This window comes from Macrobrachium nipponense, chromosome 28 (assembly GCF_015104395.2).
Source record: "Macrobrachium nipponense isolate FS-2020 chromosome 28, ASM1510439v2, whole genome shotgun sequence".
NCBI classification, from domain to species: Eukaryota; Metazoa; Arthropoda; class Malacostraca; order Decapoda; family Palaemonidae; genus Macrobrachium; species Macrobrachium nipponense.
The window spans coordinates 40,137,278-40,209,366 of NC_087217.1; the positions used below are offsets into that span (position 1 = coordinate 40,137,278).

The 72,089-nt window shown below is 38.3% G+C and overlaps 2 protein-coding genes across 4 annotated transcripts; one reads left to right on the plus strand and one right to left on the minus strand.

Annotated features, from left to right (window-relative positions):
* Positions 1-11,622: 11,622 nt before the first annotated feature.
* On the minus strand, positions 11,623-13,514 carry LOC135201165 (uncharacterized). The gene is made up of 2 exons (XM_064230041.1): positions 13,298-13,514; positions 11,623-13,189 (listed from the first exon to the last, which is right to left on the minus strand). The coding sequence occupies exons 1-2, from the start codon at positions 13,512-13,514 to the stop codon at positions 11,694-11,696; spliced, it is 1,713 nt and encodes a 570-aa protein (XP_064086111.1). The 3' UTR covers positions 11,623-11,693.
* A 3,731-nt stretch (positions 13,515-17,245) lies between these two features.
* On the plus strand, positions 17,246-46,961 carry LOC135201683 (THO complex subunit 4-like). 3 transcript variants are annotated; one of them, XR_010311586.1, is made up of 5 exons: positions 17,249-17,541; positions 27,969-28,046; positions 43,941-44,187; positions 45,035-46,268; positions 46,664-46,961. XR_010311586.1 is itself a non-coding variant. In XM_064230816.1 (5 exons), exons 1-4 carry the CDS (start codon positions 17,335-17,337, stop codon positions 45,196-45,198), a joined length of 696 nt encoding a protein of 231 aa, XP_064086886.1. In that variant the 5' UTR covers positions 17,249-17,334; the 3' UTR covers position 45,199; positions 46,664-46,961. The 3 variants fall into 3 exon arrangements, 2 of the variants coding, with proteins under 2 accessions (XP_064086887.1, XP_064086886.1); XM_064230816.1 differs by having other exon boundaries at positions 45,035-45,199; XM_064230817.1 differs by lacking the exon at positions 27,969-28,046 and having other exon boundaries at positions 17,246-17,541; positions 45,035-45,199.
* Positions 46,962-72,089: the final 25,128 nt, after the last annotated feature.

The following is a 72,089-nucleotide window of genomic DNA, read 5'->3' on the forward strand; positions in this document are numbered from 1 at the left end:
TTATCTGTTCAGTAACAATATCGAGTTAATTATTCCATATCTGTAATGCATACTTATATTAGCAGTTATTTCAACACCTCTCATATGTGTACTTTCAGACTGCATTTATTGTTGTTCTCAATAAAGAGTCAAGCAAATAGACCGAGTTCTCATATGGTCTAAATGCTTTCCCTGAGTATGAGTTCATTACTGTATTTAAAGTAAATACTTCAAAAGGACCACAGATACATAAACAGACCCTCCAACTTGACATGGTCCCTAACGTGCAGATGAACAGGCAATCAGTTGCTGAAGTGTCACCTATTCAGTTGGTTGTGTCTGACGGTAGTGGCTACATAAGAATCAATTAACTGGGGAGGTGTTTCGGTGGAGAGCTTTGTGGGATCCCCGTGATACACTCAATAAAATTTCATTTTTTTTTTTAAAGAAATGGAAGAAGTAGAATAGAACGAATGGCCCCTAGATATGCCCATCGGTGTCAAGCATCCAACTCCACTCTCTACGTCAACTTAATGGTGCCTACTATTATGCACTCAGCCACTCACAAATAAGCCTTGTACAGCTGCATAGACTTGATAACTATACGAGTTCTCAGTGCAGCAGCATCACCGATTTATGAAATATTCTTGGTACTTTGTACTTTCTTCATTAATGTATACAATGAATGTACAAGCAAAACGGATTTTTCATTGTGTTACTTTCTTTGATGTAAAGTTTATCATTGAACTTTATTTTATATATTGGTAAATCGTTAATTTCAACATTGCAGCCAAATATCAATTTAGTTTTATATAATTTGCAATTAATTCTGGTTCCAATGTTTTTCTAAGTATCTTTAAAGAAGTAACCCAACATGTTATATATAATAAGGCGTTAAAATCCATATTTTCTTTTCACTTCCCTTACAGTTATAATTTTAAGGGATTTTAACCTTTCATTGTCCCAAAATTTACTGCCAATAAGGCTACTATTTCCTGAATGATAGTTCAGGAAAGATGGGTTGTCTATGGTGCGTCGTTTGTTTTATTTGTTTTGGGTCATACGTAGTCTATCGTCAAGTTTAACACAGGTTTTCTATTAAAGGCAATTTCCCATCCAACCGTAACAATGACTTATTTGCACAGAAGTATATCTTTGACCGCTGAGCGTGACACGTGGGAGGGTGGCGTTTCTGGTGTGGCCATGAGTTGTTTTAACGCTGCTCTCCCGCTTGAGTCTTGCCTGCACCTCGACGCTTCCTGCATCCGGTGTGGCCCTACCCTTAGAGATCAGAGTTTTGTGTTTTTAGTTAGTTTTCAGTCAGTCTTTGTCAGAAGCTGTGAGAGACAGTAGTGTGGGCAGCAGTCTGGTGAAGGCATTGAGATTTGTTTGAGTTGTGTTTTGTTGATTTGTTTCTAGTTATTGTTAAGGTTTGTGTTGTTAGTGGGTGTGTGTGTTGCCTTTTTTTTTTTTTTTTTTTTGTGTTAGTAATTGTTTGTGCAGTGGTCTTGAGGTTGTTGGGTTGCAGTCCTTGGGTGTTGTGTTGTTGGGTTGTGGTTCTTGGTTTTGGGTTTGTTGTTGTTAATGTCTCAGCGACCTCGACCAGCAGACAGCACAGCATAGCCCTGGAGTATCTGGAGTTGGTAAGTACATGTGTTTAGTGTTTGTTTGTTTGTTTTTTTCTGTGTTGGTATACGTAAATTGTCCTGCGTGAATTCGGTAGTGTAAAGAGGAAAGTGTGACAGATTGTGAGTTTGGCAGCTGGATTGATTAGGTTAATGTCGGGGGAACGGTTTTTGCCACTTGTTATTTTAGCTTGTGATCCCGCCACAAAGGGATGAAGGAAATGGCGCCTTTTACGTTACTTTTCAAGAGAGTTTCTGCAAGTCTAGGCTAGAATTAGTTCTCCTGGCCGATCTGACATGCCTGCTCGCTACGGATTAGTCTCATTAGAGGGTTAAGGAATATGCCTCTCATGTGGGCGTGCGTCAAAGTGGACTTTGTCTGGCATGCGGCCTGCTCTGTAACTGACCGGGTTCATAGGGATATAACGTACTCTGTAGCGCTTACACCTAGCACAGTACCTTCTTGTTTGACCGTTGAACACTTTTACTCTCGCATTATACTCGGTAGTGGCAATACTAAAATGGTTCTTTTTGCGACATTCCCTCTCTTCAGCGTTACAAATGGCTAGGGTGTTAGCAAGCCCTCTTACTCTCTCTACAAAGGTCTTCAGCCTGTTCCAAACTTCAGTGGCGGTTTCTTGTGCTAGGTTGTTACCCCCTAGATATACAATGGCGAGATGGTATTGTCTGTTCCAGAAGGGAAAAGCTTCAGAGGCTAGAGTCTATTTCAACCCGCCTGGCCTATGATAAATCTCGACCTCCACCCCTTCATTCTGAGGGAGGCATGAGGGCAGCTGTGAGTGGCCTAACAGTAACACTCTAAAGACCATCATTTGACAGTTGTTGTTCTAAGACTCATCGCTTAGGTCTATCTGGTTTGATGGACAGAAATTAATGTCGCAATTGACCAATAACACTGGATGTGTTATTTAGTTTTATTATAAAAATAAAGACATATCTTATGGCTATGTACTAGTCAACATTAATTAACCCACGTGGGCTTCCTGCCTCAATACACATTCGACACGGACAATAATTACGTCTCTGAGAGTCACGGAGAATGTACATATTTAAATCCTAGCTGAAAACATGAACATTAACATTTAACAACCAACTCACAATTCCCTCATGGTGGAGGCAGTATTCTTGGCACAGAAATACAGGAGCGATTGCACAGACGTCCATCCAGTCTCATATCTAAAGCAGGAAGGATGTGGCGCACTGTTCTTGAAGCTAGCTGGCTGGTCAGTTAGCCATTAAACTACAATTTATGATTTTCATTGGCAACTTATTTTCATCTTGCAATAGCAATTTCAATCTCATCAAAATGAACATAACTACTCTTAATGACTCGATGGTGTTGACTTAATTAATACAATACATAGCAGTTCACATAATTATTGAGAGAACCATGGAATTTTTTGCCACCAACTGACTGAGGTGGAACTATGAATTGGTGCAAAAGGCAGACTCAGGTAAAAAAAAAAAAATTGTGCACGTTTTTTCACGATAGATGTGTTGCTTATTACGTGACTTTGAGTATTGTGCATTGATTTATGATATAATGCTGTTACATGACTTTCAACATTGCCTAACTCAATTGCTGATGTGTTATCCTATTGCAAGATTTTTTAATATTGCAGTTTTTGCTTGCTAATGTTACCTCATTGCACATCTTTGAACATTACCCATTCAAATTGATACGCTGTCTTATTATTGGATTTTGATTATTGCATTTTTGATAGAATATTGCCTTAATTCACAAATTTGAACATTGCATTCTTTTTGGAAGTAGTATCTTATTTCTTGTTTTGTGCATTTTGCGTGTCTTGTATTCTGTGAGCAAATTGAGTGATCACTGCTACGATATGTGTTGTTGTGAGCTAGACTCAGGTCGTAGTGCTGCAAACAAGCCTAGGTCGCGACCAGGAAGATCCACTCATCCTGCCTCACCTGTCTAGACTTTCTCCTCTGCTTCGGGTCCCTCCCATCCTTTAGGAGGTAGAGAAGGTCATGAAAAGATGTGTCCACCATTTTCTCTCGACTTGAATCTGCCGCGATCCTGAACCTGAAATCATGAAGAAGTAGGCGACCGGTAAAATGCAAAAATGGTTCTTTCTCATATGTATTGCCTTTATTTGTGTTTTTCAAGTCTGCCTTTGACAGAGTCATAGGAACCTCTTGCATATTTTATTTTGTGCCAGAACTATTACATTAACAAACAATTGTGCCGCGAAAAATTAGTGCACAAATTTTCCAAGATGTATTTCCCCCCGATCCATCCTTTTCCTGCTTTCAATGTAAGGCGAATTGCTGCAAAGTATCAGGCAGTGTGGTGGCTAAAGCGAAATGGTTCCTTTTAGTATATTCACATTTATCAGTCATCGCCTCTCCTCCCTCATAGAATAATGACAAAATTCTTGTTGCCTTGTAAATTGCATGAAAAACGAAAGACTGCTTCCTTTTTTAAAAGAACAAATTCTTGATGAAATTGACTAACCCGATCCACTCGGGTATAAAACCGCCCTGCACCCCGATTTTGCCTTTACGGGCCGAACAAGGGAAAGGCCCGTGCCAACAAGAAGTGTTGGCTTAATACAACAACAACGATTTCGCCCTCTTCCTTCTAATTAACGTAGTTGGGATAGCAACTCTTGGTGTGAGCTTGGGCATGGAGGGAGGAGCGATTGACCTGAATCATACATAGTAAGTGATCGTTCATTTGTGTAGCCATCGTTAGGCTAATTGAAGTTAATCATTGCTCACTTTGTTCTGTCACCCATCGGAAATGTGTTACCATTTGTTTCAGTGAAAGTGAAATTTGATTTAACGAATTTTTCAGGGTTTTAGAGTGGTCGCGTGGCCACGTAGATTTTGTCAAAATTTAGGGTGCTGAGCCACCTAAGTTCACGCTTTATTACCTTGTTTTGCTGTTATTACTGAAGTGTTTAGTTTTGTAATAAAACTTGAAATCATACGTGTTTACCTTTTGAGATGTCCTTGTGTACCCATTAAGGTAGGGCTATCAGCCTCATAACATGTGGTACGAACCTTAATAAAAGTCGCCATAACATTCGCGGCATATTGTCTAATGTATGAGTTGCAAAGATACGTAACTGATCATTGCATATAGCATCAGGCTCAAAGAAGTTCCGCCCCTCCCTTCCAGACCATATGAGAGATAGGATGCCTTTTTTTATAGTTCCCATGCTCCCGGCTAAATCATAGCTACCATGTGCTGTAACTAATTTGGTTGGGGATTAACATTTACTATGTCAAGCTTACCAAAAGTGCATGATCAGAGTTCATATGAGTATTGTTCCCCGACTCGTGTCGTCGTCTTTTTGTGTGTGTTGTAGTTCATTAAGATTTAACCGGACCGTGGATCCCCTAAGGACCACGTGGCCATTGTGTAAGTGATAATTTCCTAATGAAGGCCTGATGTGTTATATTTTCATTTAATTATTGAAAGGGTAGAATCATGAGACAGATATTTATTTTTGTAATGAAACTTTTTTTTTTTTTTTAAATAATGGTGATCATGTTCACTTGTCCTTCGGGAAGGACTAACTACTGAGCCCTAGGCTAGACCAACTTGCCGATCACATCTGGCACACCGGTAAATAACCCATTACGAGGTTTATTTCGCTACAATAATAAACTCGATGAGAAAAGATTAACAAGAGACAGTGGATGATTAACTAAGAGCCCCTATGGACAGTGGTGGATAAAAAGCATAGTTACTGTAAATAATGAATACAACAGAAAATGACAAAAAGAACATTGAAAAATTAAATAAAGGTGAATATTAATGAAGAGATTTAAATGGCTTTGGAAGAAGAATACAGGAAAGAGATGATGAAGCTGAAGTTCATAGCAAGTTGCAACAATATCAATATAGAAGAGTTTTTGATGCAAAAATCTTTTTTATGTTAAAAAATATCCACAATTATATATTAAAAATATATTTCTATGTTAAAATATATAACAAAGACTTTCGAACACCTGAACGGTGTTCCTCGTCAGTGTAACGTTAAAATGTAAGGAAGAGGATAGTTTCCTCCCGAAGAGCTTCTTCCTCTTCCCCTCTCTCTCCAGATAGCCGACGCCCCTGTGGATGTTTCAAACTATGGCACCTATGCAGTGCAAGCAGGAGCAACTTCGCAGGTTCGGAGATCGAGAAGGTTGGCGCAACTGCCTGCTGAGTTCGGGATTACCCAACACACGACACTTCGATGATGGGCTGTTATTTTCTCGCCACGCCCACCTTTTTAGATGCTCTTCGGGAGGAAACTATCCTCTTCATTACATTTAACGTTACACTGAGGAGGAACACCGTTCAGGTGTTCGAAAGTCTTTGTTATATATTTTTGACATAGAAATATATTTTTGATATATAATTGTGTATATTTCTTAACAATTTGTTTTCACGAAACTGAATTTCTTAACAATCTTTTCTACATTGAATAGGGTGGGTTTGAAGGCGGCTACGTTCACAGAGGGCATTTTTAACCGTGCGGTGAAATACGCATGGTGGAATGTTCTATGTTAGCTTATGGAATCGTTCACACATAACCGCGGCGTTTTCGAGATACATACAAGTGAATGGCATTCTTCATACAGCGGTGAACCGCCCGTTTTGAGGACAGCAGGCGCCATCATTGGCTGTGAGTCAGCCAACGAGAAAAGAGATTGTGCGTTACCATAGCAACCATGGGTAAATGACCTGGTCCCCGTAACTCAGTCAAACACTATTGCATCGCTGTCAATGTCAAGAGTTAACTATGGAGAGGGATCATTTTGATACTGATTTATTCATAAGTGAAATTGAAAAGCGCCCAGCAATATACGTTATGTAACTGGGAAAGAAAATTATTAAGTGCATGGCATTTTTTCCCAGAGAAATGGTTGTTTAATTTATATGTAGAACTAATTATAATAAAGGACTCAACTTGATGTTATGACGAGTTTTTGTTCTAGGCAGATGGAATCCCTCATTGAGGTGTTGATCTTCGATATGTCTACTTTAATTAGGTATAACAGATCATCAAAAGATTTCTTAGGCATTCTAAAATAATTCAAAAAAATTTCTTCGTGCTCTCTTGAAGATGGGCACAATGTTACAAATAAACCAAAGGTATGCCTATTATGTAAGACAAAGTGTACTCAGTGCCGTCTTGGCGATGTTTGCGCCGATTCAGTCTGCGATTCAACAGCCAAAAGCAAGATATTTCTTCCACGTCCATTCTGACACTGGATTTCATAAATAAAGAAAATAAAATATATATATATATATATGTATACGTATATACACATATAATATTACACACACACACATTTTATATATATATATGTGTGTGTGTGACTTTTAAAAATGTTCTGTTACAACAGAATTCCATCTAATAAAATGAGCCCATAAAAACGCCAAAATATAGAGAGAAAAATACTTTATTTCAGAGACAACATAAAACTTTTAAGCCTTGACGTAGATTCCCTGTTCACAAAAGTACCAGTACAGGAAGTTCTTCAGTTTTTGAGGGAAAAATTATCCCCCCTATTCGTATCATTTCCCATTGGCGCTTGACAAAATAATAGTTAGTTGAATTATGTGTATCTAATAACGCATTTTCATTCTGGGAATCATTCTCTAAGCAAAATTCGGGTGTAGTATGGGTAGTCCTTTAATTCCTGTTTTAGCTAATCTGTACATGGAATACTTTGAAACTACAGTAATAAATGCAATAAAACCCAAAATCATGCTGCAGATGAGATGTAGATGATATGCTTACATTTTGGGATAATAGATGGGGCCATTTTAATGAATTCCTTTCAAAATTAAACACATCAGTGCCCAGCATCAAATTTAAAGTTGAATGGGAAACAGACAACGAAATTCCTTTTCTTGATGTTTTTATAATCAGAGACACGACAGAATACAAATTTACCATATACAGAAAACCAATGTTCTCACTTTCATACATTCACTACTTTAGCTATCACGACAATACTATCAAGATAGGCATAGCTAGCAACCTATTCTCAAGAGCCTTACAAATTTGTTCCCCAGATTTCCTGGAAAAAGAATTTGAACTAATTCGTAAGCAGCTTTCGGCTTTAAGGTATCCTAACCATATAATTGAGAAAGCATTTCACAAAGCAAATGTGATTTTCTATCGACCCCCTCAAGACAAGACCAGAGAGACACCCAACAGTAAAATGAAAAGTCCATAGCTGGACAGGATTAAGATGGTGACCCAGACCCTCAGAAAATCCAACCCTTTTGCATTTACTTACCCAAACACCTTAACCAACTCCATGATTACCATCCAACAAAAGACATCCCCAAAGGACACAGGCATTTACGAAATCCCGTGCCTGGATTGTGAACAATCTTACATCGGATTTACAGGAAAATCACTTCCCCAGAGATTAATACAACATAAACGGTCAGTTAGGTATGGACAACAGAACTCGGCTGTTTTCAACCATATAAATGAACATGACCACAGAATAAACTGGAATTTGTCACGTATAATCTATAGCAACTGCCAGTACAAGAGTCAAATGATGGAATCGGCCTTGATTAAACAGAGGCAGGTAATGAACATCTCAAAGGGAGCATGGGATTCCGATGTCACTGACAAAGTTTTCATTCAACCAACACTTAAGAGGATTAAAGGAAGATTTTCAGTGGGAGTGACCTAAATTGGCTTACCTGTGAATGGATCTCTTGGCATAAATACCACCTTTTCTGTAACTTTTCTCATTCATCTACCTGAGGAGGGAGAGAGCAGTCTCTTGAAATATGGTATTTTTCTCTCTATATTTTGGCGTTTTTATGGCCTCCTTTTATTATATATATATATATATATATATATATATAGATATATATATATATATATATATATATATCACTGTAGACTTGTGATGATCATATATTGCATACCGCCAGAAGTGTGAAAAGAAATTACTTGAACCGAGCGCTTTCATGTATTTCTACACCTCATCAGGTTCAGGTACAAGTGCTAAGAACACAAATACAGTCACAAGAAGACTTCGTGGCAAGACAAAAACGCTAGCAACTACCGAACAGTCCTAATGCTTAAAAGCCTACTTGTTTTAAAATACCTTTCGTTAAAATTTCATCAACTTTGTATAAACCTCGACTGATATTTAATAAATTATCACAGTCTTTTTTAATCATACAGGATTCTATTAAATTTCTTCTCAATAAATCTTTGCAAAACATAATTTCCTTGGAGTCTGTCCAGTTAATACCCTGATTACTATTATTCATGTGTACAAATAATGCATTTGGCATATTACCAGTTCTTACATCATATTTGTGTTGTTTTAATCGAACTCCAAGTGTCTTTCCACTTTGTTCTACATACGTTTTATTACAATGTTTGCCCGGAATCTTATAAATACATCCTGTTCCATTTCCAGATGAATTTCTAATCAGCAAATTTCTAATAGTTCCTAGCATTTTTAACACAACATTAATACCTAGTGGCTTGACTTGCCTCGGAATGTTATTAAAACAAGTATAAAAAGGAAGCACTAAAAGATTTTCGTTTCCGAACTTTTCTGTTTTTGTCAATCCGGAAAACGTTTTTCGGGCTTACAAAAAGGTGTTTTCAATAAACTGTTTGGGTACCTCAAATTGCCAGAAATTTCACGTATATTGTGAATTTCTTGATCTACAAATTCCGGGCTGCTGACTAGCAGTGCCCTTAAAAACATAGCAGAAAAAACAGCAGTCTTAGTTTTAAATGGATGGTTTGAATAAAAGTGTACATTAGAACAGATATTTGTGGGTTACCTATAAAGTTCGAAAACAAAAATCTTTTAGTACTTCCTTTTTATACTTGCTTTAATAACATTTCGAGACAAGTCAAGCCACTAGTATTAATGTTGTGCTCAAAACGCTAGGAACTATTAGAAACTTGCTGATTAGAAATTCACCTGGAAATGGAACAGGATGTATTTATAAGATTCCGTGTAAACATTGTAATATATACAACGTACGTAGGACAGAGTGGAAAAACTCTGGGAGTTCGATTAAAACAACACAAATATAATGTAAGAACTGGTAATATGTCAGATGTATTATTTGTACACATGAATAATAATAATCATGGTATTAACTGGACAGACTCCAAGGAAATTATGTTTTGGAAAGATTTAGAGAAAAGAAATTTAATAGAATCCTGTATAATTAAACAAGACTGTGATAATTTGTTAAATATCAGCCTAGGTTTATACAAAGTTGATGAAATTTTAACGAAGGGTATTTTTCGGTAGTTGTTAGCGTTGTTTGTTTTGCCACGAAGTCTTCTTGTGACTTTGTATTTGTTTTCTTGGCACTTGTACAGTAAGTTCCAAAACTGAAGCGACAAATTTCAGAGAATTTCGTTCGAAATTCACTAACTGGCAACTACAACTCGTAGCTGAAAAATATATTTTTTTCTACAGTGAAAGCTCTATCAAGCAAAATAAAGCTAACATATGATGCACAAATATCAAATCTATGATATTTATAACAATCATAAGAAAAAATTACGGTAATAGTAATTATTTTAAAGTATAGCAATTACTTCAAACTATAGAAACGAAACAATTTGAAATTCTCGTTCAACACAGGATTACCAACATTACCAATGTATATTTCGAGCAATGTCGAAACAAATATTTAATATTATAGTGTATTATCAATTATTTTAGCGAAGATGCATAAAACCATGCTAGTATCAATAGAATGTGAAGGGAAAATCTCCGCGACATTAAACATAATCAACCATGAATGCACCTAGATTCAATGGAGAAGTTGGGGGTGGTTGGTAGTTTTGATTCTAGCTTCTAGGACCGAGCATAAAACACCATCTTCGAGAAAGGCTCTAACCTCTGCTGCATTCTTCAGGTGAATAGGCCTAGTTCCGGGCATTGCAAGGCTTACAATGCAAGGCCACTGTAGGCAAAGATAGAACCTTCAGGACCGACACCAGGACCTGTCCTTGCGCCTGGGAAACAGACTCGCTATATAAAAAATAAGAAAGTCGGTCACAAGCAACCAGAACACCCGTAAAATCACCATCTGGTTAGTAGGGAGACGACAGACCCCAACCACCCCTTCCCCCCTCTACCTCTACCTCTACTCACAATACTAACTCCACCTTTTTCACTTCAACCTATTACCTCAAATCTTCTAATCATATCCCAACCGTGAAATTTAAGACTGAATTTGCGTAAGTGGGTGTATCATAAGGGAGTGATATCACCCAAATTCATATTTCCACTGACAACCAGTAATCAGTTCGATCCAGTCAAGTATTATTGCATAACCGAAATTTATGAGTTTTTTGGGGATATATATATATATATATATAAAGAAGCACCCGAGCATGACCAATAGGCCTAGTGCTCGATTCTTAAAACAGACCTCTGGTTATTCCTGATAGATAAAAACGTCCTGAGAGATTTTTTGTTTTACTCAATTTATTGCGGCCATTGGCGTCAGACATTTGAGTACATGGTAATACAGTAATATTGTTTACATCTACATTGTAATTAAGTTATGCCTAAAGAAAAAAAAATAATAAAAAAATAAAGTATATACAGACATTTAAGTACATATCAAAACAGTATTGTTTACATCTACAGCACATAATGAGGGTTACACAAAGGAATACAAAATAAAGTATAGACAGATATTTAGTACATATTAAAATAATATTGCTCATTTCTATATATTAAAGGTTATACAAATGAATTCATATGGAATACAAATTAAATTTAGTTTGATTTCGTAGGTAGGTTGTACCTATCTTTATTTAGTATTACATGACAGCTGATTATTCAGTATCCACCAAAGTGAGGATGGCGCATGAGAATCTCATCGAGCAAATTTTTATCTGTCAATAATTTTTTACATATATCAACTACTGTGAGTCTTTGGGGTAATATGTCACTAATAAGTGGACATTACAGGCAATAGTGTTCCAGAGTGTTGGCGTTGGGTGCGTCACATAACCTACAGGAGGAGAAGTGAGGAACTCCATCTTGCTCAGCCACCTGCCAAACTGGTCGCTAACCCAACCGAAGACGCGCACAAACAACGTTATTTTGACGAACCATGAGTCCACTGCGGCGATACTTGTGTTGGTGAGGAAAGAAGTGATCATAATGCTGTATTGATACACTGGTGGCTCTCTCGGCATTACTACGATGATGAGTAGGTGAGCGAGCAGCTTGGCGCACCATTTTTCTGCAGCACAGGAGAGATGGACTGGGAGCATCAGCATCTGGAGGATCCAGCTGACAGGCAGCCTTTGCGAGATGGTCAACGGTGTTAGCCAGAAGACCCACGTGAGAGGGAATCCATAGGAAGTGCACTACCAGTGAGCTCATGTTGGCCATGTCTAGTTGCCTATGTATTTGTGTAACCAGGTGCTGGTATGCTGGCTTATGTGATGAAAGGGCTTGGAGTGCTGGTTGCGAGTCGCAGATGATCAAGCCGTTGTTTCTGGTCCGTGTGATTAAAATAACTGCATCTAGAAGTCCATGTAGTTCACAATATGTGGAGCTTGATGACTTTGGGAGGCGACGGCCTGTCCAGCCCTCTGGCAGGGGTTCCAAAGTGGGGGAGAAAACAGCACATCCAGCACTGCCATCCTGCTGTAGGGAGCCGTCTGTGTAGAGGTGATGGGCTACACTGAGGGATGAGGATAGTCTGTCGATGGTCTCCAATGCACATTGTAGTTGAAGTTGAGGCAAGTCAGTCTTAGAGACTGGAGTGTAAGAGATTGCTGGAACAGGAGTCTGCCAGGGTGCAAGGCCATGATCCACGTTCTCTGCCACGATGTTGATGTCAAGCCCCCGAATGCTTGAACAGACAGTACTAACTAGTGTACGTCCCCCCTGGCGTAGTTGTGGACGAGGTGCATCTAGATCCAGAGAAGTTCTGATGATGTTCGAATAGTGAGGAGACAGGTGAGGGTAATACAGGCATTTGATACTGAAGTAGGTGACATTGGAGTATATTCGCTCAACGAGTGGAGGGAGATGGAGTTCGTGTTGCATGTTTACAATTCTAGTGGATGCTGGACAACCTAAAATAAATCTCATTGCTTGGTTCTGGAATTTTTCAAGCGGCTGTAGAGTTGATCTGGAGAGTTGACATAGTGCAGGGGAAAGATAATCTATCACTGAGCGGATGAAAGCAATATATATGTTTCTGGCAACTGGGATAGATACTCCTGCAGAATAATTAGTAAGCCACTTGAGAGGAGTCAGGCGTCGCTGTAACCGGGCCAGCAGATCTTGAACAATGGGATGTACTCTGTGTCTTGCTGGAATGGATGGTGTAATTCGCACTGGCGCTGCTCCCAAATAAATATACTGTGTGCATAAAGGTACAACATTGTTCCCCACAATAAATTCTGGTAGATTCCTTGCTGGCCTTGGGGAGAAGATTCTACTTTTTCCTGGGGAGATGATAAGACCACAGGAGGATGCTGATTCGTAGAAGGAAGAAAGAAAGCGTTGCAAGTGATCCAGGGGGGTTGAATGAATGCAAATATCGTCTGCGTAGCAAGTGATGGTTGTGTTATCAGTATCAGGAAGTAAGGAAAGAAGGCGATGTAGGAGGATATTAAATAAAAATGGACTAAGTACTTCCCCTTATGGAGTACCAAGTTCAAGTTCCTTTGCAGTGCTCAATGCTCCCTTAAACAGCACACGAGAGACTCTATTTCGAAGATATCCACGTATCCACCTCAAAAGGTTTCCCTTGATTCCAAAATCAATAAGCTGGTCTAAAATAATGTCTCTATTTGCAACATCAAATGCACTTTTCAAATCAATGAAGGCTACAACACTGGTTGGGGAGAGACGAGTGTAGAGCTCCATGAGACAATGATGTGTTCCTCGTTGGGGTAGGAAGCCGTATATTCTAGATGAAAGCTTATTTTGCAGCCGGAACATAAGGCGTGAGAGGAGGATACGTTCAAATACTTTGAAGAAACAGGAGGTGAGGGAGATAGGACGAAATTTGTCAGTGCCAGGCTTGGGAACAGGTATAATTGTACTATGAGTCCATGCTAGGGGCACATATCCCAGGCCAGGCAGAGGCAGAGGTTGTAGAGCCGGAGGAGAGGGTTGCCAGGTATTTTTAAGAGTGTGCAAAGGACTGCATAGGTGATGCCATCATCACCAGGAGCTGACTTCTTACTCCTTGCTAAGGCACGTCATAGCTCTCCCTTAGTTATGGGTACATCGTCCTCTTCATCACTGCTTAGTAAGGCGGAACTGAGACGTAAGGCACGATGGTTTTTATGTGAAGAGAGAGTCTTGTATATGAGCTGGAAGGTTGATGGTTCGTGACTGCTGACCACTCATCAATAAGGTCCTGTGCATACTGAGCAGGGCTGTGGTGGAGGACACTTGGGGGTTTCTTCTTCACAATCCTGTTGATGAGGTGCCACATGGAACCGATGCTTGTTTGATGGTTGATGCTGTCTGTTAATTTGTGCCAGGAATCTGTTTGTACACATTGCTGTAGAGCAACTAGATCATCTCTCGATAGTTGATACTGGTGCAGAGTCTCAGGACTTGGTTGTCTCATAAAGGCAAGGCCATCATCCATCGCCTTCTTTTCTGCCTGAGAAATTCGATTATCCAGTGTCATAGCACCAACACGATGCCTGATATGAGGCTTTCTGATATATTGTGTGTGGAAAGCATGTGTGGTACTAACAAGTAAGGAGTAAAGTTTCTCTGGACAGTGGAGGTCAAATGTGGGTCGAAGGTTAGTCATATATGAAATGTACGTAGGCTGGTACTTAGGCGGAATTATGATGCAAGTGCGATTGTGTATTGGAGTAGGTGTAGCGGGAAGGGAATATTGGATGCTGAGACCAATGTGATCAGAGAAGAGCGTAGGAACCGTTACACAATTGACTCGGGAAGGTACAAGTCCACAGGTCAAGATGTGATCCAAAGTACCACCTCGTGCATGCGTAGATCCACCAGTGTCCCAACGGGTCAGTTGATTTCGACGAATGTATCCTAGAAGTAGGTTCCCGTTGCGGTTCACAGTGCCAGCAAGATCTCCCAAGTCTGGATGACAGGCATTAAAATCTCCCATGTAAACCATACCACGAAGGGTTGGGGCTGGAAGCTTGGTTGTATTTATCCTACCTGGTGCTGCATATACATTGCACAGTCGTATGGTGCCTCCGCCAACAGTAATCTCAAATAATTGAAATGTTGTATCTTCATCCTCAGAGTTTGGGAGAAGTCTATGCTGAATTGAAGTGCGTATATAGGTGATGAGGCCATGTCTTACTAAATGGACGTAGGACACATAGCCAGTGAGCGAGGGACCTTCTTCCCTTGGCTGAGCATTACCAACAAAAGCTTCCTGAATTAGAATAACATCTGGGTGGTGACTATGTACTATTCCCTTAAGTGCAGAAAGTTTTGCCCAGTTTGTAATACCACAGGCATTCCATGAGATGATATTAAGCTTTACTTGGTTATCGAACATGTCCCATGGAAGAATGGCGACTAGATAAAGAGGCAGTGTTAACACCGGTATGAATTGGTGGTGTATCACGTGGCAATGGTCCTGTATGGGGATTAGTAACACTCAAGACGTGTAGCAAGTGAGTCAAGTTTCTCAGTGAGTGTAGTAACTGATGTGATAACAACCTGCTGAGCTTCAACAAGAGATTGTAGTGTGTTATCATTAGTAGCAAATTTAGAAGTTAGATTGTCAAAGGAGGTTACGAGACTGTCGATGCGAGTGTCCATGCTCTCTAAACGAGATTCAATGGCTTCAAAACGTGATGTAAGAGAGTCACACCGAGACTTGAGGACATCTACAGCATTACGAAGTGTAGTCACTTGTGAGGAGGCAGTAACAGTGGGTTTGATTGATGGCACTGGAAGCTGTTGTGCAATAAGCTGGTTCGATGCAGAGCCTGAACGCAAGAGAGAGAGAGAGAGAGAGAGAGCATAACAGGGGATCCTCGAATTAAAATAATGCTCGACAAGCATATTCACACTCCGGATCGTATGGACAAGAATAGTCTCACTTATGCACTGAAAAAAAAAAAAAAGGTGGAAACCTACGAAAATACTTGTTTGGTGCGACCCCGAACGCAATTCCGCATGCAAAAATTTGCAAAATCGAGAAATTCCATGAAATTATTAACTAACAAGCTGGAAAATGTATTTCTTTGATTCTTGAACTAGGCCTAACCATGTAACCAACGCTAAATGCGCACATAACTTGGATTTCGTTTTTTTTTTTTTTTTTTTTACACCAACTTGTCTTATTTATATTTCATTTAATCAGATGCTAAACTTCTCTGTGCTTTATCAAAAGAAATCATAATAACTTTCGATATAACGCTATAAAAGTGGAAAGTTTATTTACAAATATTAGGCCAATGCTTATGCACACGGTTCCTGCTGCCACTCTATGGTGAACACTTCATATCACACTTTGAAGCCGCAGATGTTTCTTTGGGGAAATGCTTTTTTTTCTATTAATAAACAATTACTGAACTAACATTGATCATTCACTGGGGAAATACTTTGTGTGCTTATACAGTTAATCACTGATTCGTATTATCAGATAAATATGATGACAATAATTGGAATAAAATATAGTAACTGGCAACCCCATGAGTTTCTATAGAAGTACGATCAATTCTGAGATTTGTCGCTTCACTTCTGGAACTTACTGTACCTGAACCCAGATGAGGTGTAGAAATACATGAAAGCGCTCGGTTCAAGTAGTTTCTTTACACCCTTCTCCTGGCTGCATGCATATATATAATTTATTATTTATATATATATAATATATATATATATGATATAATATCTATATATAGAATTATTATATATATATATAAATATTATATATATATATATATATTATATATATGTATATGTATATATATGTGTGTGTGGGGCTATTATTGATGTTATTATCAATAACTTCTTATATTATAATTACCATACAATATCTTATGGATGGATAGAGAAAAAAGGTGTAACAAGAGCAATGGTACCAAATGTGAGACATATGATATCCCTCATGTTTTCGGTAACAAATTTACTTCATCAAATCTTTTGCCCTAAACAACAAGGGACGTGATTGACAAACTAAGTTGCTGAACAATGAAGGTCAATTAATTTCTTAGAAATAAATCTCTAAGAATACTTTTTTTTATCTCAAAGACATAATAAAGGCACTACTAAAATGTGGGGAGTAATAGCTTCTGGCTTAAAACTGACTAATGATGAAACGTTGAGTTTTAGTTTCTGGTTATAATTGACAAACTAAAGCACGCTATCACCAGATGGTGCTCTGTGAACCTTGGAAGAAGCGTTACTTGTTCGAGTTTCACAGTAAGACATAATTTAATAAAAAGAATTAAAATAACGCCATCATGGTTCCTATTTTTCGTTGTTATGGAAATTAAAATACATTTGTTTCTTTTTTTGTTTATATATTCTTTTCTTCGTTAGGTAATCCTCGCTTTTGTGCAATAAAGTGAATGAGTAAAACGAAGCCAAATCCAGTAGGATAGAGACAAGAGCATCCCTAACGCGCCAAAGTATCCAAGTGCATTGTGGGAACAACTACTCTCCTCCCGCCATACTGCCGAACCGTCGAGTGAAGTGACAACGTCTTGGTTCCGAAACCTTGTTAGACATGGCTTCAGGTGTTGATATGAGTTTGGAAGATATTATAAAAACTAAGAAAATTAGACCTGGAAACAGAAGAGGTGGTGGACGTGGAGGAGGACGAGGTGGTGCCCGAGGAGGACGTGTAAGGGGTCGCGGAGGTTCTCGTCCAGTCCAACGTGGAGGACGCGCCGCCGGTGGTCGGGGTGGTAATCGAATGTTCAATGCTCCCAGGGTAAGCACGGCGTTCTAGTTTCGGATTTGGTCCATTGTTGTTGTTAACTTGTATCTGCCGTGAGGTTGTCACAATTAAGTACTATGAAGGACTGGTGGTTATTAATAGTTACACTAAAATTTTACCCATGGCATTATTCCCGGTCTAACAGACCGGTAGCCTGTGGTAGACGGTAGTAACTTTTATTTCGAAGACAACATTTAAAGATAATTGTCTAGGTATAATTTCACCAAGAATACCAGGCCCGCTCGCACAAATCCCACTTAGTACCAACCCCAATATGATAGCAGAAATTCAAATATGACTAGGCCTCTGTATCTGTAAACTGTTGACTTGTTCCCAGGTAAGGTGGCATATAGTCTAATGAAGTACACATGAGATTGAGATACAGAAATGTGTAGTCATTGTTTTAGGCTCATCCCCGAGTGGCTGGTGCCAACCAAATTCGGCCGTTGGAGCTTTTCCTAGTTGGGGTGAATGACTGATCGGCCACATAGTGGCCACTTCTCCCGGAACGTGGCCACCTTCCCGGAAAAGTAGTTGAATCCTCTGCTATGGCTTCTCATAATCATTAGTTGTTGTGCCCCATCCAGGCAACACAGACCTGTAAAGCACCTAAAGTGTAGGCAATTGATGCCATCTCAAGGTTTGCTAGATTACATTAATAAACAGCCATTTCATGTGCTAAATCCGCCAAACAAATGTACCCTACATGCTGTCACAGTTTCAGTACAACAATGGTAAATGTCTGGGAGAAATGTGAATTTTGGGGGCTACCAGTGCGTGCACTAGGTACCTACGGGGAAACACCAGCGACTACCCACCCTTATCACGGTGGACAGGTCTTATTCACTCTATATTTAAATGGTGAAACAAGAATACAATTACAACTCCAAGCATACCATTCAAAAGATTGAAGTTTCGTCAACATAATGTGATATATGAAAGCCCCATATGAACTAAAATAAGCATGTGATGCTCTTTGTAAAATAAGTTTTCAAGGCAGTTTTGAAATCCAATATGCGGCTACCGTGTGGATGTACAGGTTCTGATCAGTGACAACCATCTTTCCCAGTTTTCCTAGCACTCGTTTGAACAATGTTAGCGTAGATATGTAACTTTTATTGATCTTGCTCAAGATTGCAGTTGTAATCAGCACAATAAAACATTTTGTTGCCTATATTACTGAAAGTATGAAACTTTATTCCAAGGGATCATGGTTTAAACTGAATTCATTCTTGCCTTGTAATCGGTGGTTTTTATCCTTACTGCTATCACAACTGAAACTCCACAGTGCTTATTTGGTTGTAATTATACACCCTTTGGTCTTAATTCACTCCAAATTGTACTTGAACCACGTTGCTGTTCCTGGTTCCTAAGCACTCCCTCCACAAACACAGTAACGAGCACAAACACAGTAACGAGCAGCAGACGACTACACTGTTTGAGGTGCACAGCTTTATTCCCTTAATTGTTTACTTTACTTAATATTTAGTTTTTTAACTTTACTCTGTTAGGGGGAAACATCACGACAGGCCAACCCTCATCACGGTAGACGGGTCTTATTCACTCGATATTTAATTGGTGAAACATGAATACAATTGCAACTCTAAGCATACCATTTAAAAGACTGAAGTTTCGTCAACATATTGTGATATATGAAAGCCCCATACGAACTAAAATAAGCATGTGAGCTCTTCGTAAAATATGTTTTCAAGGCAGTTTTGAAATCCAATATGGCGGCTACGTTTTGCATGGACGGTTCTCATCAGTGACGGCCACCATCTTTCCCCAGCCTTCCCAGCACTCATTTGAACAATGTTAGCGTATGTATGTAACGTTTATTGATCTTACTCAAGATTGCAGTTTTAATCAGCACAATAAAACAACATTTTGTTGCCTATATTAGTGAAAGTATGAAACTTGTTATTCCCGGGGTTATGGTTGGAACTGAATTCATTCTTACCTTGTAATCGGCAGTTTTTATCCTTACTGCCATCACAACTGAAACTCCACAGTGCTTATTTGATTGTTATTATACACATTTTGGTCTCAGTTCACTCCACATTGCACTTTAAACCCGTTGCTGTTCCTGGTTTCTAAGCGCGCGCGCCATAAACACAATTTCGAACAGCAGACTACGACAGACGACGAAACTGCAAAGTTTTATTCCCTAAACTGTTTACTTTACTCGTTATTTAGTTTAAATTTACTTTGTTATTTAAAAATTTTGATTTAATTCATGTATATTATCCCTTTTTTGCAACCAAATTACCCCGAAAAATTACAGATATTTCTAAAGTAGATAAAATCAAATGTTTCTAACGTTTTCGTACATCTGGCTGCCGAAAACCATAGAGGAACGAATACGGAAAAGTGCAGAGGAACGACTACGTTTTTTTTTTTTTTTTTTTTTTTTGCTTTTTTGTTTTTGCTAGCACTTTTCATTGATTTCAGTCTTTATTAGTATTTTGAATTTCTTTAATATCGTATGCCAGAAATAAAGTAACCTTTAATGTTTGCATGCTTTAATGTTTGCATGCTAAGAATGGCAAAATCATCGTTGCACATTAGTGGAGGCTTCACACATACGCCGTTCCATTATCATCCTGTTATGCTTCGTCGCCCCTGATGAGCTCGCTGCTAACGTACCGTCACGCTTTTTTTGTAATCAGCGATCATAGCTCTCTCTCTCTCTCTCTCTCTCTCTCTCTCTCTCTCTCTCTTCTCTCTCTCTCTCGGCAAAGAAAAGTGAAGATCTCCCGCAATTGGAAGATTGATCTCACCTGAAGAAATATGCCTCCTCTTTGGGACATTCATTGTGAAAGACGCGAAATCCAATTTGTCTCGATAAACGCCCGAAGCGTCTTGAAAGAAACCAACAGGGACAGGCAGTTTTCTAGCATAAGCGACCACCAGGAAAGGTTTGCCAGGCTGGAAATAAGTTTCCCATGTGCTGGGAGTGTTACCAAATGATGTTCCTACACTTTCTATACGAGTAAACGGTATATTACGGGGCTGACGGCTTGACAAGCACAGTTAAAGTCTTGAACGTAATATCCCGTTGAAGGCGCTACCGAGTAGATCGCGGTAACGTATTATTACGTGGGTGACGCTTAACAGGTTATAAACTGTTTCCATGAATTCTAGTTGTCATAGTAATGCAATAATGATAAAAATTGCTTTAATATTTATGTATATATACTTCCAATACATAGCCTAATTTCACCAATTTCAACTTTTTGTGTGTAGTTCTTATACCCAGTTTGGAGGGTCAACACAACTGAATGGCAACAGAGAGAGAGAGAGAGAGAGAGAGAGAGAGAGGAGAGAGAGAGAGAGAGAGAGAGAAAGGAAGGCGGAGGAACGAAGAAGAAAAGTGGGATGGTGGTGGAGGGGGGGGGGGAGGGGGGGGGGGATGGTAGGTGGAAGCTTATACGCGTGTTGCGTTATTCCATTTCTGCATAATGGAGTTTTTGTCTCTTGGTACAAGGACCAAGTGTCGTATTCTTTACGATTAGTGATTCACGATACCCTTATAAATTACGGCACTGGGTGTAATGCACTATAGCAAAATCTCGTTCTGTTAAGAGTGTTCGTTACAGAAATAGGTATTGCCCAAAAACGTGCTTGCACTGTCTCTGAAACCCATAGTAGACATGCGGCTTAGTTGTCAATCAAGTTTTATAACCAAGTATTTTTTACAAGCTAGCTATTGAATAAATTTGTATTTTTCTCAGTCAAAACATATGCCCCTCATGCTAACTTTCCTCTTTTAACGACTTTCTGGTCATTGCAAATTCGGCCCCATAATTTCTTATGTGCGAAAAACAGAGGGGCCCAGGACCGAAAACGATTGCGTCACACTACGGCGATAATCCAGCAGTAAAACATCTTCATATATCCAAAAAGTAAATAATAAAGATATATATGCGCATTACGAGTTATAACAATTACATGTATAGCTGATAACAATCTGCATGAATAACTGGTAAACTGTTCTGCAATGACAGTTGAGTATAGCAATTATTTACAATAGGTACGAAAGTCAAGATGTCGTGACGTCATAATACAGAACTTGAAAAGAACGTCTAATTCAGAAAATAATTACTTAAATTTGAGTCAGAGTCGAGTTACGTTTTCAATAACGAATATTTTCAAATTAATCATCATAAATATGTAAAATATTGATGTTTTACTACTTATTTAAAAATTAGCCAAGAGCACGCTTCTCGTCATCTTCTACCCAAACAGCTGTTTACGCCTGGCTTGTTGTTGGTGAGAAATCGTGTTTCGATTGTTGTGATAAAAGTGCTCCAGCGTCTGTGGGTACAAGTGGTGTGCGGATTTATCACAGGAAATGGAAAGTTTGTTGACACAAGCGACTCCGTAAACATCGAGATGGCGTCAATCTTCGAAACATTTTTAGTTGTAAGTAAAAATTTCTAAAGCGTTTTGGTGAGGTTTCCACTGCCGTGGGCGCCATTTTCAGTACCCTCTGTTTAAATCTTAAAATTTGGCCTTAATTTCTAACTTTGGAGAAAATACTTACTTCGAAAGGAGAGTAGAGGTCTTTAGCTCCGTTTCTCACCAACAAGAAGTCGCGACTGATGCCCATCTCGGGTGTCAGGACGCGTTATAATGTACTTTTTCGGAGGGTGGCTTGCGTTGATTGTAGGTGGCCTGCTTGGCCTGCTGTGATGTTCTACCCTACTTCAAAATGTTTATTGTTCTGACACGTAGGGTAAAAAATCACGGACGATCCACCATCATCATCACGCTGGACGGGTCTTATTCACTCTATAGGGTAAAACACCGCATGGCCTTCGGCAGGCCATGTACGATCAATGCATGCCAACCCTCCGAAAAAGTACATTATAACGTGTCCTGACACCGGAGATGGGCATCGGTCGCGACTTGTTGTTGGTGAGAAACGGATCTAAAGACCTCTACTCTCCTTTCGAAGTACTAAGTATTTTCTCCAAAGTTAAAAATAAGGCCAAATTTTAAGATTTAAACAGAGGGTAGTGAAAAGGGTGTCCACTGCAGTGGAAATCTCACCAAACCGCTTTCGGAATTTTTACTTACATTTCTTTTTTGTTTTAGAAGATTGACGCCGTCTATATTTACAGAGTAGTTTGTGTCAACAAACTTCCCATTTCTTGTGATTGATCCGCACACCACTTGTACCCACAGACGCTGGGGCACTTTAATCAACAATCGGAACACGGTCCCTTACCAGGACGTTTTTAAGTAAACAACCGTTTTGGTAGAAGACGACGAAGCGTGCACTTAGATAATTTTTTAATTAAATGGTAAAACATCAATATTTTACATATTTATGATGATTAATTTGAAAATATTAGTTATTGAAAAAGTAACTAGATTCTTACTCAAATTTAAGTAATTATTTTTGTTCTTTTAACTCCTGTATTATGACGTCAAGACATCTTGACTCTTGTACCTATTGTAAATAATTGCTATACTGAACTTTCTTGCAGAACAGTTTACCAGTTATTCATGCAGATTGTTATCAGCTATTCATGTAATTGTTATAATCGTTATGCGCATATATATCTTTATTTACTTTTTGGATATATGAAGATGTTTTACTGCTGGATTACTGCCGTAGTGTGACGCAATCACTTTCGGTCCCTGGGCCTCTTGTCTGTTTTCGCGCCATAAGAAATTAATGGGGCCGAATTTGCAATGAGCAGAGAGTCGTTAAAAGAGGAAAGTTGGCATTGAGGGCCATATGTTTTGATTGAGAAAAATACAAATTTATACAATAGCTTGTAAAAAATACATGATTACAAAAAACTTGATTGACAACTAAGCAGCATACCTACTATGGGTTTCAGAGACAGTGCAAGCATGGTTTTTGGCAATATTTCTGTAACGAACACTCGTATCAGAAAGAGATTTTGCTATAGTGCATTACACCCAGTGCCGTAATATAACTGGTTCATTAATCCATATACAAACTCATATATAACTGCAGTTATTGGTAAGATAAAAGGTAACATTGATTATAGGCTACCTGATTTATTTATACATATGTATATGGATTCATATTATGATCAATATATGTGCACTTAATACAACTGATTCACATAAATGACTAATTTAAGTGATTAATCTAGGTGCACTTTAAATAGATTCCTAGTGTGTACACACACATATATTTCGATTCTGTTATTTATGATAATTTATATATAGGATACTTTATACTTTATATTTAGGATTCCGTTATTTATTTATGATAATTTAGGATACTGATTCTTTACTGATACTTTATATATGAGATACATGACCGAGGTGATACCCACGCACATTCTAGCGTTTCAAACAACTTTTCGTCCATTGCACAGTTCCAGACAACCACCTATAGTCAAATGAAATGGCCAATTCCAAATGGTTAATAACAAGGCGAAAATTGCCTGGGCAGGGTTCAAAGTTCTATTTTGCGCTCATACTTGTTCTCTGCATCCTATGCCTTACGAATATGTTCGCGATTAATAAAATCATCCCCAGCACGAGTCCTGCGCCAGCAACATAGAGTTGAATATCCTCTTCGGTCGTAATTGTCGGAAGTATGTCCCTTTGTAGTCGATTGCAAGGTTAATGACGGGATACGGGTGTCGGTCCAAGAAGTCCACGAAATAAGCTTGTTCACTTGTGATGGGGCTTATTCCCTTTCACATTGTAAGCGGTTGACCTATTCACCTGTAGCGGAAACACATGACTTCCGAGCCGTAGGGCTACGTGTTCATTTTATTCTTATTACAAATCGCTGAGATAGCTAATGTTACGCTATCGACGCGATGCTCCTATATGGCAGTTCATCCGACCAAACCATTCCTATACTCCAGTGATGGAGCTAAGAAGTAAAGTTAAGTTCAATCAGTCCGTTTGAGTCATCTCCCTTATTCTAAAGAAGAACAAAATCTACTAGATATCACTCAGACTAGAAAGGGAAAAAGGAACCAACAATGCTTATGTATTACAGTCGTAAGAAAAAACATACAAACTGCCGCAGTCTTATACCATTGTAATGTGTGGACAGCGGGCAACAAGAAAATGGATGACAGTTACAAATCACGAAAATGGATGACAGTTACAAATCACATAGGCCGTTTGAATTATAGGTCGCGGTAGTTGTCTCGAGCAGCAAGTTTGGAGTAATGTTTTCAAAACAAATGAAGGACCACAGGTGACGGCATGTCATCTTAGCCTACTTTATTGTATACGTCATCTTAGCATACTTTATTGTATCTGGTCTGATCACATTCCTGCAAGCAATCTGGTTGACCTCTTTAGTTTTAGTTTTTTATATATATGGAATAACATTCCATATTTTATTATGTAACTTACATATATACATAAATATTAAAGCAATTTTATCATTATTGCGTTACTATGACAGCTAGAATTCATGGAAACAATTTATAATAATGCATTGGCGTATGTGTGAAGGTCCTAATGTGGCAACGATGATTTTGCCATTCTTAGCATGCAAACATTAAAGGTTACATTTATTTCTGGCATACAGTTATTGAAGAAAAGTAAAATACTAATATACACTTAAATCAATGAAAAGTGCTTGCAAAAAAAAAAACAACAATTCACATATCCGTAGTCCGGTCCTCTATGGTTTTCAGCAGCCAGATGTACAACAAGGTTAGAAACATTGGATTGTATCTATTTTAGAAATATCTAATTTTTTGCGGTAATGTGGTTGCAAAAAAGGGATAATAGACATGAATTAAATTAAAATTTTTAAATAAAGTAAAGTTGAACTAAATAACGAGTAAAGTAAACAATTTAGGGAATAAAACTTTGCAGTTTCGTCGTCTGCTGTTCGTAACTGTTTGTGGCGCGCGCTTAGGAACCAGGAGCAGCAACTTGTTTAAAGTGCAATGTAGAGTGAATTGAGGCCAAAATGTGTATAACAACAATCAAGTATGCACTGGAGTTTCAGTTGTGATGGCAGTAAGGATAAAAAGCACCGATTACAAGGTAAAAATTAATTCAGTTCAAACCATGACCCCGGGAATAAAAAGTTTCATACTTTCAGTAATATAGGCAACAAAATGTTAGTTTTATTGTGCTGATTACAACTGCAATCTTGAGTAAGATCAATAAAAGTTACATATATACGCTAACATTGTTCAAAGGAGTGCTGGGGACTCTACTCTGTGTCCTAAGGGAATGTTGGTCCCGTTGTGGTCTGTAGGATGTTCCTTCGATGGATGCCCAGGTGGCGGCTCTCTGCTTTGGTGAAGGATCACCGTCCCGTAGCAGAGTGTCCCGCTCCGCATTGGGGTGCGCCACCCACGCACCTGGGATTACATGTAGGCCTGTCCTCTTCCTCCTCCGCCGTCCCGCCCTGAGGTAGGGGGAGGTGTCGTGAAACTATGGAGTCTTCAGGTGTCCCCCTTCAGGGCCCCCCTGTACCCTGGGCAGGTCCCCCCTGAGGGAGGTGGTGGTGTTCCCATTCTGGGGCCCCTCCTTGCTGTGGCCGCAGGTGGGTGGAGCAGACTTCTGGGATGGGGTTTCCCTGGGCTGCTCCGACCATCCTGCCTGCTCACCCTGGGCCAGGAGTTGGCGTGGGAGGGACAAGAGTAGATGCCATTCATTGTAGGTTAGGTCCTTGTCTGGATCTTCGTTTAGATCCTCCCATAGGAGGAGTTGTAGAACCAAGAGGAGAGGGCATTACGGGAGGTTCCTCATGACTCGCCCAGTGGACCAACTGGGTCCTAAGGAGGAGGGACGCTGTTCTGGCGGAACTCCCTAGGAGCTTGCCAGATAGTGAAGCCAAGGCCCTGAGGAATGCCCCGGTCTTTGGAAATCCTTCTTCCCAGAGCATTTGGTGGAGGAGTACCTGGAGCATTGGAGGAAGGCCAGCCAGGGCTCCATTGTGTACGGGACCTCTTCCCTCAGGCAGCTGGTGCAGCATAGGGGTCAGGAGCCCCTGAAGGCTCTACACTAGTGTAAAAGTTGATCCACAAAGTGAATGGCCCTTATTTTCAAACCTGCCTTTACTATGGGGTGTTGATTAACTTTCTTTACCTGTATATACTTTGAAATGTGTAAGGCATCCAGTTTTGGCATCACAAAGGGACCAAAGTTTTATCCCCAATCTTGTTAGTTTTAAAGGTATGTACTGTTTGAAATACAACCTGCCTTTGAATTTCAGCATACTCATCTATAGCTATTTCTTTAATACTTCTGTAAATACTTTTATACAAATTTTGTACAATATTTAGAATTGGCCTGACATTAGTCATTACTTTTGTGTGCCTCATTGTCTACAAAATGCAAAAAAGCACATATCAACAAATGCTATGATCTCCTATGCTGTTACTGGTTGCCAATTATTGTACCTGAATCTGCGCTGTAATGGACACCTCATTTATTATCACCTCTGCATATTTATTTGGTTATGCTCATTTATCATCACCTTTGCATATTTATTTGTTACCATAACCACTAGATCAAATATTTCTAATGGACACTTTCAAAAAAAACACTCAAAGAAAGTAAGTCTCTCTATGCCCTCTACACCAGGATCACCTGTAAAATCTATAATTCTGTCTAATCTTTGGTGCTTCATGACTACCTAAAGTTAGAATAAACACAGATTTTTAAACTCTTAGATAATAAATGCAAAACTATGTAAACTGGTACAAGATAAGATTTACTGTATGATCAGTGGTAACTAACCATTGATCAGACGGTAACTCTTAGTCAAACTTTTCCAGGCTGAAAACTTAAGGTAACCTACACAGCAAGCATTGGCTACATAGTTGTGCGAGTAATACAAATATATTATATATATAATAATATATGTTGTATAGTTTACTCATATATTTGTGTACATCCACAACCGATTAAAAAGGCTCAAAATTTTAATGGTCAGCTAAAGGGCCAAACAACGTTTAGATTCTGGCCATTATATCTGCTTCATTTTACTATTACATAAGCTTGTGGTAACTTATCAAAATATTACTTTCAACCAGCATCAATTCATAACAAAAAATGCATTGATACGTAAAGCATGTCAATTTTTAGCAAATGAACAAAATACAAGCCATCTCTTGCCGAGCTGGGTGTAAGCATTTAAGTTCTCTTATTGTCATGTTTCTGGATGCCACCATTAGTGTGTGCTAGATATTGCCATCAGCTTTTCTATGATTGTGAATCAAAGAAAATGGACCAGTAATTTTAAGGGTAAGCATTTTTCTATATTGGTAAAACAGTGTCGACGCTCGCTCTTCTAAAACAATTATATGTCGGCACTCAGAGGCGACAATCGCACTCTAAGGGTTAAAAATCACTTGGTCAGATGTCTAGTAAACAGTGTATTAATGCTAATTAATTCTGTATTTGCTACTTTCATACAATAGTACTCATCTCTGTTGCAGAGGCCAGTTGTACGATCGGGACCAACCAAACTGCTCATTGCTAATTTAGATTTTGGAGTGTCAGATTCAGATATCCATGTAAGTAGTCATTGTTTTAATATTTTACCCAAGTTGATGTTTTAGACTAAGGGAAGTATTTTTAAACAGACATCTTAGACGAAGAAGTTTTTTGCAGCTAAAATGGTATTATTGTGCCGTGAAGCATGTCTTTGTGGTGAAGACGAAGGTGATCGGATGGTGAAAATAATTTGAAACGAAGAGGCAGTCTTCATCACCTCTTCGCTAACACCTCTGTATATTTTTTGTAAAATTAAAAGAGAACCGCATAACTAATGTAAGTATTGGAACATATAACACGTGCCAAATATTTTATTAGTCTATTGTACTGCAATGCAAATGGTTTTTTATTTTTTCAGCACCTAATGCAAATGGTCTTATTTGCATTCTTGTGAAAGACATTTCGTACTGAGAAAGCATCACATTCCCAAGTTCCTTGCTGTAACATAATAGTCTTTCACCACCTCTTGGATTATATAATCAGCATGAAGTATTTTAGTTCGGCAAAACAACCATTGCAAAATCGTTGAAGATGAAAAGAACCACAGATTAACCCTTTAAGCCGATTGGACGTATAAAACGTCTATATAAATTGTCTGTTGGGTGCTAGGCAAAAACTTTTGAATCTTGCGCCTTGGGGGATGCTGGGAGCTCACGGATCAAGGCGTTGCTTTGTTTACAATCGTTACCCAGGCGCGCAAGTGCGAATTTCTTTCTTCTTGCACTAAAAAGCATCAGCGACACATCTCGGAAATTATTTCGTCACTGACATAATTTTTGCACCATTTTATATTAGCCATTACATGGAGTTATTATATGTGAAAATTGCGCAATTTCATGTAAAATACAACAAAATACAACTCATGGTTGTAGCTTGTATCAGTTTTGAAATATTTTCATATAAATAACGATAAGTGCCAAAATTACAACCTTCGGTCAACTTTGGCTCTACCAAAATGGTCGAAAAATGCAATTGTAAGCTAAAACTCTTATATTCTAGTAATATTCAATCATTTACCTTCATTTTGCAACAAATTGGAAGTCTAGCACAATATTTCGATTTATGGTGAATTTATTAAAAAAAAAAAAAAAAAAAACTACGTCCGCACGGTAACTTCCGAAAAAGTCACATTTTTTTCATGCGATTGTCATAATGTTAGCACCATTTTAAATTAGCCATTACATAAAGTTTTATATATGGAAATGTGCACAATTTCATGTAGAATACAAAAAAAAAAAAAACCCATGGTTGTAGCTTTTATCAGTTTTGAAATATTTTCATATAAAAAGTGCCAAAATTTCCACCTTCGGTCAACTTTGACTCGACCGAAATGGTAAAAAAAAACGCAATCGTAAGCTAAAATTATTACATTCCAGTAATATTCAGTCATTTACCTTTATTTTGCAACAAATTGGAAGTCTCTAGCACACTATTTCAATCTATGGTGAATTTATAAAAAAAAAATTCATTACATCTGCGTGGTATCTCTTCCGAAAAAAATAAGATTTTTTCGTTCGGCTGTCGTAATGTTTGCACCATTTTAAATTAGCCATTACATACACTTTTATATATATGCGCAATTTCATGTAGAATAGAACATTAAACAACCCATGGATGTAGCTGTTATCAGTTTTGAAATACTTTTCATATAAATGACTAGGGGCAAAATTTCAACCTTCGGTCAACTTTGACTCGACCAAAATGGTAAAAAAATGCAATTGTAAGCTAAAACTAGTACTTTCTAGTAATATTCAATCATTTACCTTTATTTTGCAACAAATTGGAAGTCTTAACACACTATTTCCATTTACGGTGAATTTATGAAATAAAATTTTTCCTTACGTCCGCGCGGTAACTTCCGAAAAAATCATAAATTTTTTCGTCCGATTGTCGTAATCTTTGATGATTTTTTCGTCCGGTTGTTGTAATCTTTGCACCATTTTAAATTAGCCGTTATATAAAGTTTTATATATGAAAATGTGCGCAATTTCATGTAGAATACAACGAAAAACAACCCATGGTTGTAGCTTTTATCAGTTTTGAAATATTTTCATATAAATAACGATGAATAGAAAAAATTAGTCCTTCGGTTAACTTTAACTCGACCGAAATGGTCGAAAACTGCAATTGTAAGCTACAACACTTAGTCTAGTAGTATTCAATCAATTACCTTCATTTTGCAACAAACGGGAAGTCTCTAGCACAATATTTCAATTTATGGTGAATTTTTTAATTTTTTTTATTTATATCCGCGCGTTACGAATTCATGCATCATTTTGTGATATTTTCTGTGTTGCCTTGATCGTTTTACAATGTGTTATATACCAAAATGATTGCAATTTAGTGTACAATACAGTAGAGCCTCATTAACTCTGACTACATGGGGGGGGAAGGGTGTCCGAGTATGCCGATTAACCAACTTAACCGAGTGGCCTAACCGCCTAACATAGTAAACAATCACGAGACTCAAGTAAAATTACCAAGGCTATTTTGTTTTATTTATTTTGCCTTCATAGCATGTAAACAAGTAAGATATATTTCATAGCATGTAAACAAGTAAGATATTTACTGTATTTATTTATTTTTTGTGTTTATGTAACTAAATACCCTGACGAATGTTAGGCTGGCCTAGCCTACCATAATAACCAATCTTAAGACTCAAATAGAAATAAGATACCCTGTACCATGCTCACCTTTAAAGGTATCGGCTGTTATAAACCTACCCACAAACCATGAAAACACACTAGTACACTGTAAATTAGATTTTATCGCGGTTTTGTTTTTGTCTATGAAAACCAAAACATGACGATGGCTATCGTCAATTTCCGCTTCGGCGCTCGTTCGCGAACGCTGCTGGCATACGGGAGACATTTTACCGCTTCGGTGTTTAAGGGTTAATGAACTTTTCAAAACTATTACCAACCAATCGCCTTCAAGGAATGGTCGTGATCTAATCAGTAGGTGGGCATAGCTGTAAAGGCAGCTGGACTCTACTTTAGTAATTGTAATGATGCACGACAATTGTGGATATATATTATATATATATAATGTATATATATATATATATATTATATATACACATATATACACATATACATACATATACACCGTATATACTCTCGTATCATGCGACTTTTGAAGCCCTAATTTTGGAGCTGATTTTGACGGGGTCGCATCTTACATGAGATATAAAATTCAAGTGTAATAATCATACATTAGTATTGTATGATAAGATACAAACATAATGGTTATGCATCTTTTCCATGGATCTTTTAAAAAGTTGTTTTACTTCATTGCATCCAATAATATGTACGTATTTTCATATTACTATGTTTGTATTATAAAATATAAACAGCAATCATGGTTAGGTTTGAAAATTATCTGAGGGCGATTCAGAGTAATTTTGGTTTGCTGTGTTGAACTTGAATCAGATGGACTTTTTTGCTTCTAGTTAGCGCAAATGAACCTCAAGATGCTCAATTTATATGAGACAAGGTTATTTTACGTTATACAAAGTGTTTTCAAGTGGAAATATCACTTAAAAACATCGTTTGTGAACGAAATTTAGTCATTTTTTCGTTAGTAGATGGCGCTGAGGGCATGTTTATTACGTAAACAAAAATCAACAGGTTCCGTTCGATATTTTCACTTTCTCAGAATACAAAGAGCTTTACATATTTTTCTTTTATTGGAGTGAAAACAGTAAAATGTGTTCTTTTCATGCCCAATAGTTTTGATTAAAACACATTTCTCTCATTTTGTTTACAGTTGAGTTTGAAGGTACTATACTGAAGTTTGCGAGTTTCATCCATATAGTACTATTATTGTGCATTGACAACAAACATATAACTCCAGTAAACTTAACGCCATCAAACACAACCGTTGATAAAATTGAGTGAAAGTCATTTTAATCAAAACTTCAGGTCTTGAAACATTTTACTGTTGTTTTCACGCCGATAAAAGACAATTAACATAACGGTAAAAGTTCGTAGTACGATGATATTATGTGAAAATAGAGAACGGAATCCGGTAATATTTTTACAAAGTAAATATGCCCACAACGCAATCTGTTAAAAAAAAAATTGATTCACGAGACTTATTTAATTCATGTTTTGACTTGAAAACGTGTAGTAAAATGACATTACCTTGTCTTATATTAGTAAAGTACTATCTAGATATTTTACGCTAACAAGAAGGAAGCTAATTCGCTCCGAATTTTGTTAAATACGGAGAAATAAACTCTTATTCGCCATCAGCTGATTTTTTGATCCAAAACACTGACTGCTTTGTTAGTATTGTATGATATGAGAATATATACAATATTATTGGATACTGTATTGTGTAACTTTTTAAAAGAATCGCAGAAAAGATGCATATTCATTGTTTTTATTTCGTAAATATACTAGCCGTCAGCAGCCCAACATCGCTCCATTAGGTATGCCGATGTTGGTCCGAATCTGGTTCCTGTTTAGTTTCTTTTTTTTTTTTTTTTTTTTTGGCTGATATGTCATAAGTCAGAATGCATTGAACCTTCAAAATTGGCTTATTAATAAATTACTAAATTATGTCGTATATGTAGTATACAGTATACTGAAGGCTAGGCTACTGTATTTGTATATATATGATATATGTACCACGATATCATAATCAAAGTATACGCGAGGCTAACTTGTTAAATGTTATTCAATTTCTCTCTGTACTGAATTATCATAAGCCAGTGTGCATTGAACCTAGAGAATTAGCTGTAATTGATAATTACTACACCATATATGTATAAAGTATGCTGTGTAGTGTAGGCTAGGCTAGTACATATAATATTCTTAAAGAAAATTAACACGGGCCGACTTACATCCTAATCGATTTGTGACTGGTTGGTCATAACCAATTGCAGTAGTAAGTCGACTACTACCTGTAATGTAAAAATATATCCGTCCTATTCTCCTTAACGTCATTTGTAACAACTATGGTAATTTTTTAACTAATGTACGATGGTTGAAATGCAAGCAAAAAGGCTGTTATCGGATTGGTTGTTCATAGCAAATTGGCTGTTTCTGGATGTGTGTGTTTTCCAAACAAGTATATCATTACTGCTAATACTCTTGGCAGTCTCTTTTACTTTTTTTAGATTAAGAGATGGAGGAAAAGGGGTTAGCCTAACTAAAAAATAGTTTATGCCTATGTTCTCATTGTACTCTAGAATTTTAACGTACTCCTTTAGCTTTCTTAGGTCTTGTTATGGTAGTCTAATCTCATTAATATCTTCTTTTTTTTTATTTAATTTAATTTGAAATATGGTTGCTTTTGCCTAGATTTGCACCTACTGAAAGGTCAGACACTATATTATCTTTTGATAGGACAATATCTAGTATATTGTTTCCTCTGGTTTATCAACCCATTGGTGGGGGAATTAATTTAGAAAAAAAATCTAAGTCTTTCCTTCTACGTTTGATGTGGAGGTCATTGTGTCCCAGTGTACTGCTGCATTGAAATCTCCCATTATTATGCAGTTTTTTTTATATATATATATATATATATATCTTGTCCTAGTAGTGCATACAGCTCCTCATCAGACATTTGTGATTTTTGGGGAGGTCTGTACACTAGTATTAGTTATCTTCCTCCCTAGGCTGTTTAACCCTTAAACGCCGAAGCGGTAAAAAAAAAAAAAGTCCCGTGTGCCAGAGGTGTTTCAGAGTGAGTGCAGAAGCGGAAAAAATGTTTTTCAAAAAATCTCAGCACGCTTAGTTTTCAAGATTAAGAGGTCATTTTTGGCTCCCTTTTTTTGTCATTGGCTGAAGTTTAGTATGCAACCATCAGAAATGAAAAAAATGATCATTATCATATATGAATAATGCGATATATGATAGCGCAAAAACAAAATTTCATATATAATTTTATTCAGATCGCGCTGTGCGCAAAACGGTTAAAGGTATCAAGTAACTTTTTTTTCGTTGTAATGTACACTAAATTCCGATCATTTTGGTATGTAACACATTGTAAAACTATAAAAGCAACAGAAAATATTATCAGAAAATAATGCATGAATTCGTAACGCGCGGACGTAAACAAATATTTTTTTCAAAAATTCACCACAAATCTAAATATTGTCCTAGAGACTTCCAATTTCTTTCAAAATGAAGACAAATGATTGAATATTACTATACTGTAAGAGTATTAACTTACAAATGCAGTTTTTGACATATCTGACGAGTTAAAGTTGACCGAATGTCGAATTTTTTTATATATAGTTTTTTTATATGCAATTATTTCGGAAATAAGAAAAGCTACAACCTTCAAATATTTTTCGTTTTATTCTACATGAAATTGCGCACATTTTCATTTATAAAACTATGAAATCCCTAATATGAAACTGAGCAAATATTCCGAGAATGGGACGTACGCATTTCGGAGATTTGTGGCGGAGAATCCGTGCGCGGAGGGAAGGAATTTTTTTTTTTTTTTTTTTTTTTTTTTTTTTTTAATTCACCATAAATCTAAATATTGTGGTAGAGACTTTGAATTTGTTTCAAGATGAAGATAAATGACTGAATATTACTAGACTGTAAGAGTTTTAGCTTAAAATTGCGTTTTTCGACCATTTCGGTAGTCAAAGTTGACTGAACGTGTTTTTATTTCTATTTATCGTGATTTATATGCAAATATTTCAAAAATGAGAAAAGCTACAACCTTCAATTATTTTTTGTTGTATTCTACATGAAATTGCGCACATTTTCATGTATAAAACTTTCTGTAACAGCTAATTTAAAATGGTGCAAACATTACCACAATCGCACGTATGATTTTTTCGGAAGAGTTACCGTGTGGACGTAAGGAAAATGTTACTTTTTTCATAAATTCACCATAAATCGAAATATTGTGCTAGAGACTTCCAATTTGTTGCAAAATGAAGGTAAATGCTTGAATATTACTAGAATATAAGCGTTTTAGCTTACAATTGCGTTTTTCAACCATTTCGGTAGAGTCAAAGTTGACCGAAGGTTGAAAATTTGTCACTTATCATTTATTATATGTATTGTGCATGAAATTGCGCACATTTCCATATATAAAACTATGTAACGGCTAATTTAAAATGGTGCAAACATTACCACAATCGCATGTATGATTTTTTTCGGAAGTTACCGCGCGAACATGAGGAAAAGTTTTTTCATAAATTCACCATAAATCGAAATATTGTGCTAGAGACTTCCAATTAGTTGCAAAATTAAGGTAAATGATTGAATATTACTAAAATATAAGAGTTTTAGCTTACAATTGCTTTTTTCGACCATTTTGGTAGTCAAAGTTGACCGAAGGTTGATATTTTGGCACTTATAGTTATTTATATGAAAATATCTCAAAACTGATAAAAGCTACAATCATGAGTATTTTTTTGTTGTATTCTACATAAAAATGCGCACATTTTCATATATAATAATCCATGTAATGGCTAATTTAAAATGGTACAAAAATTATGTCAAAGTGACGAAATAATTTCAGAGATGTGTCACAGATACTTTTTAGTGTGGCAAGAAAGAAATTCGCGCTTGCGTGCCTGCGTAACGATTGTAAACAAAACAACACCTTGATCCGTGAACTCCCAGCATCCCCCAAGGCGCGTGATTCAAGAGTTTTCGGCTGGTAGGCCCAGAAGTATTTTTCCGCGAATTTTTAAAGAAACTTTTCTATGTTGACGTAAAATACGTCCAGTCGGCACCCGAGAGACACAAAATGTCGACGTAAAATACGTCCAGTCGGCGTTTAAGGGTTAAGTTGATGCCAGTCACTTCTTGCATGGTTGCGATTTTACACACTGTTGAACTGTGGTCCCTAGCATATAACATCACTTTTTAGTATCATTTTTGAACTATTTATATAGTCTCTTGTTGCCTCTTGTATCCATGTTTCTGTGATACCTGTTGTCTAATTCCTCACTCGCTACCAATACTTTGAAGAAATCTACTTTGTTCCGAATAGATTTTGCATTAAACTGTGCCACTGAGGGACTTGTCTGTCTTCTCTTTTGTCATTGGTGGCTTTTATTAGTTTCTCTCACTATCATTGTTGCCTGCATTGCTCTTACTAACCAGATTCTGGGTGCTTTTTGACCTCCTCCCTTGAATGTTCAGTTCATTAAGGTGTTTCATGAGGTTTTTGTTGAGGTGGTTTCCTATTAATTTTCCTCTGAAATTCAAGTTAGTTCTATCACTTTTATTTATATACTTTCCGATTCCATATAAATCTGCCCCAAAAGTTTACAAACCTAACTACTACTTCTTTTTTTTTCTGCTGCTGCTGTTAGCTCCAGTCTGACATTGATTCCAATTGCCTTGCTTAGGGAGTAGTGGCTTACATTGGTTCTGGGCAGAAGTCCTATTAAAATGCCGTTATTAGTTTTCTCACGGATGTTCTCTATAACATTACACTTTTCTATTATTTAACCTTGATTTTTTCCACTGCCCTGGCTATTCTATTTTTGGCACAAAATTTAACACCTGATCTTTTACTAGCGATAGTTTCCTCTTCTGTTTCAGAGAGCACAGCAAATCTATTTGTGGTGTTGATTCCTTTTTGGGGACAGTCATGTTTTCTGGCTGCTATCACTCTTCTGCCAACAGCTCTCTTGAATTCATTAACTTTTATCCATGTAAGCTTCTCTCTTTGTGCCTTGTCTAGTACTTGTTTCTGTTTCAGTTCTGGTTCTGGTCTTTAGCAATTGTTTTCTAATCTCCAGTATTCTCTCTCCGTTTTCTGCAATGTTGTTTTCAATTCCTGTTTTTCTTAAGAATTGTAATTTCTCTTTGTAGGTCTCCAATTTCCTCTTCCATCTTGTCATCTCTTCTCTTGCCTTTCGAGTGTCTGTCAACTTCTAAGTTCCTTAGCTAATTCTTCTACTTCCCTCCTTAATTTAGCTATCTCCCGTTCTTGTTGACAGAAAGAGAGACTGATAGAAGTGCAGATAGAAATACTGATGTGCATTCCTTTTTGTAGTCTATGCATCATTGTTTACAATGCATTCACAAGTTTGCTTTAATTTTAACTTCTGGAATCATTTCGGTCTTGGTTTTCAGTTTTTGTACATGCAACTTCCCCGGCAGATATATACTTGGCTATAGTCTCCGACATGCCCGACAGAATTTCAAATTTCGCAGCACACGCTACAGGTAGGTCAGGTGATCTACCCTCCCGCCGCTGGGTGGCGGGACTAGGAACCATTCCCGTTTCCTAAACAGATTTTTCTCTGTCGCCGGTTCCAATAACACCCGTTGTTAGTTCCTCCTGATTTGGATTTTGTTTTTTGCTTGCTGTGGATCTTTTGACTGTCTTTTGGCGACGTATTGGATCGTTGGCTTGGCATACGCTTTTGTTTACTTTTTATTTGAATTTCCTTTTTATAATTCTCTTATGCATCAGACGCTAGTACTGTTTTTAGAATATGGGCGATGAATGTGTGACGTAAGACTACCGAAGGATTCGGTAGATCCTCGCACTGTAGAAGAGTAATTTAATTTTTGTTTTTTCAAAGGAACTGCCACTCTATCACTCTATTGTAAGACTATGCAGTTACTGAATGACAGTGACAGTCATTAACATACTATGCAGTTACTGAATGACAGTCATTAACATGAAACTTTTGACATGAAGATATGATGAGGATCCTTAAGAGAACCTTCATTGTTTAAGTTTGTTTCGTAGTTCTATAGATCACTTATTAATGAATTGTCTATTTGTCTATTAATAATCTTTGTACTGAATGTGAGATTTTGAATGAGGAAGAAGTCTTTCTTCTTCTTTGAAACAAACAAACGAAGTGAGTTTGATTTATATATTTCTGGCATGAAAGCAGAGATTCGCAGGATGGAATTGCAGTTGCTTGCAAAGAGTGCTGTGGGATGTTTTTTTGTGCAGTGTTCCCAGTGACCAGCTCCGCATTGCTCCTAGGCCTAGACCTCTTCCAAACTCCCAGGACCAGGGGAGGAGGAATGTCAACAGCCGCAAGGAGGATGTAAAGCATCCCCAACGGTCAGGCGTCCCTTCGGCAGATCCTGTTGATGCGTCCCAGGCTGCCTCGGATCGCCACAGTAAAGGCATCCTAAGGAAGTGTTTTTCAGCTTCAGATTCGTCTTCGCCCAGGCGCGGTTGGAGTTCGGCTACGGAGTCGCGCCCCTTGAAGAGAGCCTGGAAATCACCTAGAGGAGACACCTTGGATTCCAGCCCGGCGCTCTTCCCAAAGGATTCTCCTTCAGACAAGAAGAGAGCCCGAGGATCCCCCGCGTCCTCTCCGGAAGGAGTTCAGGCGTCTACGAAGTGGTTCCTACTAGGCCTCCAGGAACAGTTGTCCGCTCTCGTAGGCTCCTTTTCCAAGGAGGCTTCACGCTGGAAGGACATCTCTTCCCGTCAAGAGCTCTTGTAAGAGTCCTGATAGGCGCGCTTCTCCAGTTAAGCTCTTGACTTCGAGTAGGCGCTCTACTCTAGACAGGAGATCCTCTCCTAGCAGGCGCTCTTCTGGTAGGCGTTTCTCGTCCAGTTGCCCTCTGTCGGAAGGAGGATCCTCCCCTTCCAGGATCCCAACGCATCATAGGTGCTCTTCTCCGCACGTCAGGCGCTCGTCTTCTAGCAAGCGCCTCTCTTCTGACAGGCGCCAGGATCCCAGCAGGATCCTTTCTCCTGCTAGGCGCTCTTCAGTGTACAGAAGCGCCTCTCCTGACAGGCGCCAGGATCCCAGCAGGATCCTTTCTCCTGCTAGGCGTTCTCCAGGGAATAGAAGCTCCTCTCCTGGCTGGTGCCAGCCTAGCAGCAAGCACCTTCCTCCTGCCAGGTTCTCTCCAGTGGCCAGGCCAGCAGCAGGCGCCTTTTCTCCTGGTAGGCGCCCTTCTTCGAACAGAAAAGCATCTACTACGTGGAGGACTGCGCGGCCGGGTGGGGATCTTTGGGTCCTACCTGGCGTAAGCCCAGTCATTGAGGAGAGATCCTGCCCCATCCTCAATTCTATGGGAATCGAGAGAACCACCAACCGATGATCGTCTTAACAAATTCAGTGGGGGTTTCGCCGAGTGCTTTAGATTTTTCAGAATTTCTAGCACTCGCAGTGTTAGTTTTTTACAATCTCTTAACACTTAAGCAAAACCATGGTCCAAAGTGAGCTAGACGAGAATCCCCGATAATTATTACAATATTCGGGAACCTCGCCAAATGCTCGAATTCTTGGAATAGGTTCTGTCATGTATAAGTGGGTTGGCCCCCATTGACAAGATCCAAAAGGCTCTGTCATGTAAGTGGGTAAGCCCCTATTAACAAGATCCATAAAGGTTCTGTCATGTAAGTGGGTAAGCCCCCGTCGACAAGATCCAAAAAGGCTTTGTCATGTAAGTCTGGGGTGTTGGCGCATACCGTAGTTACCTCTATGGCTGGCGACCGAGACAACTAGTATCCTAATTGAACTGCTAATTGGGGCTCCCTACAACCTCCCAAGAGTTACCAGTTTCGATTTTAGATACTTATGGTATTGTCACGACGACAACAACTCTGCTTTTGTATTTACCGAAATCCGTTTTCGCTTGTGGAATGGATTACATGGCAACTCAGGGTGACGAGTCGGCGAGAGCTAACGGTGTATGAGTCTGCTGTCACTGCGATAACAGCTCGGGTACCAGCTGGCTCTCAGAGATGCACGGTCGGTTGCTTCTCTCTCCCCTGCAATGATTGGCTGCCGAACCGTATCTCTGCCCAACAATCACGGACTTAGGTCTCTGATTAACGGGGATTCTTGCATACATGAATGACCATCTACTGCTGTGATGCTCGGTTTCATCGCCTTCGACATTGCGAGAAATTTTCAACATGGATATCTCTTGGAGACTTTCTTTTTTCTGTTTACTGTAGCAGAAGTCTGTACTAGTCTATACCTGTGGATCGAACTGCGATATTGCGGAATGTTTTCTCTTCAAGACAGAGTTTTGTCTTAAAAAATATCTCATATTCGTAGGTGTGCAATTGTTCATTGTTCACCCCGAATTAACAGATGTATTGGAAGACATCGCCTATTCCCAGGCCTGACAGCTCTGCTTCCAAATGTTCAACCCATGAGAAGCAGTTCTGCAGGCAGTACTTCCTGGGGTTTTTCTTTAATGAAAAACGCCCCGCTTTCATAGCAATTAAAACTTCTCACCGGACAGCAATGAAATAGAGGTTACAGTTTTCAGTCATTGGTAAGCATGGGTTCAGAATCTTGAGAATCTTTCTCTCAATTCGACTGTGAAGAAGTAAGTTGCATTCTCTGTCCTTTGTCTTCTACGGTACAGTGTTGTTTCTCCTTAGCTGAGATTCAACTACTATGAGAATGTCTTGCCATCAGGAACCTCGGTCTCTAGAAGGCAATTGACTTTCACCTTTGGGCACATGCCTTAACAGAATCATCACCTCGCCATCCGGCATCGGTGACAAATAAATGTACGTTTTTGATGGTCTCTTCATAACCCTTCAAAGGCGAAGGTCACGTGACTTGCTTGGATCCTTGGACAACTTACCTCTATACCGAACGCAGTCAGTCGGCAGCTGTTGGAGCGCCAGGGTCAGTTACGAACTACAGCGTAGACTTAGTTCGAGTGTGCCAAGAACTTCGCTGCGGACACCTTCCCGAGCTTGGAAGGGGTAAATACCTATATCTGCCTATCTTGAAAGTTCAAATACCAAATGTCTACTTGAGAGAGAGAGAGATTAAATTAAATGGTGTTGAATGGGTGTATGCATGTCAGGTTGTTTTTTTGTTTTGTTTTTTTTGGTTGCGTGTGTTTGTGTGACTTCGGCTGTGGGATTCTTTGGTTGCAGTGTGAGTGGTTTTGAGTGAGAGTGAATGGTTTTGGTTTGGTTGATATGTGATGTGAGATCGTCTTGGTCCTGCTTGTTGTGTGTCGTTCGGTGTTTTTAATTGCAGTTTTAGTTGGTCATCTGTGTGAGAGGTTTTAATTGATTCATGTATTCATTCATCTGATTCATTTCATTTAATCATATAATACTGCAGCGCTGAATGACCTTTGCAGGTCCCAGCGCTTGGGCTATGCCCTAAATTCGCTCTGTTTCATGTAGTTTTATATATGAAAATGTGCGCAATTTCATGTAGATTACAACCAAAAATAATTGAAGGTTGTAGCTTTTCTCATCTTCGAAATATTTGCATTAAAAAAAAAAAAAAAAAAAAAAAAAAAAAAAAAAAGACATTCGGTCAACTTCAACTCTTCTGAAATGGTCAAAAACTGCAACTGTAAGCTAAAACTCTTACAGTATAGTAATATTCAATCATTTATCTCCATTTTGAAACAAATTGGAAGTCTCTAAAACAATATTTAGATTTATGGTGAATATTTGAGAAAGAAAAAAAATTTACGTCTGCATGTTACAAATTCATGCATCATTTTGTGATAATATTTTCTGTGTTGCTTTGATCGTTTTACAATGTGTTATATACCAAAATGATGGCAATTTATTGTACAATAAAACGGGAAAAAAACATTAACTCGTTAGCTTTAACCGTTTTGCTCACAGCGTGATTTGAATACAATTATATATGAAATTTTGTTTTCGCGCTATCATATATCGCCTTATTTATGTATGATGATGATTTTTTTTTTTTTTTTTTTTTTTTTTTTTTTTTTTTTTTTTTTTTTTTTTTTCCTCCATTTCTGATGGTTGCATACTAAACTTCAGGCAATGACAAAAAAAGGAGCCAAAAATGAACTCTTAATCTTCAAAACTAAGCGTGCTGTGCTTTTTTGAAAAAAAAAAAAAATTTTTCCGCTTCCGCACTCACTCCGAGACCCCCTCGGCATTCAGGAGACGATTTTTATTATACCCCTTCAGCGTTAAAGGGTTAATAGTGTTAGCTATGGCTAAGTGCGTGAGAGCTACACGCCATTGATAATAGTATCTGATTCGCAAGGTGATGAGGTCTGCTCCTTCACCTAGGCTTTCTTAGCTAAGAACGAGGATCATAATAAGCCATATCCCTGTTCTTTTCGTATAAGGAACTTAACAGGTATCCTGGGCTCGGGCGAAGAAGAGAGCTCTGCCTGGTCAGAGCACCGAGGTGTTACATGGAGAAAACGGAGAAGATCAGGGGATCCTTGAGTAACCTCTGGTGTTCGGTCACGAATCCTTCCCATCTGCTTTCCAAGAAGGCTTTATGTTCTTTATCAGAGACTTGATATCCTAAGCTCATTCCTGGATACAGGAGGAGTCTATTCCATTGCTGAAAGTGAGAGTGCATGAGGTCAGCTGTGGCCACCTCTCTCCCTAACATATAACTTGGCTCTACGATACTTAGTGTCTTTAATTTGAGTTGGCTTAACACATGTAAGGTGACAGGTTGATTCTCTGTTCTTGTTATTTTGGTACTGCACCCAGGGCAAGGTCTCAAAATTTTTATCCTGAGTCTTGTCAGCGGTCAGGCAGGTTCCCCACTGCAAGACTTCCACCACCGATGTAGAGGCAACTCCCGGCTCTGCCACACCAGTACAGGTTAAGATGAGCACCACCAAAAGCAGCATCTCCCGCTGTAGCTCTTAGGCAAGCAAGTGACAAACACCGAGTTAGTGTTAGCCTTTCCTCTAGTTCAACAATAACATTCCTATATACATTGAATTAGTTCAGGCCATTCATCCCACCCCCCTGCAATGTGGGATTCAGCTAAGTAATTACTCGGTAAATTAGGGTGCCTCCACACCAATGACAAAACATGGTGAGAACATTAAGACTGACAAGTGGGGTAACAAGTTAAGTCTTTGAGAAACATCGTAGTAGACATGTTGGTACAGATTTGTTGGGCGACATGTTGGCAATCCTAGTGTGGATGAGGTGATGTTGTCAGAGACCTCTCACCAACTAACAGACCAACATAGTGGACAAGAGACAAGATGCTGCTGTTGATCGAGTGTTATCGGAGCCACATGTTGCTGTGGCAACCAGGCCATATGTTGTACAAGAACCACATAAAGAGGTCAGATTCCTGTTGTATTATAACGATGGTCTTGTCCATGCTCTAGATTTTCTTCTCCGATGTGCGTGCACAACAACAAATGATGCAACTGCCAGCAAAGCATCCTCACATGACATCATCTCGGCCACTTCTGAAGACATGGTGTGGACAGTTTCACCAAGTCTACTCTTATTGCCGGCATGTCTCAACATTGTGACAGATATGTCCCTATACATATCAGGAGATTTGTATCCGAATGTCTCCTACTGTGTCCCCCACAATGTTTCCAATTGCTCTCCAAGCAACATGTCACTAGTGTGGACGCACCTTACTTTCATAAAAATGACTAGTGTGGACACACCCTTACTTTCATAAAAAAATTTTATTATAGAATAAAGTTGTATAAATATACTTGCCAAGTAATTACTAAATCAAAGCCCACCCACCTCCCCTCTGATTTTCATGGACTTAGCGGCATATATTAGAATGAAGCTATCAGCTAGTGTTGCTCGTGAGTTCCTGCTGCATTGGGGCCACCTGATACCCATGCATTGTAACGGTCACTTGTGCATGAATTATAAAACATTAAAAGTCCATTGGTCATATGTTGTTGTGTAGACTATTTGATACAAGCTCATCTTTATTGTGCTTGTATAGTTATAGATGTTAAAATAAGTTGGGTTGTTTATGATTTATACCTATAAGGTGAGATGGTTCTTTGTATACATAAGAAGCATTCAGATCAGATGCATTATCTAAGAATCAGTTTCCTGCTTTTATCAAAGTAGGGCTGTGGTAACGAAAACATTGTTTCAATCAATGAAGTTGATGAGTATTGCCTCATCTACCTACTACTTACATTGGTGGGTGGACGGATAGAATAAAATAGGCTATAAGGAAATTTTGTATCTGGTTTAGTAAATGGATAAATTTTTTTTGTTTTCAGGAGCTCTTTGCGGAATTTGGTAACATGAGAAATGCTGCTGTTCACTATGACAGATCTGGAAGAAGTTTAGGGACAGCTCATGTATCATTTGATCGAAATGCAGATGCCTTGAAGGCTTTGAGGCAATATAATGGCATTCATCTTGATGGGCGCCCCATGAAAATAAGTATTGAAGGTGGCACTGGTGGTGGAATCCGAAATGGTGTTGGGCCTGTAAAGAGACTAGGCCAAGGACCTCGACCTGTTGGTAAGTAGCAGAACTTCCCCAGTATGAGCTGTCAAGTTACTAATTAGGCTTACTGTATATTTCTATGTATAAGGCAACCTTTAGATAAGACTAGGTAAAAAATCTTGGCATATTTTCATGAATTTATCTCCTATATTTAGTATAAGACAACTTCTAATTTACAAAGCCAAAATCTTATTTGGGAAAAAGTGAATTTTATTTATTTCTTTCCTTTAGCTGATAGGTAAGATGGTGAAAGAAGAGTGAGGATAGTTAGCTAGCTAACAATGGTAGGGAATAGTTTAGAAAGGTTGAGTATAGTCTAACAATGGTAGGGAATAGTTTAGAAAGTTATTTGTAAGATGTAAGAGTAATGTATATCCACAATGTTTTTGGGTAAAAGTACAGTTTTTCTTACTATGGCCTTAATATTAACATATTACAATAATGATTATTACATATGTTAAGTTTATTTTAATATATAATTCTGTTTAACAAAAGTTCTAATTTTCTAATTGTAACTTTAATGTTAACTTATCATAATGATTTGCAATATATTTACAAAGCAAGTTCTACATGTTACCTTTTCTACATATTACTTGTTCACGAGACATTTCTTAATGGTATAATGGTCGAGTTTCACCACAATGAAATATATAAGGATACTCTTCACCATCTCTCGTCTGTGTTGGGTAGTTTCTCTCTTTCTCTCTCTCAATTGGACTAGGGCATACTAATTGGCCTATTAACTCTAGTGTACTGACTTTAGGTTTCTGGTCAGTGGATCTACCAATAGGGCCTAGGCTATTCATGAGTAAGATTTAGCAAAATAAAAGTTTTTTTTTTTTTTTTCTTTTCTTTTTCCCAGGTAACAAAGGTGGTAGAGGCAGAATTGGTCGTGGCGGCAGAGGTGCGTCCAGAGGTGGACGTGGAAGAGGGGGGGCTGGAGGGCGGGGTGGCAAGGCAAAGGTGCCAACAGCTGAAGAATTGGATGCAGAACTAGATGCTTATGTCAACCAGGTCAACAAGTGAGGTAATTGGAAGCAGAGACTGGAAGCATTCAACTACAGCTGGTTTTGTCTCGCAAGGCCTGCCAAGCTACCACCACCTGCTACGTCTCCTGCTGAGTTTTCTAAGTTTTGTCGGGCACTGTAGTAAGATTGATAACAAATGAGCCTTTCTAATAGATTTGAGTTTACACAATCCTGCCTTCTATGTGCAGCCTGCAAAGTAATTTTTTGTTTCTGTACAAGTTTGGGGACAGAGAAATTTAATAAATAAAAGATAAAGCTTTAATTTTGATGTATTTGGTTCTGGGAATATTGAGTTTTACGAACAGCAATCTAATACCCTGAAAATGATTTTTTTTTTTTTTTTTTTTTTTTTCCTCCATCGTGTGGAGAATTCCACACACCAGCAATGGTGTTTAATGGTCGAAAGGCTATTGTGAAAACAACCTGTTTAATCATTGAAAAGCATGATATTGCAGCATTGGCTCATGCAGTGAACTGCCACCATAAATCTAAATTATTGTAGGTTGCTAAAGGTAATACTGTATTGAGTAATGGATGAAATGTATTAAAGTACATTGTTACATTGAAGAATCATCATCATAGAATGGAGAGTCCCTTTGGTATCCCCAGATAACACAATGCCAATACATCACTTACAAAAGTCAAGGCCTTTGAAGTTGATTTCAGGCCAATGTTTGTACTTAAAATGCCTAATATGTTAAACATGTACTTGCTAAGAAGGCTGAAGCCTGCACATGTAGTTTGGTTACACATAACCTTTGGTGTGTGCTGGATTAGCATGTTTGGTGTAACTAAACAAGGCTATATAATATATATGTAATATATATATATATATATATGATAATACTGGTAGTATCCAGTTTTCTGTTGGGCTCCAGAAGTGCCAGCCTTTAACATAGTGCCACATACCATTTATTCGTATTGGGGTGTCTGTGCTGAATTTGGGATCGTGGTGAGCCAGGTCTCAAAGGAGTTCTGCGACGGTTGTGTGGAGACTGGTGTGGTGGCTTCCAACAACTGGACCATCTGTCCCGCCGATCTGAACTCTCCTGCCAGCCATTACTTGAAGTATCCTGTCTTGTTCTTAATGATATGAATTTCTTACTACAGAGCTTGTGCCTATATATTTGACTGTAATATGTTCTGGTAATGTTGCTTTTATCATGTCAATATATTGCCAATCCTTTAACTACGTACTAGTTCATTAGCGAAATGATAGGTGAAAGTCTTCATGAGTAGGTTGGGAGGTTGAAAATGAATATTTAATCTTGCCATGATGATGAATAGTTACAGATGGTGTGAAGGTCTTAGGATTTGAGCATCAGTGTGTAAACAATGTTGACAGAGCAGTAAAGGTTGCTTGAAAGGGACATTTTAATGGGAGGGCAGAATGGCAATATATTGATGTGGTTATGGTACTCTTGATTTTGCTTTGCTAACATTGCTTTCTATCCTTTTGACAGGTGAAAGAATCTTTATGGAGGAGACAATTGCTTATTAGTGGAGTGTGCAAGCATAAGAAGTTGGTCTGTGCACGAGTCCACTTGACGGTTATAGTATTACATTTTTTTTCTATGTGATCTTCAGAAATTTATGTTCCAGAATTGAATTGGAAATGGCTTGCTTTAGTTTTGTCATAAAATGTTTATATTGTGTATTGTACAAGTGTCTCACTACATGATGTAATTAGTTTTTAGAATCCTGAAGTACAATTAAGTTACAGAAACTAATTTTTCTCTGATTAAAATTAGTGTCATTTTGTGTATGAGAATTTATTAACCTTCAATTGAGGAATGGTTTTAGCATAAGTGTGTTATGTGGTCGAGCTTAGATACATAGCAAGGAAAATTACAGGGTATTAGTGACTTCTTTGATACAACTATACTTGGACTGGGCTCAGGAGCTTCAGAATGTGGATTAAAAGGAATCCCAAATACACCTAATTTTGGCTCTTACCACCATTGTGATTGCAGTTATTCTAGAGCTGCATGCTGGATTGGATTAAGACCAATATGGGTCCTAAAACCTCCCCTCATATATGTAATTCTAAAGTAGACATTAATTCTATTTAAAAAAAAAAAAAGACGATAAGCTGGACATTTTTTTTGTTCTATAACTTAAGTTTCTCTTTTTCTTGGTTGCAAAATCTGATTACTACAAGTTTTCTACTTTTTAATCGCAGAATTTGAACAGGTCTTTGGCATCCAACGGGCCTTGTAGCAGAGTAGTACTGATGCGCTTTTTAATATACTTCAACAGAAAATGAATACGCCACCATGGAAATCTTGACCATTAACTATACAAAAGCCAGTGTCTGCGTTTAAGGCACTTCGTATTTTTGAAAACTATTATTATTGTTAACAATCATATTTTTACAATTTAAAATGCACTAACCTTATGGCTCGCATTTGAACGAAACTGCTGGAGCTCTGCCGAGAAATAACTGTTGAAGTCCTCTGAAGCCAACCGCTCCACGTACCCAGAGGATTTCAACAGCAATATCTCTGAGCTCCAGCAGTTTCGTTCAAATGCAAGCCAGAAGTTTAGTGCATTTTAAATTTTAAAGATTGTAAACAACAATAAAAATAGTCAACAATATTGAGTGCGCCTTATCCAGACACTGGCTTTTGTACATGTTTAATGGTCAAGAATTCCATGGTCGCGTGTGTATTAATTTTCTGTTAAAGTATATTAAAAAGCGTATAAGTACTCCTATGCAACAAGGAAGGCAAATGGTGAAACAAAACAAAAAACCTCGTCCTGTCTCATAATTAACCTCCTGCCACAAAATTTTGCCAGTTTCAAAGATGGATTGAGGTGTTCAATATTTCTAATGTATATCAATATTGGCATTCAGTAGGGTAAGCATGCTCGAATTCCCCTGTCGCTTCCAGTTTTTTGAATTATTGAAAGTAAGCCTTTACATTAATGCATCAAAGTCCGCCAAAAGGCCAGGTATATACCATGTAATAAGGCACACTGGGAACAGCTGAGAGACTGCATATTGCGGGTTCAATGTTGGTTGAGGGTATATATTCAGGAGGCATGTCAGGTAACCACAGTTCAAAGTTTTAACAGCCTTTCTTGAATTGACAGGAGAGCTGAGCCAAGGAAGATTAGGCTCAAAGCTCCCGGGACTTGCATTAATAGAAATTGGTAGTTGGCAACATTTACGTAACTTCCATAAAACATACAAAGCGCATCATTGGCGTGATTGGTATGGTCGTTGCTGGCTGCGAGTTCGATTATCGGGCAAGCCATTTATGGGTTATTATTGTTATTTGTTCAAGCAGCCTTTTCAGACAGTCCAATCGGCTGCTTGATGCAGATAAAATCTGTTAAATTCCATATTAAGTAAATATATTTTTAATCAGTTTTATAAAAAAAAAATAAAACATTACTGTACACATTTAAAACATTTGTATAAATAAAATTAATATATTTCAATAGATCTGTATGTGTTAAAGAATTTTAAAATCTTGCAAACATTTGCGTCGTCGTCATCTAGAATGCCCTGCATTTTAGGAGATGAGCCAAAGTATTTGTCTAATGTGCGAATACTTGAGCATTCAATTAACATGTGCTTTCACGGTTATTCTGGTTTAGACAAGTATCACATTCTGGAGGAGGATGATTAGACATAAAGCCATGGGTTAACTTGTGTGCCCATTACGCAGCCTGCACAAGCGACCTCAAGGTTTCTTTCTGTAAAGAATTCTTAAAATGAATTATTGTGGTCTTGCCTCTTCTGAGGCAGTGCCAGTAATTCCTGGCACCCCTGCCTCTTCGGGGCCAGTGCCAGTTGATTCTGGCACTCCCGCCTCTTTGGAGGCAGTGGCAGTGGTTTCTGGCACTTCTGCTTCTATGGAAGCAGAACCAATGATTTCTGGGACTCCTGCCTCTCTGGAGGCTGTGCCAGGTGTACCTGGCACTTCCACCTCACTGGAGGCTGTACCAGCTTTAAATGGTGCTTCTGATCCTTTGGAGAATGCACCAATGTCCAACCTTCACACCCCTCCTCAGGCAGCATCAGCTTTGTCTGGTGTTCCTGAGACCGATAACCCTCTGAAAAGGAAGGCAGCCATATATAATCGGTCTCCTTCCAGAAATAAGGAGTAAGTCAGTAAGCTGAAAGCTCTTAAAAGAGGCTCTAATTTAACAGCCTCTAAAGAGAAGTAAATTCATTCATTTTCTACAGTGGAACTGTCAGGGATTAAGAGCTAAATGGGAAGAATTAAGGCTGCTCATATCAGAAGTGTCTCCTGTTTGTATAGCTCTGCAGGAGACAATGATTGGTAATATGTGCCCCAGCCCACGAGAGTATACATCCTATCACTCCACCTATAATTTGAATATTGGAAGCCATGGTGGTGTCGCTTTGTATGTTCGAAATGACACCTCACAAAATCCTATCAGTATCCAATCAGCATTGCAAGTGATAGGTGTGCAGATCCATTTGCAAAGAAAATATACAATATGCTCTATATCTACCACCTAATGAAGCCTTCCCCATCAATGAATTTAAATCTTATTCAACAGTTACCACGCCCTTTTGTTATTTTGGGAGATATGAATAGCAGAAATCCTCTTTGGGGTGACATCATCACCAATCAAAGAGGAAGGTGTTTAGGTTCCATCATAGAAGATGAAAATGTTGGGATCCTCAACTCTGGGGAGTCTACGCATTTTCATGTTCAAACAGGCACGTTATCAGCAATTGATTTATCTATATGTAGTGATGACTGTATTATTGACTTCAATTGGAGAACTATAAATGATAGATTTACCAGTGACCATTTTCCGATAGTGGTGAGTGTAACATCAAGTCCTCCATCTTCAAGGCTACCCAAATGGAACATTGGTAAAGCTGATTGGTCAACATTCCAGGAGCACAGCTCAATAGATGACTCTGCTGATGACTTTCCCTGTGTAGATGACGCTCTTGACTTTTTGAATACAATGATGTTCTCAGCTGGTCTTCAATCTATACCTAGGACTTCGGGCAAATTTGTCCTCGCCGACCAGTTCCCTGGTGGACACGTAAATGCCAGGAAAATCATAGAAATATGAGATCTGCTTCACCAGATACGCAGACGAAAATGTGAGTATTATCGTGTAGAATTTCGAAAAGCGAGAGCTCATTTTCGCATGGAAATCAAAATAGGACGAAAAGAATCTTGGACGATATTCATATCTTCACTAAATTCGAAAACTCCTCTGACTCTAGTTTGGAAGAGAGTTAGAAAAATAGCAGGCAAGTTTACTCCTTGTCAACCTCCCGTTATCAAGGTGAATGGTTGTGAGGTAGCAGACCCCCAGTTAGTGGCAAATGAGTTTTGCTAATCATTTTGCTAATGTTGCGAAGAAAAAATGATGATAGACCCTATTCAGCTCAAAGACGGATAATAGAACAGGTCGAAATTGATTTTAATACCTTAAGACATGAGCAATACAATGCTCCTTTTACTATTAGAGAATTTGAATCAGCCTTGAATAAATGTAATGAATCAGCTCCTGGACTGGACGATATAACATATTCAATGATTAAGCATACCCCTGAAAATACCAGACTTTTCATATTAAGCCTAATTAACAGAATTTACAGAGAACATATCTTCCCCAAGCTTTGGGAGAAGTTGAAATTACTGCCATTTGTGAAACCTGGAAAAGATCCATTCAAGACAGAAAATTATCGTCCTATCGCATTAACTTCTTGTTTGTGTAAGATCATGGAAAAAATGGTGAACACACGATTGATGTGGTACTTGGAAAGAGGTAAATATCTGTCGCCTGCTCAGTGTGGTTTTCGGAGTATGCACTCCACAACTGACGTATTGGTACGAATGGAATCTTCAATATGTGAAGCTTTTGCCAACAAGCAACATCACATCACTGTTTTCTTTGACCTAGAGAAGGCTTATGATACAACATGGAGATATGGCATTTTGAGGGTCCTTTATGAATGTAACCTGAGAGGCAATTTGCCCCTGTTTATTAAGGCTTTTTTAAAAAATAGGATATTTCAGGTTCAGGTTGGAGCAATAATGTCAGATGTATTCAATCAGGAAGAAGGAGTACCACAAGGAAGTGTTTTAAGTGTAACCTTGTTTGCCTTGGTAATCAATGGGGTTTCTAAAATAATTCCCCCAGATATAACATATACCCTTTTTGTTGATGACCTATCGATTTCCTTTGCAGCATCAAGGATGGCAGTGGCTGAACGCCGCCTTCAGCTCTGCATTGATAATATAATAAAGTGGGCCGAGGTTAATGGTTTTAGATTTTCCGCCAGTAAAACTGTAACTATGCACTTTTGTCGTATAAGGGGAATCCACCCTGATCCAGATCTATTCATTCATAGGCAGAGAATTCCATGTGTTGGTGAAACAAGGTTTCTTGGCTTGATTTTTGATAGCAAGCTGACCTGGATTCCACATCTGAAATATATTAAGGCAAAATGCTTAAAAGCATGAATTTGCTGAAAGTAGTGTCTCACACTTCGTGGGGTGCAGACTGAACTCAGATGTTGAGATTATATAAAGCCTTGGTCTTTTCAAAATTAAGTTACGGGTGTGAGGTGTACACTTCTGCAAAGCCAAATAGCCTTAAAATGCTCAACTCAATTCATCATGGAGGAATACGGTTGTGTACTGGAGCATTTAAATCATCTCCCACCGAGAGCATGCTTGTAGATGCTGATGAGGTGCCACTGGATCTTCATTACAAGCATCTGCTGGTTCAGAGCTGGTATAGATTCCAGAGGCTACCTAAGTCTTTAACCAGCATTTGTATGAGAAATGAAAGGCATTGGCAGTTTTATGAAAATCACCCCAAGCAACCAACCTCATCCATTCGCTTTTAGAGTCAATACCATTGTTTGTGAATTAAACATGCCAAGGGCCGAGATTTTACCAGCAAAATATTCAGTTAGTCCCCCCTGGAACTTCCCAGAGGTAAAATTCTGCAGATATTTCAATTTTACCAAAACAGAATTGTCCAGTGAGGCCACGCGGTCAATATTTTTGGAACATTCCTTGCAACATGACGACTCCACTGCAGTTTTCACGGACGGCTCAAAGTCAGATGCTGGCGTCGGCTTTGGTGTAGTCTTCCCTGATGTAGAGAGGAGTGGCAGGTTATCATCTGTTGCATCAATTTTTACAGCAGAGTTATATGGAATTTTAAAGGCTTTAAAGGAAGTTTTAATTCGGAATGAAAGTAATTTTATTATATATTGTGACTCAAGAAGTGTTCTTCAGTCACTGGAATCTTTTAACCCTTTAAACCCTCTGATTTTAGATATATTGGAATGGCTGCTTTTACTAAAAAGAAGAGGGAAAGAAATAAAGTTCTGTTGGGTGCCTTCTCATGTTGGGGTGGCTGGGAATGAGAAAGCTGACCAACTTGCAAAGTCTGCGGTCAGCTCCCCAGAACCCACAAGATGCCTACTACCATATCGGGATTTGTATCCTCTAGTAGGTCAGAGAATTAAAAAATGTTGGCAGTCCCAGTGGGAGGATATTTTAAACAATAAAAAAATGCGTAGTATCACGTCTTCAGTGTCTCCTTGGTCATATCCATATATGCCGAGGAGACAAGAAACCTTGTTGTGCAGATTGAGGATTGGACATACAAGACTCACCCATGGGTTCTTGATGTCTCGTGAAAATCCTCCGTTTTGCGAGAACTGTACTGTGCCCTTGACTGTGAGACATTTGCTGGTTGAATGTCCCAGACTTGGGAATTTGAGACATAGGTTCCTGTCTTGGGGTCGTGACAGAGTAGGTAATTTTATCCTGGCTACAATTCTTGGAAAGGATTGTAATATAGAGCAGTTATATATTTTTATGAGGGAGGCTGGCCTCCTTAACCAAATTTAAATTATACATAGATTGTTTATGTAAGAACTTTTATATATGAACAAAATTTTTATATAATATATTTATAGATTTTTATATGAAATTTATCAAAAATTTAATTTTTTTATATTTAATTTATTTCGGTGTCAATTACCCAGATGTTGTGACGCCAGATATAATACACAATCAATCAATCAATCTTTATCCCTCTTAAGTTTATTTTCAAGTGATAACCAGTGGTCTCCCCAGATTTTATCTTAAAATTTAAAATTTTTAGTCCTTATAATATGTTTTGTACATCTTATTTTCATTTAATGCTGCTTCCTTTGCATTTTTATCAGCAATTTCTTTGCCTTCAATTCCAACATGGGTGTCCAGCACAAGGATATCTTGATATTTCAAATGCTTAAAAAATTAATATTTTTCTTGTATTGCTCTAATAGCAGGGTGGTGGTGATTAAAAGAATCTATTGCTTGAATAGCAACTTTTGAATCACTTTATATAGTGTAATGTTTCTTGGGAGTTTTAGGGATTTTATACAGAGCTAATGAAATTACTGCCAAATCAGTGGAATACATGGAGCTATAAATAGGCATTCTTCCATGATGGTATCTTTCCTCTGTAATAACTGCGAACCCCACAGCAGCATCAATTTTTGAGCCATCAGTATAAATGGAGATAGTACTTGCATGAATTTCTTGGTTCAAAAAAAAAAAAAAAAGTTTGACAGCGTAACTAGGAGTTTTATCTTTTTATTAATCGAATAACTCATGGCATACATGAGACTTATTCCATTTCCATAAAGGTGTTGAATTTGATAAATGGTTCAGGAATTTTAATGGTGGAATATATTTCTCTATATTTTCAATCGTATAAAAAATGGGTTAAATGATCGTGGTCCAATTCTGTTTGGAATATTATTTATAATTCTACTCTATTTTGATGGGTATCTTAATGTCCGTGAATAGAAGTTTAAACTATATTCGACCGTTCTTTGATCAAGTGAACACAGACCAGTTTCACTATACAGAGAAACAACAGGTGTAGATTTAATTTCGCCGTAGAATATCTCAAACCTGCATTGTGAAGAGGATCCAATTTTTCCAATGGCACACAGATGCGACCCATAATCAATTTTACTCTGTATCAAAGTCTTGTGTATATAGAGTAATGTACTTCTATCTGAGCCCCACTTGGTGACAATTTCTTCAATAGAAGTACTTTACTACAGCTTTCACGTAGGTAACTAATGTGAAATTTCCAGGTCATTCATTGGTCAAAAATGCAACCCAAGAAATTTGGTACGAGTAACAAAATTAATTGGTTCATCATACAGTAGCAATTACATTTTCCATATTTGTAAAATAATGGCTATAGTTTTACTTGCCGATATAGTGAATCCATGTGCAGTAGTCCAGATCAAGAGATTTTTGTAAAATTATTTGTCCTGTACAGATATCTGAGTGGATGATCCAAATGGCAAAATCATCATCATATAATGAACATCAGTTGGTGTAATGTCATTAATAGCCATGATAAAAAGGGTGGTGCTCAAAACACTACCTTGTGGAACTCCATGTTGTGGATACTCCTTTTGATAAAACACCACTTATCTTAACTTTAAAAGGTCTTTCCTTTAAAAATTGTATTGTGTTTAAGGGTAGAAATCCTTTTAGTCCAGAATAGTGCATTTTTAAAATCTGATGGTACCATGTCTTGTCATCTAAGAAGGTGGCTGTGGCACAACTATTTGAAGCAAATGCTTTCCCAATATCGGTGGCAAGTAAAGTTAAAGGATCAAGAGTAGATCTTGGTTTCCTATATCCATATTGTGAAACGGGAAAGTATCCTGTCTTTTCAAGATACCATATTAATCTGTTAATCATTTTCTCAAATCAAGAATAGAAAGTCCAGTGCTTTCTGCCAACTTTGTGGGAAATATATTTCAATCCATATTTTGTTATATATAACTTTAAAAAATATTGTAAACTGTTTGGGTGAAGGTGTTTCAACATTTCAAAAGTTATCATATCTTCACCAGGGGCTGTATTGGAGCATGTTGATAATGCCGATAAAAGTTCATCCATGGTAAGCAATCATTGTATGAATAATATTAATCAGTCTCAAAATTAATTGGAATTTTTCTTCTTTTTCTTTAATGGTGCAAACAGATTTTATTGAACCTTTGGAGATATTACTTAAATATTCTGCTAGGCAAGTTGCTACCTCTTTAGGATCATATATCAGTTTGCTATTAATTTTCAAAACTGGGACATTGGATCGTGTGTGTTTTCCTAGTATTTTATGCACTCTTTCCATATCTTACTTAGGGGTTTATCTTTGCGCACCGATTTTAGCTAGTTACACCAAGATTTTCTTTGTGCTTCATTAAATGTTCGTCTTGCTACAGCACATGACCTTTTATAATCTTATGTAATCTGAATCGTTTCTCGACTAATTAAATTTTCTTTGGGCTTTACTACGGACCTTTGCTTTTTTACACTCCTCGTTCCACCAAGGGAACTAGACATTTAATCTTTACCTGCGCTGCAAATGGTATTGATGACTGCAACATCAATTACCAGAACTAAAAACAACCAGAATAGTTTCTATGTCCAAATTATTATCCCATAATGGAACATTCTTCGTGCTTTCACAAATCTTCCTAGTTGGCTTTTTATTAACATTAAATTTATTAATTGTTATCTCCAGTGAAATTCAGAATACTAATTAAAACAGGAAAATGATCACTATCACATAAATCCTTACAAGTGTTCCAAAAATATTTGCTAGATCTTGTGAGCACAAGGACAAATCTTATGTGAAAGTAACTTTTTGTTCGTTGGTCAAAATGAGTTTATTTGTCTAATATATGGAGTTGATTATCTATAACAAAATCAAGTATGATGTTGCCTTTGGAGTTTGATTTTACATCATGCCATGATAAATGTCTGATTGAAATCTCCTAGAAGTAATTTTTGCTGGGGGAATCTTCTTGACTGTCATTCAACTTTTCTAAATCTTATTATTATTAGGACAGATATACTGAGCAAATCGTTATAATTTCCTCTGGTTGAATTAGAACTGCTAAGGCTTTATTTCAGAGATATACTGAGCAAATCGTTATTTTTTTTATATTTATATTTTTTTTATGGTGCTTTTACGTTGCATGGAACCAGTGGTTATTCAGCAACGGGACCAACGGCTTCACGTGACTTACGAACCACGTCGAGAGAGAACTTCTATCACCAGAAATACACATCTCTCACTCCTCAATGGAATGGCAGAGAATCGAACCCGCGACCACCCAGGTGGAACGCTAATACCATATCAACCACACCGCTGAGGCGCTTTATGATTATATAATATATATTATATATTATATTATTATATAATATATATATATATCATATATAATATATATATATATACATACATATATAATTTCCTCTAGTTGAATCTGAACTGCTAAGGCATTTATTTCAGATGAAAGATCATATATTATGAAAGGTACATCTTTTCTAATGAGAATCATATTACCTTGCTGATTAGCAGAGTGAGGATGATAACGTGTGTAAAATTTGTTTATAAAACTGGAGGAAAAAGGTGAAAATGTTTCATTGAGGCAGATACAAATTGGGCTATACTCATCAATTGTTTAAGTAATTCTGACTTTTTTGTTAATGCTTCGAATGTTCCATTGCAATTTTAATGAGGGCGTGTCCTTATTATTTTTAGAAATAAATTTTACTTATTTTCTTCTGTCTTACGACTCTGGGCTGAGAGAACTGTGTCCACTAGTTTTTGAATTGGAACTTTTGATAATATTTTTGTTGCTGTACAACGGAATTTTGCTTCTAGCACCTTCGCTATAATCTGGTAGGATAACGTAGTCTCGTACTAGTGACTTATATTGTTTTATGTTTGGTTTTCTTGTAGGTTCCTTAGATTTCTGTGAAACCAATTCGGATGAATAATTTTCTGAATGGTCTTTGCTATTGGTGGTATAAACAATGGTTTCTTTTGAACTGCAAGTTTTCAGACATTTACTGTGAAGGTGGTTCTCGCTCTTAGGTGAGGATGTTACACTGTGTGTTCTAGGTCTCTTTCCTATCTCTGTTGGTCCATCTAGTTCTTTTAGTATATCCTCAATTTCTTCAGTATTTATTGGTTTGTTTTTGTCATGGATTATCTTTTGAGAAATATTTTCTTCTTTCCTTTGGCATTTGTTAATGTGCAAATTACCAGAGATGTCCTCTTCCTGTTCACCAAGATGATGATCTACTGCAAGGTTGGTCAGTACTTGGAACTTGTTACTTATCTCCATGGTATTGTTTTTATCTGATTTTTTTTTAGTTATTTGATTTCTGGCGTTAGAAGATTGGGTAGCTTGTGAGAAGTCATTGGATATCATTTTGCTTTGGTGCATTCATCACTACTATGCTCCAAGGAGCCACATTTAAAGCATCCAGGCGAGCCCATAGACTTTCATCGTTTTGCTGTATGTTCAAATTTCAAGCAAATGTTACGTTGCATAGGTTTTGGATGTTCTTCTTTAATTGCTATTCTTTTGTTTCCTATTTTCATATATGTTGGAATTGTTTGCTGTGAAAAAATAATTTGAGCTATTTTCAGACTTCCAGTTTTAGCACTTTTTCTCTCATAAACAATAACTGATTTAACATTGTTTTTGATTTTCCAGGACTTCTTTTAATGTTTCACACACATTCATTGGTGTCATTTTCAACTCTAAGTTTATCCAGCAACAGAGTTCCAATTCTAGTGTTATAATGGGCATCGTCAGAAGCATTTACATGGTGAATTCCAAGTTTTGTAGTTTCAAGTTTTTTTTTTTTTTTTATTATTATTATTATTCTTGTTCAGATTTAGCCTTTACAGTAATTTATTTTTCGACTGAGAATCGGCGATTGTCACAACCAAGAATTTTCTTCAGTGAAAAGTGTGGGAAATTTGTTTCACTCAGTGGGAAGATTGAATGAATATACTCTACAAAATTACGAGGGTAAGTCCTGTCTCTGAGTGTTCTCTAGTAATATAGTAAATTGTATAAGCACACAATTCTTCCGTGCGCCTAACGTGTTTTCAGACTTGTGCCAGAAAATCCAAAGGATTAATAATTGCTTTGTAAGTTTAAGTAGGCTAGTTAAATTCAGGTAAGGGTAATTTAGGTAAATACAATTAATCAAATAAGGACTATGAATAAATTAAACCAAGGCCATAAAATTCCCAGGGCAGTTCAGTTTGGCCCCAGAATTCAATTAAGTTTCGACCCGGTAAAATTAAAGTAAACTAATCCCAAATAGTTATGCAAAGTAAACAGACAGACCTAATTTTGACTAAATTTTCTACTACGCCCATGTAATTATATAAACCCCTGTAAAATTGTTCAATCTGAGTCTATGCCTAATTAATTCTCACAAACTCCAATATTGCAATAGCCTAACTACGTAAAAGGGCCCAAAATTTAGTTAAGGTAAAGAAAACGGTGCATTGAGTCTTAAGTTAAGTTAAACGTTAAAAGACAAAACAGCTTCCTAACGAATGACCATTGGCTCAAATCAGCCCTCGTTGCCGAATAACCACTGGTTCCATGCAACGTAAAAACACCATACAAACAAACAAACATCAAATCAGCCGTACAGTTTGGACACACACCTCTTAATTCACTCCTAAACTAAAAAACAAATCCTATATATTTAATCAGCAAACCCAGCGACCTCTAATTATATTCGTGGAAATAAATTGGTACGTTGACAAGAAATGTTATTTTACTTCCCGAATTTTCCGACGATAGATCAGTGTGACGCCGTTTTAAATTTTGGTTGCAGATAAGGATTCGGATAGGATATGGGTTAGGATAGGTATAAACAGGAAAGGAGATCATACAAACCAATTATCTTAAGGGATATTAATTTCTAAAACCCTACACTACGTAAATTAAACAAGATGTCGCCTGTCTACCATGTTGTCTGTTTGAACAAGGCCCCAAAAACCCGCGCCCGACCTCTCGCTATCCCCCGAAAAAGCCTATATGTCAGGTCAATGGTTCTTATCACTCCCTAAATCAATTAAATAATTTCTGAACTAATTTGAAGGGACAGTTAAATTATTTATTAAATTATCAAATATTTTAAATGCTAAGTAAAATTAATCAGATTATTCAAAATATAATATTAATTTTTCTGCAGAGCTTATACTAAAGAAAATGGGGTATAGTTATTTTGTAGCTCTTAGCAGTGACATCGTTAAAGGTTAGAAAATGTATATGTACAAATAAACTTACAACAAACGGTATATAACCAAGTCACTTAGTGGGGTTACTTCGCTTATTTTGAGAGTGATATACTGAGACCACACTGGAGGAAAAAAAAAATATCTTCCATAGTTATTTTTTTAAATGTTCTCTTTCAAGATAGATTTTTTGGTACATATGGCTCTAAAGTAGCCATACTAGAGTTTTGGAGGGATTCCATGGGCAAGTCCTTTGAAGAAAGCATAGGGTCGTCAGCAGAAATAGGGCGGTTACCATAAAACGAAAAAACTTAATTCATCCAGATATTCCAAATACCCACCATAGAGTCACACTTAGAGGACGGGTCATCCCTTTAATTAGGGTCGTCTGGGGGGTCATCCCTTTAATAAGGGTACCGTCCTAGTAATACCGATATACACTCTATCTCCAGTGCTAAGGCGTCATGGTGTCCGTCGAGATCAGACCTGGCACTATGGATAGGGTTTGACATTAAACTTTCCCCTCGCTCGACCACGTCAGGTACTTGAGTTCTACAGGTGAGGTGGCATGCCGTCCATCCTCACCCTCCTTCAAATCACAAGAATAATTTTAAATCATGTCCTAAACCAGTCCAAAAGTCATCAACCTAAAATCCATACCTTATAGGGGGAGGAAGCAGAAAGATGAAATTTTTTAGTAAAAGGAAAAGGGCCGACATATTTAGTTGGATCAACAGCTGGGCACCAAGGCCCAGTGAGAAAGCAGTTCCCACCAGGCATCAGAGCCCAGCTACTGAACCCTAAGCCCCCATCCTCGGCAAGGCTTCAGCATCTGGGGGGGATTGAAAGGTCAGAGATGTGTATTTTTGGTGATAGAAGTTCTCTCGGCTTAAATCGGAAGTCACGTAAAGCCGTTGGTCCCATTCCTGAATAACCACTGGTTCCATGTAACGTAAAAACTGTATTAACTAGCAATAATAAAACCTACAAAGATCTTGGGCGGACGCTGGTCACTATTTAATTGAGCTTGGCGACTGCCACTGTTTTGAAATGTTCAAAACTATAATATATATAGTCTTTGGTAGCCACGACAAATGTCACTTGATGTAGCTCCAGGCGACCCTGTAGGCAGCGGGCACACGCTGCTTCCCTGTTCCCGTCCCACACCTTGTGGGTTCCCTCAGTGCCGGAGCATATGCAGTAACTGCACTGCACCTCTACCTGCTGCGATGCGGCATCGCTGTAACCTAAGATAAAAGGCCAGAGCAGTTTTTGTATTGATCATCTTAGATTATGCTTTCATGTATCCATCTCTTATATTTGTCTTGAATTTAGTGTGTTTTTATGTATAAAGTTTTTGTAATTATGCTAGTCACCAACAAACAAAGATTCAAGCATAAGAAATGAAAGCACTATCCCAATACTAATTGCTGATTGTCCAAATTTTACGGAGAACTACAAAGCAAAACAGCCAGTGACCAAAAAATTGCTTACAGGAAAACTATAAAATACAAGTGTGTCTTGTTTAGGATAAAGACACCATTATAATTTTTAAAAATTGCTGTTACTCAAAGACCTAAAATACTAAAATGAAAATATTACAATTTAGTGTCCATGTTCCATTCTTCTCTGTAGGTACGGCCAATCCCAGACCCTCCTTTGCTGTCATGTTTTCTTCTGGTTTCTCCTTGCAAGATGTATCTTCGTTAATTGCACTAGTATCCTGCTTTGTGCATAATCCAAAATGTTCCCCATTAATTCGTTGCTGAGGGTATTTGGTGGTGTTACAAGTTCGAGAATTTCCTCAGAGTTCACGATGATTCAGTTCTGCGTTGGACGAGTGGTTTTCACACTTGGCTACCAGTTCGGTTCTCGGCTCTGCCAACGCAGAAAGAGGAATTTATTTCTGGTGATAGAAATTCATTTCTCGATATAATGTGGTTCGGATCCCACAATAAGCTGTAGGTCCCGTTGCTAGACGACCAATTGGTTCCTTGCCACGTAAAAATATCTACTCCTTTGGGCCAGCCCAAGAAGAGCTGTTAATCAGCTCAGTGGTCTGGTAAAACTAAGATATACTTAACTTTTCCATGATGATTAAGCGCAGACAGGGATGAGAAGGGGAATGTAATGCCCTGTGTGCAGTCTGGCCGGTCCCTATAGTCCCACGCCATTGTGCGGGGGGGGGGGCAACATGAGGTTAATATAAAGCCCTGTCCACATGGTCGAGCTTTCCCCGACGAACTATGCTCAGTGTGGCGTCAGAAGCGGTTAAACGTCTGAACCTTATCCGCCGTTTCTCCGCTTCTGACATTACATCAAGCAAGCAGAGTTCGTCGAGCCGTGACGGGTCTTAAGGCAGAAACGCACAAGTTACACTTATGGTGTAAGTACGTCGGTGTTACGTGCTTTGCCCTACACTACCTGGGGTTGTGCAGGAGTTTGTCGGGCCAGTTCCAGTAGGTGTCAAGTCATGCTTGAGTAGTGCGTACATGTGCAGCACACTTTAATACACTTGCTTTATGCTAAGGCCACACATTCACGTATCAACGCACGCACGAGCAGAAATTGGTAGTTGGTAACAGCTTATGTCAGTAAACCGTAAATGTTCTGTAAAACGTACGTAAAATCGTGGACGTACAATGACGGCTTGGCTGGGCGCTGTGCACCACCCAGGGGATCGCTGTAGGCCACTCCTGTTTTTAAATGTTCAAAACAAGTCGTGAGTGGTTACGCCAAATGTCACCGGACGTAGCCCCAAGCGTTGCACGTGGGACCCACAGTGACTGCTACGGGATAGGCACTGGGCTCAACGGTATTGTTCACTGCCATAGTTTTCTTCTTGCCACGAAGCACGTAGGCCTCCTCATTGCGCAGTAGCCTACGGGGAAACAGACTCGCACGTTTACAACCCTGTACAATGTGGCAACGCTGTAGCGCGGTATGAAAAAACTATCTCAATACAATAAGTAATTTTAAATAGAAATTTTTTGTATTCACTTTGAAAGTAGCAAAAAAGCAGCGTCTAGACATATGAAATGAAAAAACAAACTTACAACAAAATAATATATGACCAAAATATACACAGAAGACACAAGCAAAATTTTTCAACACAAACTACATCTGAGAAAAAAAGGAACTCTAATACTTGGTGCTTTTACATTTCTCTCTCTCTCTCTCTCTCCTCAAGAATCATTGAGAAATTAGTGTATATATAATATAGTATATATTTATATTTTGAATGTTAAGTGTCTTTTTAAGAATATATTTATATTTTGTATGTCAAGTATTTTCTAAGTATCTTTATAATTCTGGTTATTTTATATCTGGTACTCATTGAAGTCTCTCTCTCTCTTTCTGTTATTTTCTATTTTTCAGTTTATTTCCTTTTCATGATGTAATTTTTGAGTTGAAATAGCTTCATATTTTACTTTCAGTGTAATTGATGTGTGTTTTGTTGCACATTTAAGTGCTCTAGGGTTAGTCTTGGGCTCTTGTAATGAATCTCATTTCAACAGTTGTTATCTAAGTTCCTAAGGCTGCAGTTTTGTTTAATCCATAATGATTCAGAATGGGCGAATACTTCTTGCTGCACGGAGTTGACAAGAGGAACTGCAAGCTCTGTTTACAGGTCAGCTCTTTTGTACCCTACGACTCCACAACGTTGGGCGTGATACCGACATGAAGTTGACATAAGTCAACAACGTAGAACGTTACACTTGGCATACGTACGTCAGTGCGCCATGCATTGCAACACAAAATCTTGGGGTTGTGTAGGACTTCGCCAGGCCAGTTCCGGTAGGCGTCACACCATGCTTGCGTTGCGCGTACATTTGCGGCGAAATGTATGGTGTTGGCTTTACGTCTGTCAGCCCGTGTCCTGTTTACCAGCTTTTCAAGGTCATTTCACTGTGAAGGTGCCCACGATCCACATACGTGGGCATACGCCGTCATGATACGTGAATGTGTGACCCCAGCTTTACGCACATCGCCTGTGTCACATATTCAGCTGATTGTGGCTATTTCACTACGTGAATACCCATGTTTCACATACGTGAACATACTCCGTCGTAATACGTGAATGTGTGGAAGTAGCTTAAGTCTTCCTTAAATAGCATTGGGTAAATGGCACCACAATCATTTGAAGTTGACATCTTTCCTGATGGGAAATAATATGAACTGGAAGCTCTTTGGCTGCGGTCTCCATCTGTGCTTAATCTCTGCACATCTGCCAAATCTATAACAAAAAGAGAGATTACCATTTCTCCCATCACAGATAAATATATTTTTCGTTACGCAGGATTGGTGAAGTTTTTATATGCAAGAACAAGAAACGGAATCGGATTTTCTATCAACATGTAATCTCAATTTGGTGCTGTTGCCAATATTTCAAACAGCTTCAAGTTCTTTTAAATCCACGAATAAGCCATTAGATTCTGCAAGCATGTCATCAGGCTCATATACCGGGAAAACCACCGAAACTCGTGCCTGTGTTGAGCGAAATCACCAGTCCTGTTCCTGGTGATCTGAGGCAAGTACTGGAGGTACGACACTACCAGACTCGCATTATCATAGGGGCCCCATAAATTAAAAATTAAAAGGACTGTTTTATCAAAATTGGGCCCTGAAAGATAAACTTTTGTACAACATACCAGGAGCATGGGAATGTTGGATACTATTAACAATCTCATTGCAAAATCTATGGAATGAAGCCGAGGACAGAAGTAACTCTTCGCGTCAAACACGTTATAGAGAGAATGCCATTTCTGAAAAACTGTAACGTTATATCCTAATAGTATTATTTTTGTAGCTTAAATGTACAATATACCCTTGGCAGTGATCTGTTGTACAGACACCAAACTACAATATAGGTTAGGGATATACATCACTTGGCTTGAATCCCGATTACCCGAATACAGTGTTATTACAAATATACATACAAAAACAAGATTTGCTGAAAATGTATGCAAGTTTCTGACTAGTTTGTCTGAAATAGCCAACCAGGTACATTGTGTTACCTCTTTTATCACAGGCTATACAATTGCTAGTGCTCTTTGAAATGACAGGATATACAATTGGCTCTTTAAAATGATAACTACAGTATTAGTTAATATCTTGGCAACATAGGCTCTTGTATGTTGAGGCGTGGGTAGCATGACGGCGGAAAAATGGGCAATATATGGGAGGATGCTTGAGTAAAAGGCCGATTAATAGTTTCACAGGCTACAACGCCATTTTTACTTGGTCCTCTTCTCTTGGCAACAACAGTAGTTACAATTTTCACCAACAGAGGTGCCAGCGGCAAATCATAGACAATGTAATATGAATAAATGCTAAACTTAAATAAACATGTACAGAATTATTTATCTTGAGTTTATTACTCAACATTGTAATACCTCAAACTCAGAATTTTTCTTTCCATACAAAATAACGTATAATGGCTTTCCCATAGAGGGAGAATTCTGTTGCGATTATTTTAATAGAAGACACCTAAACAAAATATGAAATATATAATATTACCTCAATTAAAAGGCACTCAGTAAATGGAATTTCATATGGTATGACTGCTGGCACTAACACAGAACTTTACTTTATCTCCAGTTTCATTGCAAAAATACATACAAAAACAAGATTTATGGGAAAAAAATATGCCTTTTTTTGACTAGTGTCTGAAATAGCTTCCTGGGACATTATATAACCTGTTTCATCTCAGGATATATAATATTGCTGATGCTATTTGGAATGATAACCACATTAATAGTTGATATCTATGGTAACATAGGCTCTTGGAGTAATCATCACAGTTGAAACTGTGCTTCACCTTTTCAGTCAAATCAGCAGCCTCTTTGTTCTGGCGATAGAAGTTCACTCTCTACGTGGTTCGGAAGTCACGTAAAGCAGTTGGTCCCGTTGCTGAATAACCACTGGCTCCATGCAACGTAAAAATGTTAGTGTATTGTGATTTTTATTGTTCATATTGTGTTTGTGACATTGCACTCATCGCTTGTATGTTGATTTTGCTTTAGTATTTAGGTAGTCTTTCTCGCTGGCAAGTTGTGGCGCCACCTGTATGTAAACAATGCGACATGTTTGTTATTCCCGCTTCCCTCTTTCAGTCTGAATAAAATCTACCGACAACAACACAAGTGTATCAACCAGCCCCTTCCTGGAACTCTGTTAAAAGTGAAACTAATCCTAGAAAGTCTTGAACATAGTAAGGTTAACAGGTTATGGGCCTAGAACACATCGGGAATGATATCGTCCAGACTGAAGAAAGTGTTAGCCTATAGTAGCTAAGCTTTCCTTAAAGCGTTTTATCAAGAAGTAAGTTCAAGATGGCTGAAAGTAAAGAAAGGGAAGAGACCTCCAAGAAGATCCTTCTACAGTGTGATGGTGCAAACTACTACCCTTGGTCGAAAAAGATTGAAGCAAGACTGATTGACAAGAACTGTGTGAATGCCATTGAACCTGGGTTTGGGAATGACGTCCACGATAATGAGAATGAAGAAAAGGCTTTGGCAGAGCTCAACCAAGAACAAGCCAGAGTCAATTGCCAAGCTCGGGGAGTCATTATCGAGGCACTGCACAGCTCTACTCTCTACGATGTTGGTGAGTTTAAATTCGCAAAGAAAGTGTGGGGCACACTTAAGGAAATGTACAGTGAATTTGGAATTATTCACACTATGCTGTTTTTCAAGGAAATGGCTAGGTTGGATAAAGTGCCATCAATGCCAATGGCAGATTACATTTCCAAGATGCATGAGTTGATTCAGAAGGTGAGAATGGGTGACATCCCAATAAATGACACTTGCTTTGCTGCTTTCTTGCTGCTTGGGCTACCACTCAGGGAGTATGATGCTTTTGTGAGATCCTTCGAGGATGATCTGGATAGGCTCACATCAAGAAATGTAAAGAGCAAGCTTGTGATGGAAGAAAGGCGATTGATTAGCGTTGCACAACAGGGCGACATCAAGCAAAGAAGAACCTGTGGCATAAAAAACAATGGTTAAGTAGCATTCTAAGCAGAAGCACAATCAGCAGCCTCAGAAGCAGCACACTTCTGGTGATAGTAAAATAAAGTGTTACACCTGTAAGGAGCCCGGACACAAGGCAAGGGAATGCCCAATCTGGAAGAAGTTCAAGGAGGAACACACTAAGAAAGGGGATGCCACGGCTTCTGTAGCTGAATTTTAAGAAGTAGAAGCAGTGCTCCTATGTGCCGAAGCGGATGGACACTTCTACATGTCAAAATCATCGGTAGAAAAGTGGTTTCTGGACTCAGGTACGTCAGATCATATGCGCTGTGACAACAAGAAGTTCAAGGACATCAACCTGTAATGGAAGGGATCTGTGAAAATCGGTGATGGACATAGACTGTCGGTGGAAGGGATTCGGGTAATCGTGATTCATGCCAAATGTAAGATTGTGCTTCAGGAAGTGATGTATGTCCCTAACCTATACTGTAGTCTGGAGTCTGTACAACAGATCACTGCCAAGGGTGCTTTGGTATTATTTGTGGGTGACCTAGCAAAGGCATCCAAGGGTGGCATTGAACTCTTTGTTGCTAGGAAAGAGGGGAAGATGTACATTATGAATCTGGATTGGCCTAGTAAAGATAATGAGGGAGCTACTGTGGCATTGCCTGCTAAGGTATTGATGCAGACTTGGCATCAAAGAATGGGTCATCTCAACTATGACACTGAAGAAAATTCCAGTTCTGGCTAATGTCAAGAAAGAAGAATGTGGAAAATGTGAAGCATGCATTGAGGGGAAGAAGACAGGGATACCTTTTTCTGTAAGCACATCAAGAGCATCTAAACCTTTGATGCTAGTGCACACCGATGTTATGGGACCCTTTAATACCCCTTCATTCGGTGGGTCCATTTATGCTATTGTGTTCACTGACGATTACTCCAGGTATCTGACTGTAATGCCAATGAAGTCTAAGGATGAAGCATTGTCTAGACTCATTCAGTACAAGACCAACATGGAGAACCTCACGGGCCACACATTGAAGAAAATTAGATCTGACCTCAGAGGGGAATACTATGGTAAAGAGCAGTTGAACAACTATCTGGCTACAAATGGAATAGTGCATGAAAGGAGCGTGCCTTACTGTAAACAGCAGAACGGGAGAGCGGAACGACAAAATCGTGTACTTATGGAAATGGTGAGGACTATATCATCTAAAGCTGGAGCTGACAAGAGACTGTGGGCTGAAGCTGTCAACTGCTGCCTACAACCGGAACAGAGTGCCAAGCAGTGCCATCAATTTTAAGATACCGCTAGAACTGGCTACAGGAAAGGAACTCACAAGGAATGATTATGAACGCAGAGACCCTTCGGATGCAGAGCTCAGCCCATGACAGAAGTCAGAACCAAGCTTGATAGCAAGACTGTTGAGTGTATCATGCTTGGTTATCAGTAGGATACAAAGAATGGATACAGGCTTTGGAACACAGAGACCGGATGGGTAATAATCAGGCGGGACGTTGTATTCCATGAAGATGTTTTCCCATGGAAGAAAGAAGATTCCAGTGATCAGGGGAAGCAGAAAACATACCATCTACAACTCTCGGGCGAGTCAGACTCTGAGGAGGAAACAGAGGAAAAATGGGAGCAGAGAGATACGGTCTGGACAAGGAAAGCGGTAAAGATGGCGGGCATGGAGACATAAACAATGAGCAGGTTCCTGTCTTTGAAGAAATTCCAGTGGTGCCTGCAGATGAAGAAGCTGAAGTTCAACAAGAAGTCCCAGTCCTGCGGCGGTCTGCAAGAGTGCCTAAACCAAAGAAATGTCAGTGCCAAGAATGTAAGAATGTAAAGACAACCCTGAGTGTCTAGTTGTTAAGCCAGATGAAGAGACCACCATCATCGAACCAAAGAGTTCCAAAGAAGCCCTAGGTAGTCCCCAAACAGAAAGATGGGAATATGCTATGGGAGAAGAGATTAAAAAACTGACTGAGATGAATACATGAGAGGTTTTACCAAGGCCACCAACCAAAGTCATTGGGTCAACATGGAAGCTCAAACTGAAGACTGATGCTAGTGGCAACCCTACAAAGTACAAGGCCAGGTTAGTTGCACAAGGATTTGTACAGAGATATGGCTTTGACTACATGGAAACCTACTCGCCTGTGATCAAAAGAAAGACCATTCGGTTGATGCTCGCTGTGGGGATGGAGAAGGAACCAAGGTGTGAGCGTGTTGACGTAATATCTGCCTACATCAATAGTGATATCAAGGAAAAAGTATACCTGGAACAACCGGAGGGTTTTGATATTGACAAGAATAGGATGTTATGCAAGCTGAAGAAGTGCCTTTATGGTTTGAAACAATCAGGGCAAGAATGGTACCATAAGATCAAGAAAATCTTTATAGACATGAAATTCAACCCATCAGTTGGTGACCCTTGCCTATTCTATCATCAAGAAAGGAAAATGTATGTTGGACTTTATGTGGATGCCATTGCCGTGTGGGGAAAGAAAGAAGATATTGATTGGTTCAAGAAAGGGTTGAGCCAACAAGTTGAAATACGAGAGCTGGGATAAATATATGATTTCTTATCATTGAGAATATTGTGAAAGGATGAGCACACCATAAGCATCGACTAGTGTGCTTATATTGATCAGATATTGGAGCAGCATGAGTTATCTGAATGCAGAGGAAAGCACAGTCCTCTGAGTGCAGATGTATTCTCTGCCAACAATGAGCCAGATGCAGATGCTGATACCCATGAATATCAAAGAGCCATAGGTATGTTGCTGTACGTTGTAAATGGGACAAGACCTGACTTGAGTTTCACTGTCAGTTATCTCAGTCAATTCTTGGCCAACCCCAAGAGAAAGCAGATGGTTGCAGTGAAATATCTGATAAAGTACCGAAGGCACTGATTTTTTCTGATGCTGACTTTGCCAACAACAAGGTGGACAGAAAATTGTTTAGTGGACTGGTGGTGTGTATTGCTGGAGGACCCGTGGAGTGGAGATGCAAGAAGCAAATGGTGGTTGCTACGTCCACACAACAGGCAGAGTACATTGCTATGGATATTGCTACGCAAGAAGCACTGTGGCTATGTGGTATATTGAGGGAGATCAATGCAAGTGATCTATGCATGGTGCCATGCATCCTTGCTGACAATACAGCAGAAATCAACCTTGCAGAGAAGGACATTGTCAATGATAATTCCATGGGCGTGGATATGATGTATCACTTCATAAAGGATGTGGTAAAGAAGGGATTGGTCAAGTTGCAAAATGTGGCATCTCGTGACAATCTAGCCGACCTTCTAACCAAGGGTTTGACTAGGAGGAAGACACAGGAGTTGTGTGCAAGAATTGGACTTATCATTCCTTAATAACAGTCAGACTGTCAGAGCCATGCCAAAGTTCTTAGTTTGTTCTGATCATTTTTTTTTTTTTTTTGCATTGTAATCCTTTGCCAAATGTGATGATGGGAGGTGTAATTGCATTTATCCTTTATTTTTGCAGCTACTGTGTATTCAGTTTCATTGCTTGTTCAGCATACTTTTCTTGCAACTGTGTTATTCTTTATCTGGAAGTTTTTTTTTTTTTTATTCGTGTAATCATTTTTTCTATTCGTGTAATCATTGCAATTTTGCTTTTTTGTGTCATTGGCTATCCAATTTTTGTCAGCGTCAGTTCTTGTAAAAATTCGCTGCATTACAATAAAATCAAGGGGAAGTGTTAGCGTATTGTGATTTGTACTGTTCATGTTGTGTTAGTGACATTGCATTCGTCGCTTGTATGTTGATTTTTCTTTAATATTTAGTCTTTCTCGCTGGCGAGTCGTGGCACTACCTGTATGTAAACAATGCGACATGTTCGTTGTTCCCGCTTCCCTCTTTCAGTCTGAATAAAATCTACCGACGACAACACAAGTGTATTAATCAGCCCCTTCCTGGAACTCTGTTAACAAGTGAAACTAATCCTAGAAAGTCTAGGAAAAAGCACCATACAAAAAAAAAAAAAAAAAATAAAAAAAAATAAAAAGCATCCTCTTTGACTTGTTTACTTGAACTTCTATGACAGCTTCCAGATGTTCCTCTATGTGGACCATGCTTTTCACTGCCTTGATGTACTTGTCATGAATTGCTAGGTTCCGTGAGATGCCTTTAAATAACAAAAGAGGACTTTCCCTCTCCATTATAAGCCTGTTCCAGGCCTAGATCGGTCCGTTCCACAGAAAGCCCTTTTTCTGATTGACCGACAGTACATAGTCTCTCAGAAAACTTATGGATGAGTGACTTCTAGCATTTGCATGTCATATAGATATGTTGGCAAGCAGTAAGATATTTAGAATATTTGGAAGAGATAGCATATGGAAGTATGGACTGCACCTCTGCCAAGTGAGCACTCCATGCTACAATATATTCTCTTATAAACATAGACCAGAATTTGCTGTTGGGCCGTTGCTGAATAACCACTGGTTCCATGCAACGTAAAAGCACCATACAAACAAACAAAAAACAATCGATACCACTTCCTCGCTTAAAAAGGTTAATTGATGAGAGAAAGTTTTCAGTTATATGAAATCCTCCAATGTACACTATAAGATGCCTATACTGTTCAAGATATTTGGCTATAAATCCTTTAACAAAGTTATATATTGAGAAGTGTGAGATGTATATTTCTGGTGATAGAAGTTCACTCTCGACATGGTTTGGAAGTCACATAAATCCGTTGGTCCCATTGCTGAATAACCACTGGTTCCATGCAACGTAAAAAAAACACCATACAAACAAACAATGTTATATATATCTTGATCACATGTAATTATTGCATTTTCTTGGCCAAGTTTTTCAGTTACCCTGATAAAGTAATCTAGTGATGCTTGCACAACATCAGGTTTCGTTGGAGATTCTGGAGAGGTTGGGACATAGGCAATTACAGTTTTGGATTTTGTGTCACAAATCATTTTTAAAAAATCATTTAAATATATCGATTTTATTCCCTCTTGTTCTGATGAATCCTAGTCAGTGATCAAACACAATTGTCATCATCTAACAAGATGTCTTTGAGCTTTGCTTTAGACCCTAACTGACTAGTAGCATGTTTGGTGATGCTATGTCCTAATGACAAATTATTTTCTGAGGCTAAGAGTTGTAAGATAATAGGATTATTGTTTTATTTCTTTTAGCAGGGATTTCACTTGTTGAGTCTCCAACGCTGTTGAAATTGGTACAATGTATGTTTTGTGGCATGATGTATTCTTCCACTACGTGTGTCCTCTGAAAACTAGGTTCTCAAATGCATATTGTAAGAAATTACCTTGTTTTAGATTGGTTGGGATGAATACCCTATAAATTTCAATTTTGTTATTCACGAGGTTAGCCATTGATGTTATGTATTGCTGTGCATCGTCATAGCTTATACTATCCCTAAACCTATTAAGTTCTAACTAAATCTTTGCTTCTTGTTTGACTCAAAATACGAAAGGCCAGGCCTATTTGGTTGGGCATAGGTACTCTAGACACACAAAAATCAGATCTTGGCTGTATTCAGAACCTTTTCATGATCTTTTAGTGGAAGAGGTATACTATTTCTGTTTCATTTGATAATATAAACTCAGTTGTGGTCACTATCCATGCAATAAAATTTTCAATATATTTTGGATGAAATTTTCTGCATATTTGCAAGATGCTTTGTTTCCCCTTGTGGAATATCAAAACAATTTTAGCTCTGCTCTTTTGTTTTGTTCATTTCCATCTGGAGCCGTTTTGCTACAATATGTATTTGCTTTGGAGGTTCTTTACTC

Excerpts from the sequence above, each read along its gene's own strand:
- LOC135201683 (XM_064230816.1), top strand. The coding sequence starts at position 17,335 with ATGGCTTCAGGTGTTGATATGAGTTTGGAAGATATTATAAAAACTAAG. Across the intron at positions 28,047-43,940 it reads TGTCAGATTCAGATATCCAT|GAGCTCTTTGCGGAATTTGG; the intron begins GTAAGTAGTCAT and ends TTTTGTTTTCAG. Across the intron at positions 44,188-45,034 it reads CCAAGGACCTCGACCTGTTG|GTAACAAAGGTGGTAGAGGC; the intron begins GTAAGTAGCAGA and ends TCTTTTTCCCAG.
- LOC135201165 (XM_064230041.1), bottom strand. The coding sequence starts at position 13,514 with ATGGAGCTCTACACTCGTCTCTCCCCAACCAGTGTTGTAGCCTTCATT. Across the intron at positions 13,190-13,297 it reads TGCAAAGGAACTTGAACTTG|ACGATATTTGCATTCATTCA; the intron begins GTACTCCATAAG and ends CTTGCTACGCAG.